The sequence below is a fragment of the Varroa destructor genome, unplaced genomic scaffold (genome assembly GCF_002443255.2).
Source record: "Varroa destructor unplaced genomic scaffold, Vdes_3.0 BEIS01000003.1, whole genome shotgun sequence".
Lineage (NCBI taxonomy): Eukaryota > Metazoa > Arthropoda > Arachnida > Mesostigmata > Varroidae > Varroa > Varroa destructor.
Genome location: NW_019211456.1, coordinates 47647884 through 47719972, shown reverse-complemented (window position 1 = coordinate 47719972; position 72089 = coordinate 47647884). Strand labels below are relative to the sequence as shown.

General features: G+C 43.6%; 2 protein-coding genes and 1 long non-coding RNA gene across 7 annotated transcripts in view; 2 read left to right on the top strand and 1 right to left on the bottom strand.

The window, feature by feature from the left end:
• The window catches only part of LOC111247664 (uncharacterized), a 10740-nt gene extending 142 nt beyond the window's left edge, over positions 1-10598 (top strand). The window contains exons 1-3 of the mRNA XM_022798880.2: positions 1-2509; positions 7661-8333; positions 9580-10598. The exon at positions 1-2509 is cut by the window's left edge and continues 142 nt beyond it. Coding sequence (XP_022654615.1) covers positions 2455-2509; positions 7661-8333; positions 9580-9910 — 1059 coding nt within the window. The 5' untranslated portion in view covers positions 1-2454 and the 3' untranslated portion in view covers positions 9911-10598. The remainder of the gene's footprint in view (positions 2510-7660; positions 8334-9579) is intronic.
• Positions 10599-26933: 16335 nt separating this feature from the next.
• LOC147757061 (uncharacterized) lies at positions 26934-40529 on the top strand. The gene is made up of 3 exons (XR_015324684.1): positions 26934-27818; positions 28347-35798; positions 36058-40529. It is a non-coding gene; the product is annotated as an uncharacterized LOC147757061 (long non-coding RNA).
• A 148-nt stretch (positions 40530-40677) lies between these two features.
• Positions 40678-47829, bottom strand: LOC111248114 (uncharacterized). Of its 5 annotated transcripts, XM_086984874.1 has the most exons (3): positions 47455-47682; positions 46516-46876; positions 40678-41174 (listed from the first exon to the last, which is right to left on the bottom strand). In XM_086984874.1, exons 2-3 carry the CDS (start codon positions 46621-46623, stop codon positions 40872-40874), a joined length of 411 nt encoding a protein of 136 aa, XP_086841000.1. In that variant the 5' UTR covers positions 46624-46876; positions 47455-47682; the 3' UTR covers positions 40678-40871. The 5 variants fall into 5 exon arrangements, 1 of the variants encoding a protein (XP_086841000.1); XR_015324679.1 differs by lacking the exons at positions 46516-46876; positions 47455-47682 and adding an exon at positions 47693-47829 and having other exon boundaries at positions 40678-41385; XR_015324677.1 differs by lacking the exon at positions 46516-46876 and having other exon boundaries at positions 40678-41547.
• Positions 47830-72089: the final 24260 nt, after the last annotated feature.

Sequence of the window (72089 nt, the reverse complement as noted above, 5' to 3'; positions counted from 1 at the left end):
GGACTATTAGGCACCATAAACTTTTTGAACGTCTCATCAGCTTCCTTGTAGTGGCAGAAGAATTTCCACGGCGAGCTTGTTTCTCCCGTAGAAAAGCCTTCGTAAAGCCTCACCTTGAAGCTTTCCCATGTCTCATCTGCACTCATCTGAAGATCAAACCAAGCCATGTAACTGTCTACGCACCCGTTTTACGACGTAGTCCGATGGCCACTTCCGTTCTTTCACGAGCGGCTCGTACTCCTCAGCTCACCGCTGGGGCTTCCTCTCGTCGTGCACTACCGGGGACGATTTTTGATTAGCCATCCGTTGGAGTAACTCTTTCGGAATTTCAGCCATATCATCAGTCATCCCACCGCTACTACTAAAACACAACGAATTAGTTTAACTCTATCGTTGGCTAACAGAAACACGCACTTTGCAATTTTATTGTTGTAGACGTCTACTTGTCTATTGATTTATATTATAATGCTTGCATCATTATAAAACAGATATGTCATATATCATTAAACCATAAATACATAAAACAGTATATACATATATATTCTGTTTTCTGTATTATCTAGAGGCATGACTTTTAGCTGTTTCTTTCTTTTGCGTTCATGAACTATTCGATTTATAAAGCCTGTGCATACATTACCGATGATATTTGCCTTCAGACTGCGCGACATCGTTGCCCTTTACCGATCGACAGAGCGAACCCAGAACCTAGCTCAACCTTGCTGGTTTCATGATACGTTTTTTTGTCATTATAAAAATTCAAGTATGAGCTTATAGGAGAAGTACTGATTCAACTATGAGCAAAATAAGTGAGGTATTGACTATATTTGGCAGCCAGTACCGATAGCGCCGAGTACGTCATAACTGCATCCATATCCTATTACACTCTAAGAAAGAAATGAAAAAAAAACCTACAAAATATCAGAGTTTTCCGTCACACCAGCCAAACTCACTGTTTTTTTTGTGTGTGCGAGGCACGTAAGGTACCCGAGTTTGCGCTACTTCTCAAATGCTAAATATACGGACTGTTAGTTGATACGATTTATTCTAAAGTATGGACCTCGGCGATCAACCACTAATATGTGGCAGCGCTGCCATGTCGCACCATGGGACGACTACCTATTTTCATTCCTACGCCATGTACACAGGCCTATTTATTTGTTCCTTTATCAAGTTAAACTGCGTATACGGATGCTTAAAACATAGGACATATATGAACTTGCTTGTTAGTTTCGATTAACTCGGCTTGTTGGACATGTCCAGACTATCTAAAACTGGGCAATTAGTGATAAGTAAACGCTATTCGCCCCTAGATACTGCTACAAGGTATCGTGACCATTGCTAAAGTCCTGATTAGTGCTTTGCGCTTAGCTGACTTCTTCCGCGCCTCTTTTGGAATCCCTAACAATGATTGGCCATTACCTATAAGCGGGTCACCACGCCGCTTCGGCTTTATGTCCCCAAAGCTTTATCAAGGTTTGATGAGTTTTTCCAATGTGCAGCTCAGTTTTTATCATTAAGCCGATGTTATCAAATGTATAACAACGGCGTTAACTATTGCCTTCAGCAGTATCTATTCCGTTCATTACCCTTTTTTACTTCATCGATTCTTAGAGACTTGGGTCGTAACCCAGCTGATCGGTGCCGTGTCCACAGTAAGTTGCCAGAAACCGTCTTCCTTTAGCATTTTCGTTACTGCCCACTGGATATGCTGTCGTCGTAGTTCCATTTATAATACTTTTGTCGTTGCCGCCAAAGCCTGCTCAGGCTCACTTGGTCGTATCAAATGATCATCACACGTCACACATACAAATACGTGCATCTATGGTAACGTATGGCCACTGTGGCCTAACTGTAGGCCAACAGTCAATACGGCCGGTGGTGACTACCGGCACATAGAAGTGCTACAGCAACGCAGCACACCGGCACTGCGGATCGTTGCAGCCATGACCGCACCTCCTACTGCTGGATAACGCCGTCACCATCCTCATTGGCCGATCGACATGTTCGGCCCTTTCCCACCAGGGATTAGCGGGCGAGGACGGCGTAGCAGGCGGGGCTTCAGTAGCAGCGGAAGGTTTTATTTCGATCAGTGGCCGAGTGACTTCTGGTTCAGTAGTTGACGACGCGAGCTACTGTGTGCACCCTCATTGGCGCAGTAACACGTAAACAGATCACACTCACCGGCAGCATTTGACGCAATAGCTTGTCCATCGGCTGCGAGTCCTGAGCGCTGTCAGACTCAGCTAGAAGCTGCTGTCTGCCAATTCTCCACCCGAGACAAACAGAGAAACGGAAGACGACAAGTACAAGCGTAGACTGTTATAGAGAAGGACACGCGTCACGATAGGTCCAAGAGTCGCTTAGTGTAGTAGCGACACACGAAAAGACACTACGGTGAAAGTGAGTGAAATTTGTGCACGAAAGACACGTATTGTTTGAAATAACGTGAGGACTATGTTGTTACAACACGTTCCCAGTAGTCAGTCGGCTACCGGAGGTCAACAGGATGGTAAGCTGTTCTTTCGATTAATTCGACTAAAACGAGTCCATTAGACAGGAGATCATATATATTGTGGTTAACAGAGAGGCCCAATGTACGTCATGTTTATAGCTATGCGCCTTATACCTACAGATAGCGCCTTGAGAATGTCTGTTTAGGAAATCCATTCACTGACCCTTAAACGCCAGTTAATTTAGCTTTACGTACATAATAATCTCGACTAAGTAACTGGTGATCAGATCAGCCTTCTGTCTCGTTACTAGATGTCTTAGACCGAAAAACTTGTTCTTGGCTCTCTTTTCTCTTACAACCTCATTTGATTACTGAACTTCATTACAAACACCACCATGAATTGTATCCGCGCTGACGACAATAGATAACCAATGTCGTGGCGGCCGTAAACGCACACCAAGCGTATCGTTGCCAGCCCGAAGATCCCTTTTCATTAATCTACCTTACCGCGGTTATAAAAATTCGAGATTATTTGGCGTTATAGTATTTTTATTATCGTCACTTTGGTCTGTACTTCGATGATTCTATTATATCTCAGAGTTGCGATCTCGCTCAACGTAGAAGAATTTATACGTTCTTCGCAGAATCGTCGGTTTTTGCGAACTCATTTACTGGCGGTAACGACGCGCTGCCGCCGCCGCCGCCGCCGTCGCCGTCGCCGTCGCCGTCGCCACCGCTTTGAATCGAAGAGACAAAATAGATCGAAAAAAGGGCGACCTCCTCTTCTGACAAAACCTGAGCGCAGCGATTGATACAGTGAGGGAGAGAGAGACTGTGTTATCGATAGATCGCTATGGGTTTTCGGTATGAGTTCTTATTTATTTCCCATTTAGCTTCGTGACAGCTTAAGCAACGGCGCACAAATACTCTGCTCTTTGTCAATGTGCGATTCGTTGGAAATCAAGGAAAAAAGACCAAAGAAGCGTCGTCAGTGTCCCGAAGTATTGCAGCGCCGGCTCTTCAGCACCGATGCTGCCTTAGTCGATGACTCCAAGTATTACGTCAACTGCTTCTGTTGTCACCAACAACGCGTTTGATTCGTGCCGACAGGTCGAATGAATCGTGATGTTGGAACGGCACAGTATGGCAATTCTGCCGCTATACGCAGTATAAATATACCTGATCCTCCTAAATTCGAAGTTGTGCCGGTTCGCCTACAAGCAATTAAGTACGTATGCTTTATTTCGATTCCCTGTTTCCAACTGGTCTGTGCTAAATCCATCCTTATCTGCATTCCATTCAGCCTAAACAGGACAAGTGGCAATCTATCTATGGTAAAGTCGGAGTGCTTCCTTGGACGGCAACGCAGACAGCGACAAAGGAAGCACAAATAAGCGAAATATTGATGACCAGATCAAAAATGTGCATATAGCAGCAGTCATTCAGTATCTCAGATTTATGCAGCGCTCTTTGGCATCTGCTGTCATTGTCACTTACTATAGTAACTGGTTTAGTTGTTTTTCATAGCCGCCCTATTTGACTTTTCCTTTCAATATCATACATCGTTCGTCTCCGCCTTGCCTCCCACCTTTCGAGACCTGAACAGCAACAGCAGCCTTTATGGCGGTGCTATACCGCCAGAGGGAGGCGGCACGGGACGATGTCAGCGAGTTGTACAACATCCGGTTCGTGTGCGGTAGGCGTCGATTTCTGCCTCACCCCCGAGCCCTTCTCTCCGTCTATCTAGGCAGTTATTCGCGTTGTTTGACCGTCCACCCACTTGATTTGCGGTTATGACATCGCTTTGTCTTTGTTCTGCTCCTGGCGACACCACGTTGGTGGCCGTGGCCCTTATCGTTTAAGAAAACGTACGGCCAGACGTCAGTACACGAGTTCTTCGACTGCCTACTTTCGTTTTATGTGTTCATGCCGGCTATTGACAGTTATAATGGCTTGCATAAATGGATCGCTAAACAGACCGTTGTTAGAAACGTTGCAGTCCTCCTTGTCTTGCAAAAAACTATTTTAGCAGTAATTATTTATTGAGCACTTTTCCAAACATGGCAGGTTCTGCCGGTCCAATTGGCATAGCTGCCCCGTTTGCTAGCTAGACAAAAAAACTCCAGCTGGGCATGTTATTCAATGCAGGTAGCCCTCTCTACCTATATAAATGATGTCCTCCTGCCAGACAATGTTTGGTTAAATTAATTAAGCACTGGCGCGTAGTTTGTTTAAATCGGAACCACTGCGTGTATGCGGGGAGCAGATTCGTATATATTGTACCCGTCGTTGTGATAATCTTAAAGCCAGTATGGAGATCCATTACGTCGAGTGAGCAGCTGCTGCTACCTGTAAAAATAAGCGCTCGGCAGAATACGTCAATCTACGCCTTGCCGGACACCCCGCCGCGTGGCGCGCTTTACCTGCGTGAAGTGGCTGTGTATCAACAGTCATTCTCTCGCTCCCTGTCTCTCCTTGTATCGGTGTTTTCTTCGTTGGTGACTGAGTAAAAGCGCTCATCAAGCTGATTCCGTCCAATGCTTTCGTGGCCGATCGTTCTACCGTTGTTCAGCTCAGCTATATAGTAATACGTCAGTAGCACTAATGCCACTGCTACCACAACTTGTCTAAGTGCAACTGGACGGCCGTCGTCGTCGTCGTCGTCGTTCAATTTTGTCTTGATCCAGTCTGGGCCACATAGCCGCTGTTTGTCCTTCATCCGTCCGCTTGTTCGCAAAACGGCTGTTTCGTGGTCCGTCTTTGCGCCTAGCTCGGTGGACGACGGTGGCGATTATGTAAATCTAATGACGGTGATCGCCTACCGACGGCAGAAATGGCAGCTTTAACGTACACAGAAGTTTGCTCATACACCGGCAGACTGGTTGTGGTAATGGTAGACATACGGAGACGACAATCAGCAGCGGCCGAAACAACAGCTACCAAACGAAAAACGGGGTATGTCTGCTCCGCCTGATATCCTCCGCTGCCGCTTGACTCCCTCCGTTGCTTCTGCTCGATCGTTATTGTAGGCAACGCGGCTGTGGCTGCCACTGAAAGACATTCAAGAGCCGGCCGAAGGCGGCTTCAGCGGCGAGCAATTTCATTAGAAGCAAGCTATCATGGGTAACTTTCCCAACAGCAACAGAAACAGTATTAACTGGTATCGCACCGTTTATGTCCGCCGATATCTACGTTCGGTCCGTACTAGAGGACACAATAGCCACTGGCGTTACTATTGTTGTTGTTTTGGTTTGGTTATTGTGGTTAAATTTACAGTTGGCGAACTTAAGTTATTCAGTATAGTACCATTCCGGGTATGATATGATATTACTGCTGCAGTGCCCTTTAACGCAGATGTCGATAGTACTGCTCTATATATATATATAATTCAATTATACCGTTTTCTCTGCCATTGTTCTATTAGCAACGACAACGCAGCGGTTGATTCCGCTAGCGTAACCAATACCAGCGACTTCAGTTATCGCGGCCGCTTTCTGCTCTTCGCTCAGGTGACACCAGCTCAGAGGATTCACAGTTATCAGATGGCAAACGACATTTCTATCGAAAACCAATAATACCAATGAAAGAACGCAAACATGGATGCGAGCAGTAGGGAGAAACAGCGAAGGAGCTCGTGCCGGCTACAGGGAACGAACGAGCAGCAACAAACTGCATATAATAAATTACTTTATTATGTGATTTGCGATTCAGAGTCGCTCAAGAGCTGCTCAAGATCCGCCCGGTAGTCGGCACTGGCTCTCGATCGGATCCTAACAGCGGCCTGTTTGTTCTGTTACTACTGTGTTCGCTCTCTGGGACGTGAGAACGTTATTTGTCGCTTGGCTGGCTGACTGACTGTTCCCAAAGCAGCAGTGATATGTTGAAGTAGAAGCACTTACTGGTGCTCAGACGTACCTGGTCCAGCCCTGTGACTGTTCGAGGGCCATCGGGCCGTCAGGCCATCAGTGCTCGATTCAGTCTTCTCTTGTGCTCGCCAACAGACGAACGTCTTGGAGGGCAATTCGTCTTGTGCCTGTTCGGTCCGACGCAGCAGCGTCATCACCACTGCTGCTGTCTTGATCTGTTAAAACAGTGCAGGCCCAAAGGCACAGGCACATGGTTTTCCATTTAGTTTGCCACTCCGTCAACCGAACCGCTAGCCTTCCTTCCATCGTGTACCAAATGTCACTTCATTTCACTTCGTCTTCTTCATTTTTCGCCTCTGCTTTTCGGCTGGATTACCCGCACACAGAATGTGGGCATGTTAGCTTATGAACCTGTGAACAGTACGGGTCGGCATCGAACGGCGGATTGCACCGGTCTTGCCGTAAAGGCGCAGTTGTCCTTTTTGGACAACGTCGTCCCATCGTTGCCGAGTAAACGGGGAAATTACTAGAGAGTTAACCTGCAGAGTTACCGAGATCAGAAATGCCATCAGTATGTGGCTAAAGCGAGGCACTCCCATTGAGAGTTCTTCGATGTCTCCTGTTTTTCTCTCGGCCCTGTACGCTTTTCCGATTTGCCGTGTATGAATCTAAGTGTATGTGTGTGTGTGTATCGCTCTCGTGACTACACCGACTGCGTCCAGTTACCCGAGTAATTTCAGTTGCGTCCATCTCTCGGAGCTAATTTTGCTCTTGCAGCAACGAAGGAAGAGGAACAGAGCGGTCGGGTGATGCCTACTTATGCGTGAGCGCCATGTCATGAGCGCCAGAGTTGTGCTCTACTCTTGGCACTTTATCCTTTTGTGGATGACCAGGGCTCACTGCGTTTTTTTGCCGCCGTTTGTGGCACTGCTGCTGCTATTGGGCCGGATGGTGCTATGTCGTTTCACGTTGTCGTGAGCCCCCGATGGGCGGCGTGGGGCCTTCGTGGCATTAATCACTGGCGCTAAACACCCGTTTCGTGGACAACTTTGGCTATAGCGACAACAACAGAAACAGCAGCTACAACAATAATGATGCTAGAACAATAACGACAAAAACAATAACACATGGCATCCCGTATATAGAAATAGTTTCATGTCAGAAAGTTTGAATACTGGTAAATTACAGCTGTACAGGTTACGGCGAGGATGAAAGAAGTCGTTCGCACCCGCCGCCGGGTACTTGCTGATTTTTTGTACAAAATTGTGCTTTTAGTTGGGAAGGTTAGGCGGCAAGTGAAATATTTGACAAATTAATAACCTATTTTGCACGCCTTTTACAGGTCAGGAAAGGTGTCTGCTAACGCCTCCGCAGTCACCGGAACTTCATCCAGCGTTTCTGCATCTGCATCGCCAATCACCAAAATATCATTTGACAAGTTATTCTCCTGCGTCTTCACCGCCGCTTGTCCATTCCTCTGCTTTTATGCCCATCAATGCGTCTAACCCACCTAAAGCTGCAGGATTTGTTAGCAAATCCCAGTCAGCGACATCGAATGCTTCAAAGCGGTTTAATTTTGCAAAACTCGCGGAATCTGCTGTTGAGGATAAGGTCGTACGTAACACACCGACCACCCCTAATGAATCAATAGTTACATCGGCGTTCCACGCAATGCTCCAAAAGAATCAAGTGGTCAATCTGTTCCGACAAATTTACTCACAGCAGCAACAACTACAACATAGAGGCCTTCAGGAACGTCGTCACCCTCGACACGTACTCGAGCCACATCGTCAGGCCCCACTCCAAGCAAAGGTGTCCTCTGTTTTGGGTTCAAAGAAGGAGACGGGCTCCGTATCACGACCAAAGAAGGAGTTCGTATGCCGCTTCTGTCAGCGCCGCTTCACGAAGAGCTACAACCTCATGATCCATGAGAGGACCCATACGGACGAGCGGCCATACAACTGCGATATTTGTCATAAAGCCTTCCGTCGACAGGATCATCTCCGAGACCACAGGTAGGCAGATAAACAGGCATAAATGATAAGTCTTACTCGTACACGCACTAAATGCCAAACATTTCTTCTGTTTCTGTTTCTACCCGATTTTATCATAAATTTCCTTTCGTTGTGAAAAGTGTCATTGAGAAGTCTGACCCTAATATTGTTTCTTTCGTGGCTTGCTATCTGGGCGGAAGTCTATCGAAATGTTTAGTAGTATATAGAGAGTGCCAGTGGCAGAAGCCACGGCAGCGGTCAAAGTAGCAGGACGAACGCTTAATTTAGGATTTAACTTAGGATTAATCGTTCATTTGATGAATTCTTTACATCGCCAAAGCGCTTCTGGTATGCTATTGCTTTCGCGCTCCTGCTAAACTGTCTGCCAGCTAAAACGAACGTAGCAATTAGTGAATAGCATCAGATCTTTCGACGATGTTTTTCGCTGCGGCGACTGTTCTTTATGTCGCTTCTAGCTGCGTTTGCTGATACGGCAGATGCGGCGTGTTAACGGTATAACGGTTTCTACCGGTATCGGCGCCACAATCGCTTTGAGACCTTGGGCAGTAACGTCCATATTCGGTTAATGTCTTGGCCGGACGAAGAAAGCTACTGCGCCCTTCGCCGACACTGTTACTGGTGATGCTTCAAGGCAATGCATCATCCGCCACCTTACGACGAATTGATTATTCCTACATTTCTTCCCATTAAAATCCCAATGGGAATTCAACCTCCTGCCTATCACAGTGTTCCCCCTCGCCTCTCTCTCCCTCCCTCCCTCTATCTCTCTCTCATTTGTACTTCCCATGTTTCCGGTTGTCCCGGTGCTTCCCGTCTCCTGGTGATGGCATTATTGATTCACGGAGGTCGCACGGGTCGATAGGATGAGCAAGCGCATTAGAGAAATAGCAGGGCCGTCGATGTAGCGTGCCTCGATTCAGGAACATCATTGTCGAAATAGCATTAGTTAGAAGTATCCGACCCAATACCTCCAGTGTGCCTCCACCCATCCGTAGCCGCCCACTCGTCATAGGTTAGGCGCACCAATCTGCGCTCCTGTCAATGACGAAGACAGGCTCCGTCACGGCCAGACGGCTCCGTTGAACCTTTTTATGCTGGCATTAGGTTTGACGCACACTCGATAAAGAACTGGCGTCAAATCATCAAAGGTCAAATCGTCATTTTCTCCCTTCCGTTGTCGTGCGATTCCGGTCGATGAGCGTCGTTGATCCTAACGTTCTTTCCCGTTTTATGTTTATCGCTTCAGGTATATTCATTCGAAGGAAAAGCCATTCAAGTGTCATGAATGCGGCAAAGGTTTCTGCCAGAGTCGCACTTTAGCTGTCCACAAAATGCTTCACATGGACGACTCACCTCACAAATGTCTTCAGTGCGGCCGTACGTTCAACCAGCGTTCAAACCTCAAAACGCACTTGTTAACGCACACTGATATAAAGCCATACATTTGCGAGCATTGCAGTAAGGAGTTCCGACGCAACTGTGACCTCCGGCGACATCTGCTCACGCACGGGATTAAATCCGACGAAGTCTCGGATGATTGTGACGACTCAATGGATGAGACGCTGGATTCGGTCTAAACGTGAAGCGTTTCGCAAGCCGACGCAAATGCCAATATTAAAATGGAACCCTCTGAGGCATCACATCGTCCTGGGTATTACTCACACTCGAATGAGCGCAATTTAAAGCAAGTCCGTTTGAACAGAGGACGAGTTCCATCGAACAGAGATAAAGTGTAAAAACTGTTATTAAATTTTTGTATTATACATGTATTCGACCGAGCTCGTTGACCGACGACTGAGCTTATTGTTGGATGCGTTCATGAAACTTTACTATAGAGCGTTTATGATAAGTCAACGCTTCGAAACGTCCCATCGAATGTGTTAGTCCGGTACCTTTTCACGATCTCTGGATCGCTTCTGTTGCAACTCATGGGCATCATAAGGTGGATAGTCTATATTCCTTTAGTATGGGCGCCCACGAGTTCGATCTCGACCATGCCCCCACTTAATTTTCTAGCCAAAGTCTGCCTAATTGAATCACTCAAGGAGGAAACAGCGAACAAAGATGACACGGAATGAGACTGTCAAAAAAGTTAATTGTTTATAATTCATAATAAAATTTTACAAACTTTTCTCTCATACACAGAAAGATCAATGTTAGTATTGAATACTGTTCTGTGACAATTTCACATGTGCGATACGACTTGTATATAGAGAATAGATATATAGTCTAATAAATCACTGAAATTTCACAACTAAGCAAAAATACCTGCAAATCATTATTAATTAGGTAGCTAATCGTTAGACCTATTTTCATAGGAGTGTTACAACCGAGAATCACAGGTCCATTTCTCAGAAACCATTATAGATTACGTATCCGCCTACCTATGCTCGTCTGAAGTCTTAAACTAAAATCAGCCTGGGCTGACGAGAAAGGAATCGTCCTCTACTCAGTTAGTGGACATTTCTATAACTGAGAAATAGCCAAAAGTTGCCATTGCATTCATTTCAATTTTTCCTGTACAGGGCCTAGCAGGACATGTTAATCTGAGAAATGTTGCGGTCGGTAGCGGTCTCAAAGTAACGAACTGCCTATCTCACGGTCTATTTACTAAAGCCTCACCCTGAATCCTGCAGGGCCCTCGAACTGCTGTTGGAATAAGATCTAAAATATATGCCGACGACCTATTCCGAAATAAACAAAAATTAACATGTGTACTTATCGGCCAAGGAGCGATTAACTCAATTGCATCCTGGGCGCAAAATGATCTTATGTACACTACCAGTAATTAGAAGGAATACGGACGACATTGTGTACCTTCTGGATGGCAATGAGGTTTCGTAAGTATTGCGATATAAACATTAGCTATGATTTTCGACGCCGATCTCAGGTCCAAATTATACGTTAAAGCAGCTTTACGATTATTCAGTCTCGGTAGCTTTTATCTGACAAAATTTTAGGTAATCCTAAATGGTTGTGGTGTGATCTCTATGTCATCATCAAAATATCGATACTTACAAAATGTTCAGGACCGTCTTCTAAAACAAGCAGCGTGTAAATGTAGTTAGTGTCTCCTGTTATGGAGCCTGAAAGCACTGCATCCCTCTACAGACAAAATGGTCTACGTGTGCCTTGCAAGCTATGTAAGGACGTCGGTTCATATTTGTTTTATCAGCACTCCAGAAGCTCTTGGCTTGGTTAACAATTGGTTTTCCCTAGGAGGTACACGACTAGTGCGCGAAGAACCCGCCCTATACCATTATATTGTAAATACTTTGCTGAACCCTTGAATAAGGTAGGCTTTGTATTGCACAGTATTATAGAGCTTACAATGAAGATAGCAGTCGGTTCTGAAATTTAACGAGTGATAACGAGGAGGGTTTCGTCAAATTGCGAGTATTTACTCGATACTCTATTATTTACATTCAATAATGAGTTAGCCGTTGTTTATTCGAAGCGGATCGACGGGAATTTTTTGATGCCGGTTTGCTAATTCGAGCCTACTCTACGAACTATTACAGGAATACATTTTCCGCTTTATAGACAGAGTCTTAAAAACATCGTACTCGACTGTTGTGGCACCATGATGGCCTCAATCAACGATCTGTGTGGATATCGCACGACGTAAAATCCCTGTCAAGCGGGTATCGTTAGGTTTTACGACGGATAACTAGAGCATGCATATAAACCTATATATATATATTTTTGATAGTTGCGAAAAGCGAGACAAAATTCGGGTACATCGTCGTTCTAGCATTTCTTGTATACATTTCTCCCCGAACACCCGGCCATGGCGTTAATCTCGAATCTCAACTCAAACTGCCTGCTACAACGAGATCACAATATCTGCTGCTTTTCCTCAGTATACACAAGAATCATATAATATGCGCGTCGTTCAACTGTCAATTGGGTGACTGCTCTTTCCAGTCGGCGTGACCACTCGAGCCACAGTACCTTCTTCTCCGATCAGGGGCAACGTCCATCGCTCTGAACCGCGGTGGTTTAAACATCATCAGAGATATGATAGGCAATCTCTACCAGCAGCAGTATAACGTCACGTGGGGGTCTGCTTATGATCAATTTGCTCCTAGTGCACTTTAGCTTTTGCTGCTACTGTCGCAAATGAGGTCGTATGCGTGTGTCTTTCTGTAGGTATGTGTGTATGCAAGATTAAGGTAGACCGGGGCAGAATGCTTCAGGTATGAGTGGTTGTGAATCACTATCAGTATATCCCACGTACATTCCCCTCCTTGATTTGTGGACCCAATCTTAACCTGCATAGAAATTATGCAGCCCTTTCATTCATGATCCCAGCTGGCAGCAACATGCATTTTAGATACAGTATATTGAAGTGTAGTTATTTTTTGTATCACGTACTTTACCCATGATTTGGACTACGTAAATATGAGGTAGAAACGGTGGTGTGTGATTCCGAACGTTAATATCCTGTATAACAATCGTATGCCATCGAATTCCAGCCTAAAGTAAAAAATAAGACGGGAATGATCGCCATTCGCGACAACGTAGCAGTACAAATTCAAAGCTCAAATGTTCCATGTTTTCTCTAGGAACTGGCAACGCTATGGCTACCGAATACACCTCTCTGTCATACCCCCCACTCGACTATCTCTCTGTAGACTTCGTTCGCCGCATTATTGACAATGTGCATTGTGTGACGAGTCCTATGGCTCCTTCCTCTGTGGGCATTATTGTGTGTTTGAAAGCACTCAAAGCTCCACCTCCCTTGCCAACGAAATAGCAGTCAAACATTACACACCCCATGTGAGTGTACAACAGCAACTAACACAATATCAACAACAACGACAGCACAAGCAATAAGGGCTCTGGGAGGGAAGGATCGATTGTGGAAAGCCGCCTGCAAATATCGCACTCGAGCACGGCGCTCTACTGTATAGTAAAGGCAGTCCTTACTCATCATGGCCACACTCACGCAATCGGCCACGGGTCGCATGAAGGCGTAGCATATCATTATTATCAGAAGGAACATCCGGTGTTTCCCTAACAGCACTCAGATCGAGGTTCTCTCCCAAGCAAGCGCGCGATTGGAGGAAAAATGCAGCAGGTAAGGTTTTGAGCTAAACAGGACAGCGAGCCTGCCTGACTTAGGGTCGCACAATTGGTAAACCCAATGCATTTCCAAAAGCGGTGCTGACGGCGGTGCCCCGTCAGCCTGCGACGGGCACTTCTATGTGGGTTGAGGGCTTGGTTGATTCTGTAGGCAAAAAAAAAAGTAAAGTCCTTGCAGAGGTGTTGTGTTTATTTACAGAGATGGCAGAACCGATGACATCCTACAGTGGAAATGATAGCAGCTTTTCGACCTCCGAGTCAACTGTTCAATGTCTTTTTAGCAGTCGGTGACCAATTAGGTCAGGGTATCTCAGTCGCAATAGCTATTACATCAGGTATCAAGAAATATGTTGGGTAGGACTGATCTAGGCTAACACTACAAATATACAAGGTACATATATAGTACGGGGGGTTATGTTATGCAGAATAAGAGCTTATTTAGAATTTGCTACTAGGTTATTTCGTAGCATGTTCTTTGATAGATCCATGGTGTGACTTCAAAGATGGATGCTTTGGTGTCTTCCCATAGCCCTCTACACACCGATAGAGACCGTCACTAATTCGATAATCCAAAATATATCTTTTATATAATGGAACGACGAGATATAATTTAAGTGTTTATTTTTTTAACGATTTTTGATACGTTATGTCAACACGATAGAAATTTTTATACAAAAATGTAGAGGCATTTAGTGTGTAAGCTCGATCGTAATATTCATTTGAAATGTAGCAAGCCAGATCACGCGGGCCAGTCATGCGAATGGCTTTATAAAAGGGGCATAGCATGCTGTAGCCTCCTTGACTTATCCTCAGTTGTAAGAAGCCTACATTATCGTTCACCGTTTGAAACAAACAGATGTTTACATCCTTTCTAAACCTTGAAAAATCTATATGAGCGACTATATGTGAATGAACGAACGAACGAACGAACGAACTATGCGATACCGACAGATGCTTCTGTGACGCCACAGGCAAAACATGATGAAACCTATGTTAATTCACTGATCACTATGACTCGAGGAACTCTTCGAGCGTTCGAAGGCTTTCAGGTGCAATTCTGCTGTAAGATAGCAAACCGGATACATTCCGAGATGGCCGGGCAACGTTTGGGGCCATACCCCATAAAATATCAACTGCTTGACAAAGGTCCAACAACGATCAACTACTGAGACATCGTGAGTACGCATGAGAGAAACTCGGAAACATCCGCAGGCGATATTCACATCTCTACGTAAGGACCAGCTCCTCCGTCAATGCGCATAATTCAAATAGCCTATAACAAAAAAAAAAAAAAAAAAATGGTCATATAATTTTTTAATCTACAAAATTGCTTCTAAATTGTTATATCTTGCGCATCCGGAAGCACAATGTACAAGTATTATTATGATTTACTGATGATCTAAAACCATAAAAAGATACAAATGTCATTTAGACATGTGTATCCTCACTATTATATTATTTTTCTCTGCCCAGACTTTTTTCTCTTCTGAAATTATCTATTTTACACAAAGTTATTGCATGTCGCTGTATTAGGCTGGGTGCAATACCAAACGATCTACTGGCTGTATTCAACGATTTGGGAATGACAGATCGATGTTCGAGAGGATTGAAAAAAACAACAGGCGAGAAACAAGACGAAGGCGCAACACTATAAAAGCAAAAACGACTATCTAAAATGTCCTTAAATGAGATAAACAATTTCAGGCAGCAGCAGCAGCAGCAGCAGTAGCAGTAGCAGCACAAGCACACGCTAAATTGTGGTACCACCCAAAGCGTCATCATTTCCGTCGTCAGTGGCTGTTACGACAGACCGCAGGACTTCGGTCCGACAGAAGCTACATACAAAAGGACGTTATCGGTCCCTGTGTTCTTTATAGTTGCCGTTATTTCTGTATATATTGTTGCTCGTTACGTCAGTCAGCCAGTCCTACAGAGCGCATTCGCTCTACCTGTACGAAACATTGATTGTCTTGTACTCCGGCATACTCTTGCCTCCCACACCCGCAGGTAAAACACCATCGGCTGACCCAAGCGCATGGCCAAACACCAACAATAAACGATTACGAAAGGAACGGGTCCGTCACAGCAAAAACTATCGTCACCAATACCATGAGTGGACGTCACTGAAGACACAATATCTGAGGTCACTAGTTATTCCTGGTCTTTTGCACTATTCTTAATGCACGTGAAATTTTCTTTATATGCGCGACCGATAACTGTGTACAGCAGTAGCAGCAGCAGCAGCAGCGGCAGCGGCGGCGGCGGCGACGGCAGGCAGCGGAGGAATCGATCAATAACGGCTGTTCAACGGTTGAACACATCGAAAGTTGAGGGTTCGACGAAATCAACGGTCACTAATATCGCCATCATCACCACGCCCTACAGTGGACGTAAAGGCGCCGTTAGCATATACGAGCGCGATCGTCCATTGGCAACAAAAGCAAAAGCGCTACTGTTGGTTATCATCGCAGTGCACGGACGGCGGTTACGGCTACATCGCTACATATCTCGTATGCGTGGGTGAAATAAATTTCGGTTCGAATCAAAAAAAAAGCCAGCCTAACAGGACCTGGGTCGCAATTACTGACGAGCACATACTGACTGGACATCCGGCGACCAATTGATACCATGATGTCACGTAAATGCGTATCCTACGTATAAAAAATACGAACTCTGTGTGTCTGCGGAGAAGACAGTGGTACCGCCCGGCCGGCAAAACGGCCTTTGTCTCTTTATGATAGTTATCGTCATTTGGTGCGAGCATTGCTAAATGTGAAGGCGCGATACTCTGATGCGTTCATATGCTATGGGCAATGTAAGCGTTTGTCGATAGAGCGTAGGCCTATACGGATACTGTGTTGCTGTCGTGTACGTTTACGAAATCTTCGCACGCCTCTTGGTGACGGGATCCCTTAGAAATGATCTAACCAGATCATCGACTCAACGCAAAACTGCTTAGAGCTTGCGACTAGAAAAACGTGTTCTAACTATGAAAGCTTCAATTATAATACAGGTAATAGGTATACAATGTGTACTACGAATAGCTGTACGTATTGCGAGAAGTTCCGCTTGTATACCTTCAAACTGTCTTTCTAGATATTTTAACATTTATCATATCTAGCGTAAGTTAGCGCATTTCAACAAGGACAAAACCGCGAAAGTTATCATGTTTTTTTAACTTATAGCTTTATTTCTCTTCAGCTCAAGATTTCACTTGTGAATTTCTTACGCAAATGAAACAACCGGTCTCGTTATAGGGAGCATTTAATAGAAAGCGATCCTGGCAAAAGAGCGTATTGTCCCAAAAGAAACGAGCGCTCTATCGCGTACAATATATCAAACATACTTAGAAGATGGCATGCACAATTGGTTTAACCTATCCTTAAGGGAACTAGCTACGATCAAGCAGTGCCAGCCACGACTTCTATGGCAGCCAATGCTGTACCCCACTGTCATGATATTGATGTCTAAGATCATGATGAGTTACGACACCCATTCACCTAGCTGCGGCCTCTGGAAGGCAACTTGGCGAGCAATAGGCTCCTCATAGCCCCAAGACAGCCCAGCATCTGCGGCAGTGTTGTGGATATACTCTCGGCCATCAGCTCAGCAGACGTTCAGTGCTGCGGGCATCTTTATGTCTCGGCGCAGCCATGCGCGACGCAACAGTGATACAATGAGAGAAAGGGAAAGAACAGCGAGACCACTGCGAAATACTCGATCCGCTGTGTTGCCGGTTGTGAGTGCGTTACGGTTATATGACTAACTGTATAACTAACGCTGTATCACCAAGTGAATGAGGAGCCTGTTTGTGAAACCCTATGTCGCCCGGCTTAAACGGACCTGAAATCATCGGACCTTTGTGTCCGTTTATGCGAGTGGTAGTGCTGGCAATCAAAAGCATCGATGGCCCAAGCAACGAATCTTTCTCCACTCCCTTTGCATCACATAGCAGCAATCGAGTGTTGCCTATCCTTGTGACGCGGTCGCATCGTCGACGGCTGGTGTGACAGGCCTTCATAGCCGCCTTTAGGTCCTTCATCGAAAGGCGCATGCGGTCAGCCAGCGGCCAAGTGCCGCCTTCGCCTCCACAGACAGAATGAGACCTTCCTGGCCTTTGCTTTGAAGTTCACCAGACGGTACTCTTGTTAAACCGAGTGATTAGCTCGTGATTTACAAGCAGTCGCATAACAACTAACAGGGATCTATGGATAGATGAGCAGTGAAAGGTAACAAGTCAAGCAAACAGTTTAGGATCGCTAGTGAAACTCCGTCGTGTCGTTCCTGCCCGCTAGTTGGGAAATCGCTGCAGGATACGTGGGTTCGCTGGAGGGCCACGTTTGTCGTTCGCGGCGCTCGATAGAAGGAAGCTCCATCGTCTACCGGTGTCCAGCGGTCCAAGCTCAACCGCGGAATCGTCATTTCAGCAACAATAGCTGAAGCAACACAGTGTCGAACCTCTAAACAAGTTGCTCTGTTTAACGGGCACAGCATGCCATTGCAAAGAAGGTACAGAGCGAGTGAGAAGACGATTCGCGCGGGAGGGGGAAGGCCGCTTGAGGGATGTGGGTGAACAGTCGATGTATTTCCTCTAAGCTCTATCCGATCAGCACCCGCGGGCGTAAAATCTAACGAGTAGAGCAAAAAAAAAGAAGAGATGTCATCAAACAGTGACAATCAGCTGTGACAACGACAAGGAAAAGCTAACCAGCCCAGTGTCCAGCAGCGTTGATCGTAAACCATGGAATCTCATTCAGGCGGCAGCTTCGGGCAGGACGTACGGAGTCACCCAAAGATGATTTGGTAAAGAGTGAACTTAGCTTGATTGAGTATAGCCAACAATAATTCACCATAACCATGGCCAGTACAAGTCACCAAAAGAAAGCCGCGACAGAGTACCTAACAGAAAGTTAAGCTTCGTCGAGCGTGTCATAAGTATTTAACACGTGATCAAATCTACTGCGGTGCCATAAATAGAACGCTTCTCGCGTAGCTTGTGTAACGTTGGCTGTTTCAATTAATGCTAAAAGTTACTTAATAGTACTATTAATTGTAGTGATTACCATTACTGTGATATACTACTAGTTGTTTGCTTCAAAAAGTCCCCGAGTTAAATAATCCGCTAATGCAGGCTGAGTCGGCCTGCTAATAATGACAGACTGGTTCGACACAATTTGTTGTCTCTGATATCGACTGACAACGTCGCCTGAAGCCTAAGAGTTTGTGTGTGTGTTTTTTCTTTTTTTATAATTCGCTCACTTCTATCTAGACTTTAATCGTATTTTACCAAATTCGTTTTGGTGCGTATTCACTGAAGTCAGATCTGCCGTACTAGCCAGACCACTGCGGCAGCTATAAGTCCATAAAAATACCAATACAATCAAGTAATTTCTTAAATTCACGATAAAATACGAGTTTTTCAGTGATAAGAAGATAATCCATGTTGCCGGTTTGGTCCATATCGGTATCGCACTCCTCTACTATGGCTTCGTGAATATCAGTCTACGGCCAATAACAAATTGCTTTTCCTGACATTCAGGCTCTTAACCGTGAAGTCGACCAGTCTTGATGGACAAATGACCTAACCCAAGTTACACTAGTGCACGGTCAGTTCGGTAAGCTCATAGTGGAGTTGGTAGTTTACCTCAGACGGTGGCACAGCTTGTTACTTTTGGCAACAAGAATACCTATTCTATTTTGCGATAGATTAAATCTTCGCTTTTTTGTTAGTAGCAGACGGTAAGTGGAGCTAGCTGCTCACCAGTTGGACGAGCGTCGAACTGAACCTCGCTTTAATCGAAATCTGTAAGGAGTCGCCAGGCAGCACTTCAGCTAGTGAAGCTTGGCTAAAGCCTCTCCAGCCATAATGGTCGGATCTATTGATGGCGGTAGTAGATCTCCAAAATGGTCTTCGAAATGAGATGGAGAAGGAAAGGCGCTACTGAAAACGCGACCGAAGAAGCCTATTCACTTCAATGCAGCCGCTCTGGTGCCATTGCTCAAGGCCTGTCCTATTGCGATCGGGTGGTCACTCAAGATGGCACAACCAGTGGCAATAGATAAGCCTGCCGCCACCAACGGGCGGTTACTGTTTATCTGAAAACGAAACCGAAATGGAAGGGGAATCAGAACCGACAAAAGGCAACAGGCATAGATAGGATAGATATATAGAGAATGAGAGAGAGAGAGAGAGAGAGAGAGAGAGAGAGAGAGAATTGAGCTCAAAAGGAGGGCCGGAGTGGCACGGTGGTTGAAGGAACAAAGACTGAATCAGCCAGCCTCTTGCCGCTGGCTGGACAATTTTGTTCCTGTTGTCGTGGTGATTTGCCTTCCTACCGATCGTAGGTTAGAGCTGGCAGTAACGGCAACCTAACCTCAAACGCCTTGAGGTCTCTCCCCGTAGCGTAGGTACATATAGAGTTAGTGATGCTGTAATGGTGTATGCGATGAGGTAATAGTTGTTCTCTAGACTTCGGTAGGAGATATCGCCATCATCTTCACCGATAACGCCTCACATAGCAGAAACAGAGACAGCAGAAAACAGAAGGAGGCAAAATTCTTATCGAATAGTGGAAATGTCATTGTTAGATTTAGTGCGAAGGATCCATTTAGACAATTCAAACTATTTAGATTAAGTCTGGCGCGTTTTAAATGGAGTGTATCATCACCAGCACAACGTCCGCATGAGCAGCGATCAATAAAAGCGGCCAGCAAAATAAACATACAGATAACGAATCAAACGGACTGGAGATCCGCCAGGCTGCCAGCTTTACGAGTATCATTGTTGTCTCAAACTGGGCGGGTTGTCTCCGTCCGAAAGGAACACTAACAAAGTTAGGAAACGTTTGATATTTAACGTCCTCGAACTTTTTACATAATTCGAATATGTAGGCCCGTACTTGTACATGTTCCTTCAGTAAACTTTCTTGGACTCGAACAAAGGATTATCTCTATTGTATTGCATCCACTGCGCCGCGTATCGCAATCCACTCACAGCGTCGCGCAGTTTGGTGCCACTCATCAGACCTTTTCAGCGTTTCATCTATGTCCTATCGCGCACAACAGATATTTTCATCTCATATTCATTATTATGTTTGAGGGATAGGGAAAATAGCACATTTCTGGGAATTTTATAGCGTCTTGCGCAGTGCTCACGTCTCCTAACTGATGTTTTCTTTAAACTGATGCGGCCTTGTGGCTTTTGTGTTCGAAGTCGTAAAGTTTATTTAGACTGAACAAAATTAACACCGCCTATTTCCAATGACTATAGTTTTACTAATTTGAAAACTATATCGATCGATTAACTTTCATCAGTTAGTACTTACTCAATTTAACTTCGACAGCATTTAATAAGTAATATATATGTTCTAGACAGTTACAACTGAATTTGGATGATTTTTTGAAATTAAGCAATTTTTGAATTTCGCGCCGCTAGCAGTCGACATTTGGTTAGAACATATTCTAGAGTTTGGAACGTTTATGAGTGCGAACCGACTGAGAGAAAACAGTTCAGAAGAAAAAAAAAAACATTCTTACGTCGAAAATCAACAGTTAAGTGCTTGTTTCTCGAATGCAGCATTGCTGCAGAGGTTCATCACAGACTGAAAGTGAAGAGACCGAGTAGAATATGGACCCCTGTGAGTTGACTCCAGATTAGCCAGAAATGCCTTCGGTCACGTGCAAATGATGGAAGTTTAATCTGCAAAAAAAAAGCCACCTGAGCATACGGCTGCTATAGATGAACTATGATTCAATCCCTATTATCAGCTGAAAAGGGACCAGACAAAAAAATGACGTCGCTCTGGAAACGAATCGCGATCCGTGGCGGTGTCGGGTAAGTTTGGATGCGAGCTAGTGGTAATACTTGCAATGGACGCCTCAGAGTCTCATAAGGATTGAATAAAGGAATATCCAGAGTCGGCCTTGTCTCGCAGATTGTCCTAATTTCAGTCTGTGCGATGACGGCGCTTTTTTCCTCCATACCTCCAGAATACTCCGGTACCGATTCGTTTCAAGAAGCGGCTATAGACAGAATAATTACATTAGAAAATAAAAATTACAGTTGTTTATTCTTAGTTCTCCTGCTGTGTATTTCAAAATGTACATGTATAGATGCGCCTGTTGGTCTGCCTCGGCCATCGAAACTCACGCTTAACGACTCGAATTTTCAAACTTCTTCCTATGCAAAAGCAGTTGTGTCTAGACAAATATCCTCTATTAAATCTGAACTTCACACCATTGTCCGGGCTGTATATACAGGTATTTGAACTAGCTCAGTATTTTTTCATCATATTTCTATAGATGTTAAATTACGCTTTACTCACTTTGGCCCTAGAAATAACATTCACACGAAGTAATTGTTATTTTGTCAATTAAAAAAACGTTAGTGAGAAAACTTCGCTCAAAGGAAACTGGGTCGTTCGTAATTGTTTACAGCACGGAGACGGTTTAAAAAAGGGCTGGGAAGAGCGTGACAGGAAATACGCGTATTTAAGTGAGGTAAAGTTGAATCGGTTGATAATGAAGGCCAAACAGGGAGTGAAGAGATACACGTCTAGCTGGATAGTTAATTCTTTGAACTTCAGATAAGCTGCGGTATAATAGCTGAAACAGCGAATAGTGTTGGCATAAGAAGCAAATAGACTGCACTAGGCAACCGAACAGGCAAACTTTTGAAGACCAATTGTGGTCACATATTATTATAGCCGTATTTTTGCAAAAAAAAAATACAGCCTAATTGAAACGCCTTGTTGAGAAGTTGTCCTTAAAAAGATATCAAAACGCAAAAGTTACGTTTTTATGGTTTCCATATATCTACAGATCAAATAAGGACAAGACCATTTTCAAATATCAGAATTGAAATAATTTTTCTTTACTTTGGTCCGCGCTTCATATAGAATGTCGCATATCGACTCATGCAAATTGCTTCGTTCGTCTATACGCATATGTACGGTGCTTATAGACGCGTTTTAGTGGCTGCCGGATCCCTCATAATTGGTTTTCCCTAGAATATCCATCATCTTGAGGCGGGCAAGCAATGACGACATTCTCTTCTTTAAATACATTGCTATAGATGTATATTGGCAGTGTATGAACACGGTGAAGCCTAGTACCAAAAATGATCGATTCAAATTGGGTCCTCTTAACACGTCTGCGGCATCATCTTTAGGTTTCTATAGATTACTTTGGATACAGCGCGCGGCGTCTGGGTATAGACAATGTCTGAATACGTATTTTTTTGCATATGCTTATTAAATAAGACAATCATTTAGCGCGATTGCGTCATCAATTTCGAGTCTAAACTGTCCACTAGTTGTTTTGAAAGCATTACCTTATTCATTTGCAGATAAGTTCTAATAGCAGCCGCGCGTCAAGCGGTATTGGTAGATGTTTTCATTCGCTGCTAACGTGTCCCCGACTGTCGGTGAATGTAAATTCGTTAGAGTCGTTCGAATACGTTAAGTACGGAAAATTCCAGCGCGAATAAATTTTGGGCTGTTAGCAGGCCAAGAGTTTCCAAAAATATAAGGCCTCAAAACATTTCATAATTACAAAATGCGCAGAAGCCCTCCAAAGACTAACCGTTGAAACTAATCTCGACGACTCCCATTTGCGGGTAACATTCATTTTCGTTATTGACTTCCAGACAGCCATTAATTTCTCTAGGAAGCATCCAAGTGAATCAAAAACATTTTTTGGCAACTTTTTGTAAATTGTTGACTTCTTTAAATCTAAACTATATTGAGAATTTTCCCGAGAATCTTCTGCCTCGCAGAATTCTTGTTCAGATTTGTCAAAAGGCACATAAAGACAGCAGTATCGTAGGCCCTCGATTTCGGGCAGGGCCATAGTTTATAGTTGCAGTAAAGATTCGTCCCGTAAGAAAATAACTGATATTCATCCGACTTCTGAAAACGACACACTGTTTATCGGCATAACAAGTTTGCTGCTTTGTTCTAAATAGAACTAGCTTTCTTCTGGTGTCAAGGATAGCGTACGGTTACTACGACAAACAGCCGACGGAATCCTGTGCGAATTCGAATGCTCCAACCTCTCTCTCTTTCTCGCTATATGTATATATATACATAAGGTGGTGCATTCAGATTGAAGAAATCTCTGGCTGCGTTCTTATCGTAACAAGCATGCCTTCATCCACCACTTCTAGTATTAAACAAAGGCCAATTCTCCCGACACAAACAACAAACTCGCCACGAAGAACAATAGTGTGTCGTTTCCGTATTTTAACGTATTTTAACGGAAATCAGCCATTTTGCAATCTCTTTGTGCGCTGAGTGAGGCGTAAAACGGTTAGCGTTATCGCCAATTTTCGCGGGGCTTCTGGATGGTACGAGGAAGATTTATGCGATATTTCTATCAAGCAAGTCGGAAGATCCTCGATAGGGCTTAGATTTGAGGGGCTAAAAATTTAATCCGAAAGTGCTCAACAAGTCATTTATGATACGCCCCGCTTTTTTATACAGAAATTGATGTCCGTTTTGTGGAAGAGAGTTTTTTTTAAACTTTTTTACGCTTTCTGTTGATGTTGAACCGTTGCATTTTTGGGAACGTTAACCTGCTGTTAGCTTAAAATTAGAATAGTTTCATTTAATTTTTTCTGTATAACATATTTGGGCGACACGTTAACAAGTTTATAGCTCTAAGCGCGACTTGCTTGAAGCACGACTACTATAGAAGGAATATGTCGAATATGAGTAATTTAGATTCGGATCGAAGCCCTAATCGCGGCTTGGCTATGGTTGTTATATTAAATAATCATGATCTCCAGCAATTTCGTCAGAATATTTATTTTTCGCTAGATCAACTTGGAAATGAAGCTTAAGAATAGTTCTCAGTTTAGACGCACCACCCTGTATATATATATAAATATAAGGCAAGCTCTTGCCAAACACAGCGCACTGATGTTAAGCTATTCTATAGAGATATGCTTAATTTCTCCCCAATTATATGGATAATTATACTGTTCGGCAACTACCGAACTAGTGTCCAAAAATCTCGTGCAGCTGCATAATCCCACATACGAAAAAGTGCTTCAGCTGATAAATACAACAGAAGGTACTACACCGAAATGCTTGAGCCCAGAACCTAAAGATCTCTGCTATTGGGAAGGAAGAGATGACAACAATTTCTAAATTCTTCCAGCTTCGGATAACTTCACCATTCCTTATCCACGCGTTTAAAGACGGACTGTGAAAATTGTGATGTTTTAGATGGGTGTGATCCAAGTGATCTCCGTTAGAAACGTGACTTTGTCTTGCTAGAAGCTACCAGACTCGGCATGTTGTCTCGATATTTTAACCAAACAGAAGAATCAGGTACGTTATCATTGTTTCGTTGCCAGTTTTCAATTGTTAGTCGATTCAAATGTAAATAATCAATGTTTTAAACTATTTCTACGGTCGAGTACAATCCAGTGTGGTCGTGAAGCTTCCGCTTCATTGCTCCCCGTGATCGGCCACCTGTGAAAGGAGCAGAAAAAAGTTCTTCTGCGTTTACCATCTAGCCAAATCACATCCGCCCACGCTGGCTCTAACCGGAACAGTAAAGACTGTTCTTAATATCTGTCCCGTATGGAATATGCTAAGTATCCGGTCGCTGAAATCATTTATTCCGTCAGGACGTAAAGTAGCGTCGGTTAGTGTTGTGACCTCAGGCAGTGTCAATAACACTACAACTAGTAATTGTGGGCGAAGCTACATCAGAGTAGTTCTACTAGCGGTAGCTGAGATGGAGAACGGCGAAGATCTGTTATGAATATATTCAGCATTGATCTACGAACAAATCAAACCCCTGAGGTGTCTAAAAAGAGAAGTAATCGTCGTCCTTCGATTCGTCGTGCATTTACCTACGACATTCAGGAGCCGCGTAGGGTGGTACCTGTCGACGCAAGACATTTGCATCCGTCCTACTATTTCAGCCGCCGGTTTCTCTTCAACAAAAGAATTGATGATGTATTGTAGAGCGCAGTACGCGGCGCTAATTCCAGCTGCCGAATTCAGCTAACGATAAAAGGTAAAGACGACAGATTGGCTGAGCACACCGTGTTCTCGTTCACAAGTATCTGTCAGACCACGAGAGTGGTAGGTGGCCTACCTCGGCGACATAACATGTTTGGCACAGCAAGGAGGTAAACGACACTGCCCGTTCTAGATCGAAACGTGTTACTTACGGTCAGTATGACCCTCTTACTGCTAATTTAGTTCTCTCAGTAGCACCCCAGGCCTTTATATTGTCCTGGCAATCGGCTCTACAAAGCAACGAATCAATTATTCCCTATGTCATTTTACAAATCCGGCAAAGTGCACTTCATGAAGCCATCAACTCAAAAGTGTGGTGGTTTGCGGTGGCTACATGTTCGCAGAGACCGAAACTGCGTACGAAAATAACGTACAACTTCTCTACAGGACCAATGTCGCCCTGAATAGCCCCTCGGCTCTGGGTTCCTCCCGTACAGCCGAGCGAACAAGAAGCCCTTGGGGGAATAGTCGAGCCTTTGATGACCCGGTCGGCCTTTGCGGCTAGTCATCACAATCAGCGGCGGCAGTAGCTAACCGCATGGCTGAATGCAACAACCGGTAATTGTCGACACGAATTTGCATAGCGCGCTAGTCACAGTGCCGACAAGCAGCGGCAACGGCGACGGCAGCGACGACCGTGGCCGCAACACGAGCGGGTGTAGCAGTAACAATGCAGGGTAAAATGTAGAGGTTCACGGAAAACTTCAAAAACGAAATGCCGGGAACGACTAGTTTTACACAAATGAACGAAGGACGGAAAAAGCAGCCAGTGAAATTGTCGAGTGGTTGGTGGGGAACTACTTGATTGGGACGACCGCAATTTACATGGTAACAGTGTAGTGTTTAATGTAAAATTGTAGGTTTACGTTGACGCATTTATACGGATGATCCATCGTCTGTCTTGCTGCCTTCGAATCATTCGCTCAGACGATAACACATTTCAGCAGCGCGCCACAAATCAGACGCGCACTTGATGAGAAGGGTGGCACCTAGGGTGTTGCGATCTTTGTTTCAAGCGTCATTTCCTTTTTGTATAATTAGATTCATGACAAATACTGCTGCAGGCAACACCTGATGGCCGATGGAAGTATTACTTGGGGCGACTACGATTACGCTCTGCGAGCATCACTGTTTCTTTTTGTTGTCAGCATTCGGAAGCCAGTTATCCGGGATCTTTTTTCAGTTAACAGTATGATAGTGGAATTTTGAAGCAATTTGACTCGTGGGGCAATAGATTCCGAATTTATGTACGTAAACTCGTGTATGTCAAGAGCGGGCTACAGTTGCAAGTGTGGTCCCTTCAGGAGGGCAAAGTTCGACTGTCGAAACATTCCAAAAGGGATTTTTTCGTTTAAGTTATAATATCGATTGTATATATATATATATATATATATATATATATATATATAGGCCTGTCTGAAACGCTGTAAATATAGCTTAACTGGTGGGGAATGTACTAACACACAGATCATTACAGATTTCTATACAACATAGACGTCGAACTGTGTTGCCGTTCGTGTCTTTAAGCTAGTTATCGTTGTTGAAGGTAATCAATATATTTATTATTATTATTATTATTATTTTATACAGTATAATCAGCCAATTAATATAGAAGAGCTGAACGGCGATTAGGGTTCTGTTGACCGACTTCGTGCGACTCAGTACGCCGTTGACGTTCGATTTCGTTCATCAGTGTTGTCCTGTGAACGAACGTTAATAGGAGCGCTGATTGTGACTTCTGCTGTTGCCGCCACGTCAACAGCTCTTTTCGTTGCGAAAGCGTTTAGTGAGCGCATACGCTAGTGTTCTTCGGTACATGTTAGCGCAAGCAAACGGCGCACGGCCACCGTAAATGTGGTTTAAGGTAATGTTGCTGAAGACTGGTTTGATTCCGTAGCGATGAAAAGGTGGCTAGAGATATGATTACACGGACCAGCGCCGATGGCGACGTACTATACGATAATGCGAGCAAAGGTCTTGCGCAGAAAGGGCAAGAAAGCAACTATTCAAGATGGGCGAATCTAAATGTGTGTGTGTGTGTGTGTGTGTGTGAGCGTACGTGCCTGCACGTTTGCGCCTGCGCACGCGCTTGTCTGGAGGACGATCGTGTAAATTGGACTGCTGTATTTGCTGCCAATCGTGCGTCCCCTCTAGCATGAAATGGCGAATTAAACTGAAGCCCTGAGCATTCGAGAGTCCTCTATTTTACTCTGTCCATCTCTGTCCTGGTGAGACTTTACTGTCTGCAGTAGTCTGATTGGTTTAGTTGTTTACGGCAGACCAATGGTGGACGGCATGGGACGCGGGTAGGAAGCCGTTAGGCGCGACAAGTTAGCTCGTGATATTTTTCATCGGCTGACTGGTAAGTATGATGATGCTACTAACGATAGAAATTATAGACGGCTATGCCGAAGCGAACGGAGAGCTTTTCTGCGTCGAGAAAGACTCAGTTGTTCTATGAGTATATACCATCTAAATAACACTAGACAAGATAATGTTGTCAAAATTATTATAGTTAACATATATGTCTACTGAATGAATCTTAGATTAATATTTAAAAGCTATAGAAGTTAGCACAACAAACAGCTCTTACCTAAGTAACATCGTTTTCGTTTAACAGTAATAGCTCGTAAACTGCTCAGAAAACAGCTAGCGTATATGATTTAGACTAACGTACCTAGTGAATAGGTGGGCTGAGGAGCATTTTTACGTTTCTGAAGCCGAAAGTCACGAATGAACTTCAACAAAAGTGAAAAATCCGTCCTTAAATGTCACGCAAATCAGAGGCCTAAAGCAAACGTTAATATCTGAACAGTATCATTATTATTTTTCATTGATTTTCATCAATTAGTTACAAAGTCAAATAGGGATAATTGTTATTTTCTTGCAGGTGGCGCCAGTTGTTGGGTTTGGCGGTAAAAAGATAGAGGGCGGATGTTTCTATTGTAGCTACTGGTTTCTGGCTTCTGTGTGAACACACAGCCCATCATGTCAAGCATCTGTTACTTGAACACTATCTTTAGGAATCATTGTGCTCGAGTCTTTTTCAGGCCGATCTGGGCTTGCCGACGAAAACTTATTGCCAGGCCATTGCTTCACTCAGGCTCAGTCAATGTCTTTGCAGTAGCATTATATGCTGGGCAGTGTTAGCCAGCCACTTCTCGGTTACACAATGGATGGGTACTCCCCTATATTATAATAATAGCCGTGTTTTGCCGTAGTGATCATCATGAGCCCGTTCCTCGGCTCAGTAAATTCCGCATCAACGCTTCTGGTGTTTTCTCTTCGATAGCACCGGTCATAGCACACGCGTCATTCTATGCTGACTTTATAGTAAAGATCATGGCGTTGAAGAAGGTATGATTGCTAAGTTGACGATAAAGGAACGCGGGAATCAACAAGAGCGCTTCTGCCGGGGCCGTAGAAACAACGTCCCGTCTACCGGGGCGGATCGTTTTAGCGTGCTGAAAATGCCCTGCACTGTTCAAACATTTACCATCCCATACCTCCGATGTATACGTAGTATAGGTGTGAGCTTGTAGGTGTAATACGGCTGTCGGCATGCATGCATTCGGATATTCAACATTTCCTGAATAAGACGTTTCCTGGTGCATAAAACACAATACATTCATTATTTTGCTGTAATTGCAAATCATTGAACGGAAAATACTATTTAATATCTAAAATCCTTATAGTTAGTGTATCAAATTAAGATCGTAAATAATTTTCATCATATACGATCAAATGGATCGTGTAAAATCCTGTTCATTTCTAATAAATACAACCTTTTGTGTTAAGTGATTGACGATAGGCGTTGACGATTTCTGTTTGGCCAGTTTGTTAGCTTGCGCATAAGGTAAAATGCTCTCATTATGAGCCATCATACTTTGCTCTTCGGTCCTATTCTATAATAAACAAAAGAGGTAAAGCGTTCAGTAGTCCTTCGTGGGCTCGTCGAAAAGGTAGTTCCTTGTTAAGTCACAGGTTCGCCTCAGCGGGAGCCGGACGGTCTACGCCCGTTCTTTTCCCGCCTTCGTGCGTTCTGCAGCCGCTATACGCTGCTGTTGCCCTGTGAAAAACGACAGCAGAAGTGCTACCGACCCAACGAGGCCTGCATGAGCTGAGCATAGGTCAATAATTGGCACACGATTTTCATCTCGTCCCTGGTTCCCGTACGCTAATGGAAGGCGTACAACCGAGCATTTTGGGATCAACCCGTCGTACCGTCGCGTCTGACGCCGAAAGCCTATCGACCAATATAACCGTCATGTAATACGCCAAATTTCTCAGTAGAACATCAAAGTACTGATTTAAATATGGAACCTGTGCGATTCCCTCATATGCCTCGTCAAATTCACAACAATGTTCGCCTCTTCATTCGATTCCTACCTGCATTTACCTTTATATGCAACTCTAACTGGTAGAATCCAATCAACAATGAACGACAACCTATTTGATGCCTGAGAGTAACCGATGGTATTTTTTGATTAACACGATATCGTAGATCATGGCGCTCTATCAGAAATGGGTTGGATTCTCTTTACAAAACAAAGCTTTTCTAGTTCTATTTTCGGGCTGATTGGCAGTATAAATAACCCTCAATGGAGGGAATGTCTGATAGCTTATACGAACATATAATGACCTTCCAGTAGTTCAGATGAGCCTTTGAACCTCATACGGTTGGTTACATGACTTTCCCGACTTCTGGTACTCTACTATATGATTGAACGGAGGAAACAGAACTTCTGCCGATCGAAGAGTCCAGCTTAGAGTGTCATGTTGTCAACGGATCTTCGAAGCCGCTCCCTCTTTAAGTTTCGTTCGATGACAGAAAAAGTCGCCATTAACTGTGTGACATAATCGTGTCCGTTTATGCGATGACTGCAACAATAGCAGTAACAAGTCCGCCAAGGACAAATGGAACGGGACACATCTCTTCATTGTCCATCTTTGTTGTGCCGTTTCTTTGTTGTGAATTATTCGCCACCGTAGAGTCGGCGAACGTTTAGTTTGTCAGATCTTCAACTTTGCTGCACATCTAGCTGACATGAAAAGGTTTCTACGTATACATATACATAAAAATACGCATACTCGTGGTCACACATACGGAGCTTGTCTGCAATGTTTACCGCTATCGCCGTCATGATCAACTCGGTCTGTGATAACACGGGCGGGCCAATCAATATATCTGCACGTTTCATCTGCAATAAAAGTGCGGCTCGCAATGAGCTAGTGGACGTTACCAATGGTGCCGCCGTAGTTGCGCGGTGACTGCGCTGCTGCAACTTGCGCCGTCGAACGGATTGGCCGCGTATTGATTGTGGCTTCGTCGGCACCTCGTCCCCTTGCGGCCGGGTATATTCACATTATGATTTCAGAGTGTAGTAGAATTTGCTTTTAGTACGAGTAGTTGTAGTAATAGCGTAGATAAAAGCAGCGGCTGATAGTTGTCGTGGCAGCAGCCATCTTACTGCTTTCCTCCCTTGACGCGCTTCCTGGTGTGGCCACCAGGGGTCGGCGGTGGCCAACGGTAGACAAGCGGGCGACCAGTCAAGCGAACGATCGAGCTGACTAAGCCGACGCTGCCGCCGACACGCGCGCGCGAATGAAACGAACGCGACAGCAGCTGCTACCGTGACGGCCGCGCGCGTCCGTAGTACGAGAGAAGCGTCCACCAGTTTCATTGACGCCGACGACCACTGGACCCATTCACTGGCTTACACTGGCGTCGTTCAATGAAGGAGCAATCAGGCCAGTCAACATCAGCAGCAGTCGTCAATGATCGAGCCTAGTAAAAAGCAGCTCCGAGATGAAGCTCTCGAATTCGACTAACCGTATCGTATTGTTCGACAAAGAAAGGGAAACATTTTTTCTACCATTTTAACATTGTTCTAACTGTCTGTACGCTTGCTTTCACTCGCACCGTATCTGTTCCTGCCATCCCTCGGGGTGAATCATCAGGCTCAATATTTTGTGCCTGTTTTATTAGGGCGGAGTTGGTTTATGCAAGGGAACAGGCTTAGCCGTATAAGGACGTGGAGGAATAAAGCAGTTAGAGGGAGAAGGGCATTTGAAGAGGTAATGGGATGTAAGAGAAGGGCCTTGCGTACAAGAATGAGCTCGAGCGCACGTTGAACTCTTGTCCTTGACAAGTTAGAGATGTATGTCATGTCTCGTTAACTGGATGTGATAGTAAGTTCCGTCATCGTTACTGTCATTTAATCATGAGACATAATAGACTTAAAAAAGCTGAAATGGGTAGCTAATTTAGCTAATAATGGGTAGGTAATTTTGTAGCGGCTGTTACACACTAGCACCGAACGATAGTATTCTGCGGAGAGTAGTTATGCCGTTCTATACTCGCTAGATGACTTTTAAACATTTGAGTGTATATCACTAAGTGAAACTGCAGTACTTTTTCCACTGTTTGCGTTATTAGGTATGTCTGTTTCTATATCCTGTAGGTCTTCGTTACGGTTGTGGTTTTTACATCAAGCAAGATTCTGCCGATCCTCGATCATCTACCCTTTACTTAGGAAAACAAACTCAGGTAGCCTTATATCTATTTCTAACTAAACAGTTTACAAGCGAAAATCAAAATAATACTATAATGGTAACCTCGTGCTGAGAATACATTTAAACATCCAGGCGTGGATATCCCTGCAGAAAATAAAAAGAATGATCCATCCATAGAGGTTTCTTCTTGTCTTCAGCTCTCGATCATCATACGCAAGAAAAGTATTACCGCGTTGCATATTAATCAGTTATTCTGTCCCGTATGATAACAGACGGTCATGTTCGATTCAATCCATAGATGTTTAACGAAATTTCTCGAAACTGCAAAAAAGCGACACGGCGTATTTAATAACATTAGCAAGCCGTCGCCATTGTTGCTTGTGTTGTTATATTAGCTGCTGCTAGCAATGCGTTTGATCCGCGCGTTTAACTAAGCTGCCCATGATCTTTACATTGGTTCCGCTTAAATGAGACAACGCTTAGTCATAATGGAACCATGTGTTTACAGATGTGTAACAATGGTGCAGTCATATCAAACTTGTTCTTACAAGGACCATACAGCCGGAATCGATGCAAGCAGGCCATGTAACACATTCACGTGTAGCATTTTCCCCTGGTCCTTATTAAAACTTACCTCCTGTATGATGCGCGCGATGGTACGTATCCATCAAGTAAATGCTATCGCATAGTAACTCCAATTGATCACACAATGCGGAATTCGCTAACGGCAGCTATATATACTTTATTTACAATTTAGACGATTGCGTCAAAGATACGATTCACCACTAAAGACATGTCCATCCTAGGTATAGTGTAAAAAAAAATAGATTTAATCTTACCAAGCGTCTTGTTTATTGCTAAAAATCGTTTTGGTAAGAGCGTGGAATTAACGGCGTATTGACGCATCCACTCTGCAACGGAAGCTAGCTTCTGTATTTGATACCTTTACATACTTATCCGACATAATTTTCTTACGAACACACGCATTATTATTTATATTGTTCTGTTCGTTTATCTTTTTGGCAGCCTGCATCTCTAGTTCAGGTAGATCCGCCCGTACTGGTAGCCTGTGGCCAAAATGTCATCTATGTATGCACATATTATCCATAAGCTGCTACTGACGCCATCAATGAGGGTCCTCGTTGCATTGGTCGCGCATAGTATCGTGGAAAAAATAGGGGTCCACTCGCCAAGTGCCTTGTCTTCAGAGAAACTTTAAAAGCAGATAGTACAAGCCATGGCAAACAGTAGATTTGAGGCTGACGGCGCGAGCCAGGTGATGAAATAAAGGCGCAGGCTTTCGTTCGCTTAATACTATTTCAGCCAGTCGAAGGGTAGAAAAATGAAGGAAGAGCGGAACGAGCGAGTTCTTGGGTTGAAGGACCAGAAGCAGAGGTCGTAATAAAAAGAGCCTGAGTTGTCCAGATCATTTGACGTTGTCGCTAAACGATCTTCTTTATATTCTTTATTTGAGTTCATGTTTTTTTGCCTTTTGAAAAACTGAATGGCGGCATGCTTTCGCCTTTCTTTCAGCAAAAAAGGTCGCGTGTGAGCATATTTGTTTTGACGGAAATAACGACACGAAGAAAAACAACGATGTACGAGCGAAATAGCGAAAAAGGATAGGGGCTCGTCGAAAATAGCCGACTTTCAGGAGAAGACGGACCTGGGAAAATAGCGTCATCCGTGTCATGTTAAAATAGGAAATAACCGTCATCACCCGTATCGAAAGCGATTTTATCCATAAGGTTAGCAGGCATTGTTTTACGATACCGGAAGCTCTAGTACTGTTCTTGTTAAACTTGTTGGAACAACTGAAAGAGATCGAAAATTGTCAGCGTTAGTTTCAAATGTATATAATTGTTGCTTCTAACTAACCTTGGTCTTCGGCAAGAGTCCTGGCGGCCTGGTGGCGGCAAGCGCCAAGTAAAACCCACCCATATGCGTCGAATTCATAGTACGCCAAATGCGGCCCACCTATTCGAACTCCACCAGATGTTATTGCTAGTCATGATGCAAAATCCATGTATTTCAAATAAAAATCGCTATTTCCAGATGAGCCGTATTCGATACAGCCCTAACACAGCCTCCTCGTTTATATAGGTTTTTTTTGGGTTAGGCGAGAAGGTATACACGTATTTTTCGACGTGAACGTTGCTTCTATTCTCGATGCTCAGTGTCGTCCTCTATAACATTTCGCTTCAACGTGACGCGCTCAACGCGAACGTTTTCCCAAACTTTCAGCCCCCCGATTCTATTCATGGTTGTTCGAAGTCTTTACAAGATATGTAGAACGCTGGCTATGCAGTTTCAGCAATTTTTTACAACTGCTCTCTAATATCTGACTAATTCCTAACCAAAATTGCCTTCTCGAAAAAATCGTTGTGTAGAGCGGTGCGTCAGGACATTGGTTTTCCAATAAAACGCTACAGATGAACGGCAGCGACGTCGTACTCAGGGGGCCGGCCGCAGCTCGTTCTCATTCGACGAAATCAATATCTCAACACAGTTTCGGCATCAAGCTCACGACTGGGAATCTTTCTTTCGGCTCGATCTCGTCGAAGGCGGGGCAGGATCAACATAGACGACGACGACGCGACCACTATTTCTACTACGTATGTACACGTATCTATAAGAGTGTAAAACGACTGCTGTCGTTTCATACCTTGTTGTTGTGGTCTTGTTCATCCATCTACGTACATTCTATTCTACAGCGTCATCAGCACTAGTTAAATAGGAGGATGAGAGGCTTACCGTCTCAACAACAGGAGGAGCCATCGCACGTCTTCTGCTCCCGTTGCTACAACGGTGGCGACTGCTGCTGCTGCTGCTGATGTTGATGTAACTATTGCCATTGAACAGTGGCAAAGCAAACGAAGACAACCCGAATCAACGATCCAACTCAAGCGGTGGCAGCAGTAGCAGCAATGGCGAAATGTTGGGATCGTGACTTTAGCGTCAAGCATTGGTCCAGACGCTGGCCCCCAGCGCGTGACATTCTAGCTCAATTCATGTTGTCGTCGTCTACAGCATACGATACCATACACATAGCAGAGAGACAGATGGACGGCCGCACTTAAAGACAGATCCTTAAAGCATACGGATATACTACCAACTTAACAGGCCAAATACGAGATCATCACGATCATAATCATCATCATATGCGTCAACAACAACAACATCATCATCGGCCACAACAGACGAACCAGTCAGCTCTCCAGCAGAGGTTTTCCTCTCTCGCCGTCGATTTTTTCACTGTTTCACAGACGCGTTTCGAAGCTGCTGGAGTCGGACTTTAATTCATCTTTCTCGTACTAAGTAACTGACAGGTATTAGCTGACCGATAGGTCGTAGCTAAAATCGTAATGGTGGCGATGCCGGTGCTGGTAGAAGCAAAACGTACTACGGCTATCGAATACCGACAAACGACACGAGCCCATACACACATACGTACGCACGCACGCACGCACGCATGCATGCATGCCTCTTGTCGTGCGCTCTATAGTGCGTTTTTCTGAGTGTGTCTATCTGCTGATGATGCGTAGATAATACGTTAGTAGTTGAGAAAGTCCGATGTACAAAAGTGTCAGCGTCAATTTAGTTCGTTGTCTGTTTTCTCTCTAACGTATTTGAATGTTCATCGGCTGCTATTTTTTTGTAGTATTTTCATTTACTCGGCTTGTGCTTATGCAAGTATGCCTGTCTGTCGGTACGCTCATATTTACTTTCGTGTATGACTCCGTTAATCGAGATGGAGTGGCAATAGTGCTGGAGATTCAGGGGCAACACGTTTCCCGTCCGAATCTAACTGGGCACATGCAAATTGGTGCGGTACCGTGATTAACTCTATTACATATTAATATACTATATAAATATATTTATGAACTTACCGAGACAACACAGACTTATAAAGATACTTCTCTCTAGAATAGATCTCGGTTCGAGGAATTCGAATTGGCAATAGTTTATACTGTACACGAATACAGTTTAGAGCGTCGCATCAAAAATGTTTGTCAAAAATGCTAGCCACGACAAGTATAGGGAAATGAAATCCTTGATCACGTGGTTATGTGTATATGTGTCAGGTCGTAGCAGGTAATTTCAGTAGCAGATCGTGTCCTGGTGTGTCGTACGATAATAGTCAAGCCGGTTCGACCAACGAAACGAAAGCGAGGAAAAATCACCAATACGAAGCCATTTGTATTACGAGTACTCTGGTAGTTGTAGATCCAGATTGCTACGGGGTGGAGCAGTACATAGAGTCGAAAAGGAAGGGGCAAGAAGGAGCTGCATCGGATTGAAGCGCTTCACGCGTTCATTCATTTATTGAATCCAGGCAATGACCATTACAACCAGCATCATTGAATAACATCGAAGATGACTGGTGGTGATGATGATGCGGAACAAGCGAAAGTTAGACAAACTCGTCGTATAGTGTACATGCGTACTTGGGCCCTGAGGGGCTCCACCAGCAGGCCAAAACAACATGATAGGATCAATAAGGCATGCATGATGAGAAACAACATGCTCTCGCTATGGTAATCGTATTTTTTTGACATCAACGCGATGCTGGTAGATTCAATGATGTAAGCGTTTGGTTCATTTCTACGTATCGCATCAGATCAGTGTGACATTTGTCACCTTGTGAGACAAATAGTGTTAGCAAAAATGCTGGCCTACAAGAATTCATCTGTCGGCGGATCCGTTGGTTAAACGACATTAAAGCATGGTAAAAATAGCTTAGAAAAGGTCTCAACCAATGTGGAAGAAAGGACAGCTTACAGAAACAATATGAGTTCCAATGCAAACCTCTAGTAGATCATTGTACCTTAGACTTGAATGAGAGAAATAAAGATTAACCTATTTTTTTAGTTAAAAATAATAAATCGAAATATCTAGTGAACAGATATTGTATTTTTATGAGAATCTACCTTAGGTACTTGGCGGACCAACTATTTTTAGCAGTTGTCATATATTTATGAACTTTGTCATTTCGTATGCATGTATATATATATATATATATAAGCCATATAACATCTCCAAATGCGACGCCTCCATACGATCACACACTGAGATTTACGTCGTTCGTTTATGACGTCAGTAGCTAATACGCTGACGTTTATGATATGATCGGTGTTACGCTTAATGTTACTGCGGTTGCTGTTATAATTATTGCGGTCGCGACTATACAACTTGTCTGAACAGCGTAATATGTACGCAAGCATCTATTAGTAAATTTAACACAGAACGCTGAGGCAGTGGTATTGCATCGTCAGTACCAAATATTACTTTATTATGAACGAGCCGTTACCGGTACTGACAGGTGTGATGAGCTCTGAGTGATGGTGTCACAATGTCATCATCGTGATCACTATTATCAGCATTGGTATCAGGCTTCTAGTAGGTCCGGTACCAGCCACTAAGGCCACTAGATACTGCCGTTGCCTAAACCATCATCGATACGATTGTCAGTGTGGCCCATTATCAGAGCCCACTGACAGTTGTTCTACGACGTCGTTTAGCCGCGATTATTTTTCGGCGGGCACTCGTCGTATAATCAACAGCTATCGATTACAGTATCTGCCACCCTTGCAGCCGCCTTCATGCCCTAGACGTATGAAATCGGCAATTTACGCTGGTCTGGCGGGCTAGCGGGGCTAAGTCGACGGCGCGCAAATTTAATTCATCGATGGCGTTGGACGATGACTTCACGAACGAAGGCATTGTTCCTGGAATAAGCCACAGCTGGCGTCGTGGCTGCTTGCGTTACATTTTCTCCTATGCGCCGCCCTTTGGCTGAACGCGCGGTTGCCACCGCACCAAAATACAGGAACAGCGCACCTTTGCGCGTCGTCAACCGCGCGAAGTGTTGGGACGGCTGTGGCAGGCGTATCCGTTGACTATATGCAATATGCTTATATGTCCACTGTGGACGTCATTTGTGCCGCAATCAGCCGCTCGAAAGCACCATTAGCAACCGGTGCGTCACTCAAACATCACATGCATCTATGGGCTTCCACGTGAATACATGCTGATATCCAATGTCCTCCTTACTATGCTACTGTGTTACAGCTTTTTTCGTTAATGCAGCATGGCAGACTCGGTTGTAGCGGAACAAGTACGTTTATATAGAAACATATACCGTAGACTGCTGTGCTTTTGTAAGCACACCTGTCTCGCTCAACTGATAGGCGTATAATACCACGTGTTGATCACACATGGTTTAATCGCACGAATCATAATAGGAGTGCCTTTCGTATATTCCTTTTTGTATATTTCATATATGTTTATCACCCACTTAGCTAGGGAAAACTGCAGCCGCTTTCGACGCTACCAGCGGCGGCAATAGGACCACCATTATTCATGTGATTGTTATCGCCCTATGCTATAAACCTACGCATTTATTGCCTTGCAACGGGGTATCGTATTTACCTTTTTTCATTGTGCCCCACTGGCTTCCGCCGGCCATCCATCACTTCCGATTTAATCGACGTTGGTGAAGAGGCAGGATTGACGGCCTATATATTTAAACGTCTATGATCAATGACAACTGTCAAGTGACACGGGTTTAGAAACCCGCTTTGCATCGTGAAAAGTCGTATCTTTGCTGCCTAGCTATCAGAATTCTGCCATACACTTGGGCCTGTGCTACATTTCTGTCAATGGTAGATGCGTTTACGTTCGTTGCGTTTAAGCAGTGGTACTGGTAGTTGTATACTATATATGCTTTCGGCAAAAAGTGCAGGAAGAAACATGACAGGTTTTCGAAGTAGACGCCTCCTTTTCGGTTTTCCGGTGAACTATCGATATTACTTCAAAACCGCTCACGCGGTCGACGCTAGACGCAAGCACATACATACATACATGGACTTTGTAGAATTGCCGTTCATTGACACTGCTACTCCAGAAGCAGGTCCACGCTGTTTCGAGCTAGCTATACAGATATACCAAGATACGAACAACGGTAGTGCGCAAAATACTATTTTTTAGCGGACGTACGTTATTCTGTTTATTTGATTTTACGTCCCTTGTTCATACGCTGCTGCAATCTGCATTCGATCGAATCAAACGTACATTTTCCGTATTTTCTTTTTTATTTTGTTGTTGGTAAAATATCGTAACTTGTACTATTGGTGTCCTGTCGTGCTTCTGTTTTCCTTTCAAACTTCGTTTGAACTCGCAGTGTTCACGCACTACGCATCGACCCGTGCGACACGAAACAAACAACAACGACAGCACCAATAGCAACGACTTCGAATGGCCACAGTCGCTGCTTAGCAAAAGATCTTATTATTGGAAGATAGTGAAGTTCTGTGAGCGCTAAACGAAAAAAAAAAAAAAAAAGCCTGAAATGCGCCTATAGTAATCTGCTCGTGCTACCTGTTACTTATCGGCCTTATCAAATAGCTTCTATACATTACATCCATCACCATTTTTGTACTTGCAAAATATTGCCGAGGTAGCAATGTGGGGTGTTGCGCGAAAAGAGGCATTGAAGCCGCGTAAAACATCCAGTAGAGCAAAAACTGCCCAGAGCCCAAATTTCAGCTGATTTATAAACCTTCCCAGCCCGGAATGGACAAATCGTTTCAATCAGTTTGTCAAATCGATACCTTACTACGGTTTGGACATGTGCAACCGGCTACGCAGATATGCGCTGTAAACAGCCGCGCTCGGACTGAACTAGATACCGTTCGATCTTTTCTATTAGCCCTCTGCAGCGTCTTTCTCGTTTTCAGCCTTTTTTTTTTTATATATATATATTTACAAAATCTGTTCATCAGGCTATGTGTGTGTTTATGCTGTTCAGAAATTCGACTCTCCGCATGCATTTTGTGTGTATATGTGCGTGTGAGTGTGTGTGTGTGTGTGTATATCTCTTCTTGGTTTGTGGCGTAACTCCGTTCAAGAACTTATCTGTACTCTGTTGGCTGGCTATCCAGAAAGGACCGACAGTAAAAACAAAGTACAAGGCTTCCGAAAAGCGATGCTTTAGCAATGACCCCCGTCTTAGAACAGCCATTCCGACTGTGTACGTTTGCCAGAGATGGAGCCGAGACGTGATGGTGGACTCAACTAACAGCGTCAGCGGCGCTTGAGCATCGAAAACTGCACGCGAAGAAAGTCGCGAGTTAAAGTCAGTGATTATCCATGTCGCGCCAGCCGGACAACAACTCGACGCTAAGCTTCGCAATAGCACGGCGGCCTAGGGAACGAAGTTCGATGTTTAGAACAGTCTTCTGTATACAGCCTGGCTGTTCAATCAGTCCTACTACCTATAGAGGTAGTACGCGAGGACTGATCGCGCAGAAGTAAGGCAATGCAAACTTATGTTGTGTTCGTTTTCGAGTCAAAACACCAGCAACGATTTGTCTTGTTTGCTAGACATCGATCGATGGCGTCCTGCTGGGTTGTAGTCCACACAGTACTAGATCTGTCGCTATTTCATGTGCGCAGGAGAATTGGAACCTTACCGTGTCCAACAGAATCAGAAAACAACAACATATCTAGTAGAAGTGTCCATGTATAACTGGCAATAATGTGGTAGATACAGGCGTGACGTCTTTAATAAACCTGATTCAAGCATAAATCTCACTCATTCTTTGATAACTTTGGATAGACATTAAGTGGAAGATCCTGAAGCTGAATGAGGCGGCGGAAAATCCAAGTAGTGACTTATGTGAGGAAGTATATGTACTTAAAAGTGAATTTTCAATAAATCGGTATAGCTTTTATATTATGTACGTTTCTAATTTCCAGATAATTGACGCTATATAATATAGAGATTCTGTTACTCGACACGAGCACAGTCGCGCTCGGCTATTTCTATAAGAGTTAACGAATTGCCGAACCGTTGCTTCCTCCGTGCGCGTACAAATTTAGTCAACAAACGCTTCTTTTAGAGAGAGAAACGAGTGAGAGAGAAAGCGGGTCGCGCTTCCGCCGGGGTCAGGATGCTCGGTGAGGTTAGCGCCAGCGACGGTGTCGTTCCGATGAACTTCGCCGGATCGGAAGAGATCGAAGTTGTTGTTGTGATGATGACAGCGGTGGCAACGGTGGCCGTGTTGACGGTAGACAACGATGTCAATCGAAGTTGCAGAGTCTCGCTCGTCCGACGCGGCCGACACGGTTCACTAACCACGTCTCTAGCGATGCCGTGATTCAAGTTCATCCTAACTGTCGCGCTGCCAACTGCGATCCCCTGAAAGAATCGAATTGAAGGCCCAGCAAAATCTACATATCTGATGAGAAATGATGGGCGCCGCCGTCGGCGGCTCCTGCCTATTCGCATGCCTGTCTACAAAAGCTTCAACTTGCCGTTAAGGATCAGATCAACCTGAATTGGAGAGCTTTTCCGTCTGATGAGGATGAGTTGCTTCTGTCCTGATCAAACGAAGCACGTGAGAGATACTCTGTGAAGGAGTAAGAGAGAGTGATTGACTGAACCAATGTGTTGAAATATACGGCACGCTATTCATCAGTAGTATTCGTTCGTCTGCAGCAGTTTGTAGTCCAGAGAATAGACGCAAATCTAACACTACTCGTAAGCACCCACGAACAGCAGAGCCATTTATCTGATAACATTGGGGATGAGAGAACAAAATATGGCCAGTAAGTTGAACGTTAATGCGTAACTTATCAATACGAGTAACTTAGCTGAATATAAGACGAGTATTATCGCCTAGAAATTTGTAACAGAATTACCTTATTATAGATCTATGTGTGTTAAAATATGTTTTGAACACGACCCTCGTCAAAGTATAGCAGTTAAGCAGAACCACGCTACTGCCCCAGATATTTCGACGGTCGGAAAAGAGGTAGCGCCCTCTGGGATACTCAAGAATAAATACCTATTTTTTTGTTATTCAATTAAAAAAAAGCGTCTTTTTTTTATCAAATGCATAATAAAATAGCAGAAAAATTGACGGATGCATATTTAAGTCGCAAGATAAATTTTCAGTATGATACATTCATATCTATTATGTCTACCTAACTTTAACCAGGCATTGGCAACACCTAGAACGTATTGTTGCAGAGATCCGCGTAACCTTTTTCGGCCACTTATCAGGTAGCTAATTTGTGTTCTGCCTTACTACAGATGCGAATTCTGATTCTCGCTTGGTCTGAAGCCTTTTAGAATACTTTTTTTAAATTAATTACATTTAAAAAAAATAATTAAAAATAAATATTTTCAATCGTATTTAAACAAGTTTTTTTTTCAGTTAAGCGACGGTGACAAAAAATTCGACGTATCCATACATGGGACAGATTAACCTAGCTACTATAACACCAACAACGTATTATCACTATAATCAACAGCCATTTGACTATATCACACGTTCCGTAATCATATGTAGACGATAGAAAAATAAAGGTAAATTAAAACAATGAATACGTCATGTCACGATATGGACAACTGTATTTTGCCACTCCATATAGGTTGGCCTATTTTCTATATCTCGCATTCACGGTTCGCTTTGCTTTATTCTATAATGAAAGACAAAGAACTTTCTTTAGCAGACGCTGACATCAATGACGGCAAGCTACCTTCTCTAGGGTCGACATTATCTTCTTGTGGCAGTGAGCAGTAGGCTCATATTGGCAATCACCAAAACTACCATCGCAAACGTCAGCTCTTCCTATATTCGATTGACTGCCATCACCATGCACATACCTCACCTCTTCGTATGATTCTATCCTTCTTTTAGCTGACCGCTGAGTTTTTCGGCGACAGCACGGCCACGGTCCTGCTCAGTATGGTAGCCATTTGCACCAGGTAACAAAATAGATTTTTCTAAAACCACGACGGCTACCATCTTTAGGATCTGCAGAAACGGCTGCAGAAGCAGGAGCAATACAAGGCACGACGACGACGACGACGACAAACATACGGTGTCTTCTCCTTCTTTTTTGTTCAAATGACGTTCCCTTCTCGTCCGTGTAGCGCGCCGTTAGAAGAGATATACGCGAGCGCCCGTGCCACCGTCGTGCGTGAACCGCATGGTATGCTATGCCAATCAGCTACGTCGGCAGTAGTAGTTGTGTCAGTACAAAGTAGCACTACATATAGGCAGTGCTGCCAAATTTCGAAGCAACGACGACGCCTGCCGCTGTTGCCTACGCTGCTGCAGCCACCGCTTAGACAGAGGCGCAGCTCTTCATCGTAGTCGCATCTTGCGGCGGTACTTCGATTCGACTTCATTCGTTCGTTACGACGTCGTAGTAAAATCGGTAGTAGTGGGCCCCTCATTGATCCCACGGCGGCTGCAGGATTTTGCCTGTCGGTCGGACGCGCAGTCCTAGAGCATCGCTTCTATTGGCGTCTCGCGCCGGCAGAAGCAGGAGAACAAGAAGGAGCAAACACCAGAAAGACCAACGATCTTGCCACCCGATGGCCGCGGCAGCACTAACATCATCATCAGTATCATCAGATCAACAGCAGCAGCAATGAACAGCAGCTCAGACAACTTCTGCTGATGCTGTTGATGGTGGACATGCTACCGCTGTATATCTGTCGTCCGACATTTCTGAGCTCGTTCCCCATCCTCCCTGTTTCTGTTTCTTACTTGGTCCTACTGCTCTGCTTGGGCAGGCATCTCAATATGGCACAGCCGATTGCAGGACTACAAAAACTCAGACAGCAGTACCGTCGTCCGAAATACTACAGCTGCCATAATATTGAACATATTTTCTGCTTTGCGGAGAAGGCCTTGGGCCTATTTGCTTCTACATAAGTCTAGTATATGTCTGCGTTTACCCCATGGCCACGCATAGGCAGGAATGGGACGGACAGGCAAAACTGTCGTATAGAGCCGAGCGGTGTCTCAGTCACATCCACTACAAGAGCGGCATCTTCAGCTACGGCATTTCACGGGCGATAGATGTGGCAGTTGAGCGTTGCGCATCCTCGGTAATGGCGATAGCAACAACGCTAGTAATCCTAACACCGGTCTATATAGGAGCAGCGAGAAGGCAAAATATCTGCTAAATGCTGATGACAATGTGAAAATATCGAACAGTTATAGTGGAAGAAATGAACTAAGCTTCACCAGAGCGAAGATGCGCCAACGGCGGCGGACCATTGTAGGCACGTTGGTAGCTAGACAGACAGAAAGCGACAGCAGCAGATAGTACCTACTGCTGACGAGGAGTGTCTGCTACTGAATCATTACAAAGTATCAGTAAATCATTACGTAATTGGGTTCACGTTCTGGACACTGGCGAAACCAGTGTCGCGGTAGATTCGCGCGAAACACCCGTAAATGAATCTGAAATGTATAATTTTTTAGAGAAAGAACCACCTGGTTGTGTAGCATCATAGCACCCGTACTGTGCCAGCGCTACTCTACGGGAAAAGGAAAAAGTCACATGCGCTGATTGTAACACGTTGGCGTTCGATGTGATTTAGCGCATAGGTATGGCTTTAAATCAGAGGTGATATCGACCGGGCAACTCTGTGAAGTCGTAGGTTCTGCGTACAGAGATCAGACGTTTGTTTCTACAGCTAAAAGCTTGCTACATTCTCAAGCACATTATGCGAACCCAGTGCGCTCTCTGGGCGTGAAATACTGCAGCAAATATGGGTCCAGTGTGGAAATGTGGGCTAAAAACACCAAATGTAGGCTGTTCAGATACAATTGAAAGAAACCTAGTTGCAGCCTGTCTACTCTTGTACTGAGCGAAAGATAAGGATAACAAATCTTCCACTATAATGCCCGGAGGCACTGAAGCTGGACGTTGCTGGAAGGAAGGAGGTGAGTTTCCAGAACTTACTCCAGTTATACGTCGCTGTAATAAGCTAGGAGAGCTGCGACTTAATTTCGTAGATTTATACAACTCTCAATAAATAGTAAACGGAAAAACATTGGAGAAAAAGTGTTTTTTTTTTTCTTTTTTAATCACTTTCAGTGTTCGCTCATCTAGCGTACGCATCACGGCGGCGACAGGACCAGCAGAGGATGAAACGCAACTTTGAGAATAGCATCAGCTTCGAATAGCCAGTTATAGCAATAAGTGTATGCGTTTGTGACCGAGGTTGGGAGTTCAAGTCGTATAGGTGGTAACATTCAACAGTAGGTCAGACAATTAGAAACAATTGAGCTGCACGCTGAGCTTCAGCGTCGACGGCATCATTCGAACGCCTCTGCGGATTCACGTAACATTCGGCCGGCCTCGTTGTTCCCCAAGCGTTTTCGATTAACTATTCAGATCGCTGTTCGCTAGTTGCTTCCATCTTCATCGGCAGCAGGAATCGTCACAGTCGCTCGTTCTGCAACTTTCCCAGGCAGATGGCGGGTCTGCTGCCATCAGCTTTGGAAAGGGATCACAAAACGGGTTCGTTTCTTAGAGACCGACGGGCACGAGAGAAAAACCTTCGAGTGTCGGATATCTCGAAGGTCGTCCATCTTCATCGTTTAATAGATCGTCATTAGAAAAGGACTACGGGGCCGACGACGTCTACGGAATGCCTGCGTCCTATTTTTACTTGTTAGCTGTTTCTAGCATCGTTGGCTCACGTCCGTTTCGTTGTGTTTGTTCATCTATTTCGGTTTATTATACTTATTCGGAGAAATGGCGCTGATATGGTCGTTAGCTTGTAAACACGATTCACGTGTTTCATTTCCAATTCAACTTCATTAGTTGTACAACCAGTAAAGTGAACGTTAGTGCTGTTATCAAAGCCGAAACCCATCGTATAATGTTGTTCTTCGGTGTTTTCCTGCAGATAGGCGGTGCCAGCTCAACGATAAACTTCTACGTGAAATTGAATGATGGCTTCCATATTGTCCTGGTGCTACAGCTTTTGTTTTGCTTCGACCTAAGCTATTTATCGGCCGAATAATGTCTCAGACGTACATGGAAATATCTCCTTATAAGAAGAATATATTTGCCACAGCGATACGAGCTGTTTGTCCGAAGCAGAAACACGATGCATACGTTCGTTGGGCGACGCTTTCCGTCTGTCCCCGTCAACGTCTGCAATCACTTGCTACAATATGTAAAATACTCATATACTGTATATTATATGTTGTACGGCATTACACGAAAGCAATAAAGCCGTAACAGATTTCATTTGGGTGGGCCACATAATTCGTACCCAATAGACATTGGGTGGAGTTTTTCCCTCTCGCTAGTGATGATCGTTATAATAAGTAGCGGCAGCAGTGATAATAGTTAGATTTCCTGTGATACGTCATGGATCAGCCGGACCCTGATTGAACGATCGAATATCTAGCACAACCTTTACAACGATGTAATGACGATTATTTCTATTATAGAACGTTGCCGATACAATGTGTGTACATGTCTGGTTTGCCGGTTGAATATGTGCACAATTGTGGACCCCGCCCAGATGGGCTTGCGAATTGGCAGCATAAATGAGCGCTAACACTAGGGGGCTGAAGGAGTTCAGCTTGTCGCTTAGGAAATTAGCAAAATAATAAGAGACGGTGGCAGCATGGCCCACGTTTACCGTGCAGTCTACGGAATAAACGTTCGTTTGCTGCCGCTCGACCTATCAATCATAATAGCTACTAGCTCACCGACTGCTCCCGGCAATGGATGACACGAATCGAAACTAATTGGATTGCGGTGCACGTACTAGCCACCTCGAGCTCCCCTTCTCTGGGAGGAAAGATACCGACTGCCATATTACTTTTTTCGTCGTTGTTCCTGCGGCTGCCGTCACTGACGTGCACCAAGGATGCTAAAATGACGAACGCAAAGAGCGTAGTGCTTTTGAGCTACCGCTAGCTGCAGTAGAGGGTTGGGCAAATTAGAAATTCCAGCACGCCCCACACCGGCGCGGACCAACGATTGTTACCAACACGCAATGGCACGACTTCGATTTCGATTACCACTCGGTCGTCGGATAGTTGACCACACATACTATGACGAACAAATCTACAATACAAACAAATGGACGATTAGGATGCAGGGAGTCGAACCGGGAAAATCCAAACTCAGAGAGTCAAAAAGGCCATCAAATATCGGAATTCTATATCATCATATTACGGTTACAAATAAGTATAACGCAGGCATTAATAGCCCCTTAGCAGTTGTTTTGTCTCGAAGGCCTCCACTGCCATTTCGAATTAATTACGCTTCTGTTTTGGATCATATTGACGCTATATTTGCTGATATTGTTGGCTATATATAAATCTGAGACTCAGCAGAAGTACGTGTTCAGCTCGTACGGCTGGTTGGCGAAGCTAGAATAGTTGTTTCATTCTCCGCATGCGATCGTTTATTGGTTGGAAAAGGGGGCAAACGTTTAACCTTACACGACTATATATTACATACAATAGCAGGTATCTTGTTCGATTTGTCAGATATGATAGTTCCTAGTGAAAACTCTCTTACTGAGAGAATCCCTTTATCTGAAATCGGAGCTTCATCTCCCTAAATATCTAAAGTCTCTAAGATCTACAAAGTAATGTACGAATAGCATATTACACAGTTGTATTTAAGAATGACTTTACCTTTGCATCGGTTGGTTCCTCTGAACGTTTACATTGATGTTCGATCAAAGTGTCAGATGTTTTTCTGCCGCTACACGAACGAAGAGCACTGAATGTTTTAATAAGCACAACTATCCATGCAATCGGCGCTGTCAATAATTTTTATCTGTACTTTGAACGTTCACAGAATTACATCAACTACAAATTTGGATTTATCTACTGTACTGTAATTGACCTTATATAGGCACTTGAAACTTACCTACTTCAATTGCTGCTCTTAAATGCAAGTTCGTCATAGGCGTAATCGCGTGATGCACTGCTCCTGGATGGTTATCCAAGCAAAGATCACAATCATGGTTTTTCTAATTGAAAGCTGTATGTACACACAGACGCCCGTATAGAGCTTTTGTCTATTAGTCGTAAAGCGTTGCGCTTGCATATAGCTGTAGGAGATATCTAGTCCCAGCCTAATCCAAAGAATCCATTCTTTTCTAGTTTCATTATCTCTACTGTGATCGTTTTCAAGATAAAATGTATGTACAAACAGTACGCTGGACAACTTAGGTCGCCGCCACAATACAACCTAAATAACGATACATAACGTCTTTTTTCATAGATTATGCTTGTGTTTATGTTAGAAATCGTTTATTACCGTTCCATTGAAAGATAAGTGAGATGAATCGATATCGGTGTTTATCGATCGGCTAGTATCTACCCGGCATAGCGAATTTCTCCTGAATTAGCGACTGCCAAATCCTCTAGTAGTCGGTGGTTTGTTTCAGCTCATGGCCATATTGGAACTTTTTTCATACTTCATCCAGTTTGATTGATGTTATATTGTCTTGTGTGCAACATGATGTTAATAATATGTAATCTGAACTGTATAATAGGCGAGCAGTTTTTCCCCAGAAGAATCAGGTGATCTATAGAATTTGCAAAACTAGAAGGATGTACCCTGATTTATATTAGATTTTTGTGCTTCTTTATCTACGTCGATTGAATGATCTTATTGTGCCCACATTTAACAGCATTATAAATTGTATTGGAGATAATAACTTGGCAGATAAATGGCTTAGATAAATGCAAAACTTAGGCTAGAGTTCGTATGCGCTTTTGAAGAGTCTTGGTAGTGAGTTTTTCGTAAACAAAAAAAATCCACTTCGAAACAACGTTACTTACGTTACGCGAGCGCTAGGGGTAAAGGAAAAAGGACTAAGTTAGACCAACCGGCAACATTCTTCTTTCAACGGTGTTCCGTCGAACGCTTTAGGGGGCGGCGCTTTAGCGATAACTTCAGCTCTCGTAATTGGCCAAAAACTTAAACGAAACATAAGTACAAAGTCACACGGTACATGGTTGCAATGGAATCTTTGTTCGGGTGTCGCTGCATGTACACGTCACCCTAAGACAAACCTGTTACGGCAGTTAGCGTATCCCGCTGGTAAGAAGAAAGGCCAAAACCGATTTGTAATTGTCTCGACGCATGCGTTCCTCTGTATCATTTTCAGCAAGTCTTGATCACTATAGCTAGATTACTGTTGTTTTCCGTGTAAATATATCATTATCGTGGCTGAACGGGGAAGTAACGGAGCAAGAATGGACCAGCATTCGGAATCGTTGTACTTTTCATAGTAGTGGCAGCCATACCTCACCGGACGAAGCCCACTGCGTCTATTACTGACGCTAGCGCGACAGGCTTGCTGTCAATTTGCGTCGGTATTTTCTGCTGTGGTCTTCTGACCCTTGAAGTGCGTAGCGCTGCCGTTGCTACAGGTACAATACTAAAGGAACTGTAACGGCTTATGGTGGTGCCACTCACCTGAAAAGGGTGGAGTGCAATTCACGTATCGCGACCCTTGAGCGAAGGACGGTCGCCGCCGCCGCCGCCGCACCGTGACGCTTCTGTGCCACCTTGCCTTGTACCATCACGCACCTACACTGTGCCTACCGACAATGCAGTATAGCAATGACGCTGTGGCTACGAACGCTTCAATTACTGTTGGCGCTAATGCTCCATGTACGGATGTCTGCCTAGTGATAGCGTGCGGCAGTGATCGTAGTTAGGTGCTGCCGTAGTGCGATCAAGTATGAAAGCTGGACGTGTGCAGAAATCAAAAGACTCTTTCTCGATAGACTTTTTCGATTCGTTGCCGCTATAGCGGCTGTGTTGCCATTAAGATCGCTGCCGCTCTAGCTAACAGAAGTACGACCGACGGCTACTACAATAGCAATCATTGCTACCTTCACATATATATATAGCACTATCTCATTGGTCACATCAACCCCGGCTGCCGTTCAGTAGACTTCGTCATCGTTGGCTGCCGATAAAGGAAAACGACGAAGAGATGACACGTTTCCCGGTGCTCCCTGCCGACGCGATCTAAGCGTACAGCCGACGCTATAGAGACGCACGTAAGTAACACCAGCAGCGGCAGTCATGGTAGGACTTCAGAGTAGGTGGCTGGTATCAGTGGATTAGAGCAAGGTGGGGCGGCAATTGCACAGTAACAGCAAAGAATCGTAATGGATGATGATGGCATACCCGAGCGGACACGTGCAGCTACTATAGCTCATTACTTTAGCTTTTGCATCTACAGAAGGACAGGAAAGGTGGTAAAAGCTGAAGTCAACAGACGGTGCCCAGGGACCAGATCACTATGCTTTCATTCTTTGTAAGCAGTGGCCACTGCTCTTCAACAAAGCTTTGTATTCTCGTTTGCTTGTGGCTGTCGTTTGTCCAGTGTACGGGGCTACTATGGCTGCCAAGACGTTAATCCATAGACAGGCGCTGATCACAGGAAATGGAGCTATCATATGGGCTCCACATACGAGACGTATGTGTGCCCCGCATCTAGTTGCTATTCAATAGCGTTGTCGTTATCGATTTATCCGTGGACAAGTTTATCAGCATCTGTAACGTTTTATTGTTGTACTGCCATAGTAAATGTTCAATGTCATTGTAAATCTTACGGAAATGTATATACAATTCCGTTAATTATACAAATAATTTAACACTATTTGCGTATCGTGGATTAGCTGTCCGTTTGTTTTTTGCAGCATAAGTAGTGCTGCTCGTTATTGAAGATGGGCATAGATAATTACTTTTTGTTTCACTATATATTCAGACTCTGTATTATCCTGTCTCGGTTTCGTGCTTCTAAATTCGATGGCCATAACAATCGCAGACCTCATATCTGTCGATTCTATGCTAAATTATCGCCCTGTTAAAGATCAAGAATTAAAAAACGGAGCCGATATTTTTATGTTTTAATATGTGGTAATTATTTTGCTTTGTAAAGTTTCACACAAATCAACGATTTGCGGATGCAGGACCGAAGTCACTGTGGATTAAGTACTTCTTCTACATATAGAAAAGGATTTATGGCTGAAAGATCTGATAGATATATACTCCGACCTGGGAGGCCGAAACTAAAATTTGGGCTTAGGCAACGACACCTGCAAATATATATCATCCAGAGGCACAATTAAAAAAATCAACAGCGAAAAAAAGGTGGAATCTCAGGATCGCCGCATTATTCGCTCAGAGATAACGTCATGATGAAGTTATTGCGATGCGAATTAAGGATTAGTATTTTAGATAACTAGTTTTAGGTATCAGACTAGATTCAAAGAGACATAAACAGGCTCTGCAGTCGTTAAATGGTAGCCCCTTCGCTGGTCCCAGGCGACAATGATCTAGTATGGTTACATCCAAGTCTCGAAATTAAATGCGGCACACTCATTCAGAGTATAAAGCATCCTTTGACTCTAGCCCTATTGCTAGACGTACGCCCATTATGGAAAAAAAAAAGCATAATCTTGATAAGAAGCAGTTTGTTGCCGAACAGTATTAACATTTATTTTACAAAACTATTTTTCAAGTGTAAATTTCTAATTATCCGTAAATTATAAGAGTCTATCTATATATATATATATATATATATATATATATATATTTAGTTTCATGATGATATGAAAAGACAAATACGCATAAAAGTCGCCAAAAAATGTACAATTTGCTTTTCTATCCAGCTTTAAATTTGATATATTCAATTATGATATGCAAACGGGCAACACGAAGCCAATGGCGGCGTTCACAGTTTTATAGTTACGCCGCTTCTGTATATAATAAACGTTGATTTTCGCCTATTAGTGGGCGCTGGAACAGGCCGGCCATATCAACAGCTCCATACGTCGTCAATTCAAGAGTGTGTATCGTCCTTCGTCTATAATATGTATGCCTTATGTTGAAGTATCTAGATAAACTTGTTGGTTATTCCAGCCGCATTTGGCTCCCGTAGTCCTCGAGCGAAAAGAATCACATCGAACGGCAGTGGAGCGCTCCGGCATCAAGATTCTATGCAGGCCAAATCAAGGAACGCCATTCAAGTGCCTCATTATATTTTGTAATTTTTAAACAAAATACGTGACTGGCACGCTGATCGCGTCGAGAGACGGGAAGTTGAAACCAACGTTTTCAAATCATTGGATGTTTGGCCAGTGTCCGAAAGAAGGGGACCCAGCCATAAAAGGATATCATCATTAGTCACGTAACAGCTCACTGATTCAATAAGTATAACGTACACGATCAAATTCATCCGAAAAATCAATTACTTCTCAGTAAAATCACACTTCGCAACGCCCGTTTAGCCATTCGGATCGTGTGGCTTTCTAGGTATATCACAGACACGGACAGATAAGGAACGTACATGTGGTCTTCGTCATCCTATATACAGAGCTATGTAGAGATACGCTATCGTGCTATAATCTTTCATTGGCAGGTCCCATTGTATTGTTTGTGACACAACTAAAAGACACGGTTATTGTTATTTGTTTACCTTTTCCATTGCTTTTGGGTTCCGGCATAGATATAGCTTTCTAGTTTATAGAAATCTGCAAAACAAACAGTTTCAAACTGACAAAACTTTCAAATACACCAGAACTTAAAAACAGTGCTGTGTAAACGGATTTCATTTTTCATTTGTATTCATAAATGTACCTTTTCTAATAAACAGTTAACGAAAAAAAATTTAACGTATCTTCGAAGCCTGTGACTCGATAGAAGTTCTTAGCGATACATCTAGTTCTCATCGTTCCCTTCACGATTTGAAGGAGTAAGTGAGATTCTGTTTAAATCTGTCGTCTTACGCAAATACTACCTGGCAATGTCGAAAGCGATATCGTTCTAGCCAATCTGATGCAGCCCACGGGCAAATGTTACTCAGAGACCTATAATGGAAAAAGACTGACGGCCACGTGGTGATCATGTCTTAACAACGTAACAGATAATATGGGCATATCTCATTAAATGTATAGACAAAAACACGTAATATTACGCCTAATTGAGTACGTGTATATTATATCTGATCTATCTACGTGGTCGCTGTATTTCTATCTATATATATACATATATATAACAAAGCCACCCAGATCCAGCAAAGTGGTAACAATTGTTGGCCACCACCCCGTTATAAGATAACACATCCGGGGTGCAAAAAAACATTTTCTTTACATATCTTCAGCAATGACGTTCCAATGGTATTACGACTCAGAAAGCTGACCGTCCCTCATATACGGCCGCAGGTTGTACTATGGCTAAATTCAATTAGTATTTAGTATAAAGTTTTTGATAACCGCCTTTATGCCGGTTGGTAGGATGCGTGGCATGCCGCCGGCACATTTAGGAATAGAAGTATCGCTACGACGTTTTAACTTGTAAGTTAGAACACGTTCATTATTATTTGATTTATAATTCAATTATAACTTATGCTCAAACCTATCTAGTCGCCATTGGCTGAAGTAAGCATTTGCTTTGGGTAATCAACCCGCATAGGCAACAGGGAGAAAACAAAGAAATAAAGCAAAAGGACGGCGTTTGCTTGCTGAAAGGTAATGGCCGCTGTTAGCCTATTGTGGATCGTACTCGCGTTTTCGTGTTACTGACAGTACTAACGAAAAATAAGACGTTACATTTGTGGCCCATACATTTGCGTTAAAAGTTAGGGTAGTAAATGTATATAAAAGACCACAGAGAAACACGCCTCGTTCGATCAATCGCCGAGGTCTATTTAATAAACTACCGAAATATTTAAGGAAGGAAGGAAGGAAGAAAGAGGTAACTTTTATAATACATAGCGTGCGTTTACTTCTCAAGCTATGTCGAGGTAGAAAAGCGTGAATGGATCAACCGCAGCATCAGCATAAGCGATCAATGTTTGCGTTGCGTTGCGTTGCGTTGCGTTGCTTTAGACTGAGCAGATTAGGCAGGCAATGTCGGAATCAAACAGGAACTTTATTTTCCGTTCCGACAGGTCCGGTAGTGACCACCAGTGCGTCACGCTCAAAGCGATTAGGGGCACAACAAAGCGCTCGTTAGGCCATCAGCGGTGAACATTCAATTGGCAGACGGTTCCAATTCTGCGAAGGCGCGCGACCGTGAACAGATAAACAGGACTGTTTTCCGGAGAAAAAATACAACGAATAAGATGAGAGGTAGGTGGGACGGAAGAAAAGACGAGTACAAAGCAGAAGCACGACGTTAAAATGGCGAAAAAAAAAGTTAGACAGCGTCGTCGTTACCGGCGGCGCGCAACGAGTACTGCAATTACTGTTCCTTCGCTGGTACAAAGCAAACGTGACGGAGTGGGGACCATCAATGAGACTATCATTGGCGTCGTTAGCGAAAAAACGCACACATATTCTAGATAGAACGCTATTATATAAGGGATAGCACATTTGAATTTTATTCGTGCACGAGAGCCCGAGGTGGAGATCATCATTTGAAAATTGGGGGCTTCAAGCACAAAGTGGCTTTCAGATAGAGTTTTGCTCAGGTACACAGCCCGGCCAACGCTTAAAGGCGGCGAGCGTGAATCTATTCTATAAAGTCCAAAACTCAATAATTATATGCACCCGTTAACGATACGTATCTTGCTCGTCATACGTCAACAACACGTATAGTCTCTGATATTAGATAAGTTCTCTGGATATTAAGACGTATTCGACTATCTTCGGCATCTTACCACAGGGCGTTACCCGTTCCAGTGGAGCGGCTGGGAAGTCGAATAAATTTCTAGATTTCATAGTTTTGTCAAGACCTTATTCCAAGCCCTTTTGGCGTTCGATAAATTTTGAGACCATTGTACCTTGGTGGCCGCAACTTCTCTAACTTGCTAAGGTTCGACATCGTTGTTATTTTTGGTCAGGGTGAGTTTTAAAACTTTACCGTAGATTATGCCATTTGGTGGTAAGAGGGCCTTTATCGTTTGGTCGATCGACCAGATGGATCCGTTATCACATTGATAATGAGCTTCACAGCCAATTTCTGTGGTATATATCTTATAAAAATAGATGCAAACTAGACGTATTGAGGTACCAGCAATTCGTGGTCAGGGATTTTGCCGCGGTCGCAATGATCTCTAAATGGGGGAAACAGCGATAACCTTCGGATAAGCTAGTCAGCAACTTGTGACGAGCGTTGTCATACCAACTTGCTCTGTGCGAGCACAGATAAAAACAGTAGTAAATAGAATAACGAAAACCTGTGAGATGAATCAAAGGCCCCCGGACTCAATCTCTGGTTGAAACCATTGTTGTTAGAAAAAATCAATAGGTCTATCGAGTTTTTTTCAGCTTTCGAATCAATTGCCATTCTAACAAGTTGATAAACAGCAGGAATATCTCCTTTTACAGTTTCTCATTACAGCATATTTCGAAAAATGGGTACGAACGTCTCTGCTATGCAAACATTTGCTTCAAGATATAGCTGTGCATGTGTGATTAAATTGGTAGAAACTCGGACTATATTCTAGCCTATAGAGAAAAAAGTCTGACAAGCGGAGTACGTGGGCAATTGTTTGTTCTTCCTTCCTTTTTTTTTTTACAAATTTACCAGGTACTGGCGTTGTAGCCTCATCGCGATTAGCATGATATCCGTACCAGAAAATTTTGACTGGGTCAAAGTTGAATATCATTATCGCATACCTTATACCTCTTGCCATCTTTAAGCTAGATTATAATAGGTGTGACATTATACTAGCGCTGATTTTATGGACAAATGGTCCGCGCAAACATGTACGCACGCTTGTCAACAATTCTAATCAACGGAATAAGGCAAGATAACCCCGTGTTATGTAGGTATAATCTGATTATAGGCTTACCAAGACGGGAGAGTTCGTGAATTGTGCGATTGCTTACTGTAGTTGCAGCATTCGGACTTGTTAAATGTATTTTCCTATCAGCGATACAGTAAAGGACTGTGATGAGTCGACATCTAAATAGTGAAATACTTATAGGCTATTGAGTGTTGGTCTACCGACAAAGGCCCAGCAGGCCCAAGCTAGTAACGATATACTGCTCGGATGAATCACTCAATATAGGGACAACAATAGATACTGTGAAAGGGCCCGGAGAGAATATTCGAGAGCGTTTTAAGTGTGAGCCGCCATATGACACAAATGAAACATAATAAGTAATTACATAATTACGACACACAGATAAATCGATGTTTGGAACTTTGTATCCCGCACTTCCGCTAAGCGTTGCTTAATAAGACAGATAAATTTCGGTTAAGTTAGACCTATCGAGTCTTCATCTGGAGTCGTAAAGGAGCAAAGCTGATTTAAGACAACTATGTACTTTAGGAAAATGTGTTGAAACCTTTGGATAGTAGCTCTGCCTATTTCTACCCTTGGACCAGTCACAAAAATCAGGAATTGAATTGTATGGCAGACACGAGCAAGTGCATCGCTTCTACTGCCAAGATAAACTTGCGATAATTGGATAAAGTGTTTGAAACCTGTTTAAACGACACTGTAATCAAGCAAATTGTCTTCTGACTGACGGTGACGAAGACCCGATGGCCACCATATGGTGATTGAGATACATTGATGAGAACCATTGATGAGTCCAGTAGTTATCGAATATTCCAGTCGGCGACTAATAGTAATCATACTTACTCAACAACTATCATCGATCACAGAATAGCGCGCGCGTCTATTTGCGTAAAGTTAATTGCCAAGTTCCGCCGTATGTGACGTAGGCAAGCGAAAAAATAACTAAAAAAAAGTAGCATCACAAAAAAAAACAGATTGCTTGTATTTTCAAGCCCTTATTAAAGACAAATAATGTTGTGCGCCACACGAGTTCTATATCCACAGAGTACGACTCTTCCGCGATACTATGTGTGTGATATCAGCTATTCAGTTCTTCCCTTTGTTATTCTAGATGGCCGCTATTGTTGCAGCATCAATCTACCTGGTGATGCATAGGGTAACAGTTTTCAGGGATTTTCCTCGCGATAAGGTACCTATCTATCCAGCAAGGGTGACAGCCATGGCCTGAGACATCATGTCATTAGAGGCCTAGCGGTTGGAAGTGAAAGATAATTCGTATGAAAGAAAGGCGGTCTTATGTGCACAAAATGTAAATTTTGGATACACACACGGAGAGATTGTTGCATGGCTACGATACCGAGCGCGCGTGTCTGGTCACTTCTCTAAAAGTAGTAAATTTCAATACCACGGCTCAGTCAAGGGTTAAAAATTGAAATCTGAACAACTCAGAGACACAAAATCCAATGGTACCAATCGTCAGTACAATGCATTTATTTGCCCTAAGGAGCTTACCTATTACAATAAACGTAACCGTGAACTCGATGCTCAAATGAAAAATGCTTCAATATATGTTTTTTTTTTTTCTTTTCATTTTTTTTGTTCATATAGAACTTGGATTTATCAAAGTATATTGTCAATACAATTTACCCTATTCTACAAACTCAACACATACTATTATCGCAATGACTCGATGACGAGTTTACTTAGGAGAAACATCTTGGATTTAGCATAAACAGATATATGCTAAATTTTCTCAGACATTCGGTAAGTTAATCGCTATTCTAAACGCTACGGAGGCCTGCTTTGCATAGGTACGTCCTTCCTGATAGCAGCCGTTAAGCCTAAGTCTTTAGGTAGTCGCCGTGTGTTACCCATAGTTCACATCGGGAGGTACTCCACCACGCTTTGTCATAATATGTATCTTATGTGTTTCAGTCGGCCAAAGCCAAAGAACCTTGACCACCTGCTACCGAATCGTACTGGCATACTGTTTTCTCTATAAGTAGCTCATCATCATACGCAGTAGCGCATAACGGCTAGACATCAGGCGGCATACAAAAAAAAAAACCGAGGACACAGTGGGCGATCATCATTCGTTTTGGGCGAAGCGATCTCCACTCTCGTTAGCTACCGAGGGGTAGCACGAAGTCAGCGGTCGGCTTCCATTTGCTAGCAAGATTCTCTCAAGCTGTTTTAACAGGTTCGGATGAACCAGGATCAGCTTAAGGCTTCTTCCTTTGATAGTATTTCTGCGCATTCTCTTGACATCCGGCATCTACCATACGACGCCTACCTCACTGACGTTACTTCTGTTCAGTAGTAGAAGTAGTCGACGCTTACCTATTGCGCGACCGAGAGCTACGGCAGTGTATTGAAACAAACCTTTGGGACAGCGAGAAAACAAGCAGATTCGGTGTCCATAAAGCACACAGTTGTCTGAGATAGAACGTCACCATTACGATGGAAGCACAGCGTCGGCCAGATGGGTGAGTGGCGATAATGTGAAGTTGAGGTCGTATCTTCTTATTGCCAAAAGCTTGTATACTATAATATATATATATATATATATATATATATAAGTGCAAGAGAAGCGAAGTAAGATACATATCTCTCGCACTTTGTTCTGGTAAGTGCCTTGAATTTAGGAGTCTGACTGTAGTTAGGCGTAATCGCAGGACTTAAGCCTGCAGCGATTACTAACTTCACCGTGATGAATTCGATCATATTAGTTAGGTAGCAAAAGCGTTGTTTTAGAAGGACGTTCACAAATGCTACCCAGTGTAACGCTAAGGTTAATTCGTTTATATTCAAAACCTATGGAACAGATCGTTATCAGTCTTGTTCCGCTGTTGTTCGTACGAACAGCATGATGAGAGATTCCGTGAGAATACTGAGCTCGAGCTAAGATCTAAATTAAATTCGAAAAGTTTCTAAAGTCAACTTCGACACAATGTCGACACACGATTAGCAACTTACGTACTTTACCCTAAGTGGAATCGCGTATTTATGACAATGCAGAGCTACGATACGGCTTTGCCTAAATGGTTAGTCGTGTCTGTGGTTCGTTAGACATGGCTCGCATACCGACTTTGTTCTCTCTTTAGATGTTATTTTGGCGTGAACGTCATCAGTGTACATTGATGGTCTACCAATTATAACAGTAGTACATTTTGTGTGGTACGTCACATTAGTTCTCCACGAGAAAGCATTTATAAAGGAATTTACAGGAAGTTAACCATTGTCCTTGTCGAACGACGTACGTCGTAACTGCTGCTGTTGCTTGATACTTCGTTCAAGAGGAGGAAGAGGAAAGTAGTTTGAGAGAGAAACAGAGAGAGGTGGGGGTAAGATCGTGAAGCTATAGTGGCCACTCCCGGCCGACATCAGCGAGGCCTGTTTTTGCTGCTGCTGCTGCTGCTGCTTTTGTTGTACCCCTCGACAAAAGGTACAACTTTCTCTATGAGACGCTTTAGGCGTCGATGCCCTTTCGAGTACTGTACATAGGCAGTACCTGGTACCTCTGGTACTATTAGCCTGGTAGCACACTCGCTAGCACAGCGACGATGACCAAAACCTATCTTTTAGAGGCAAAAAGTGGAACGCTACAAACGGGGGCAGATATACATAGTAGCATTAGCAGTACCGGCGACGAACAGCAGATACAGCCAGGTACCTCACGTATTTCAGTAAGCCGCTACCGTCTTCGCTACCGTCATTAGAGTCGATGACGGTAGTGGTGACGACGGTGAAGATGGTCGTGAGGATTATGAGACGCCGTATGCATTCCTAAGTGAGCCTGACTTACAACAATAGCTAAAATGTAGTCGGTAAGGCAAAAAACCTATCCTACTAGATTCCTGTACTTAGGCCCTGCCCTGGCCTCCCTGTCTCGCTAGCTAGCCGCGAATGGAATCACGTGCGTTGAGTTGATTTATACATAAAAAACAAACGCTACTGATCGAGTAGCAGCGCCCCATTGATCGAACGCTTCAATTGAGGTAATAATAATGACTGAATTGTAGACACGACAGTAAACGTAGTAATAACGCGTGTGGGTTGGGCGCTCGATGTATACGCACACAAAAACATTATAAAGCGAGATGCCGTTTGCTCGGAAAGAGCGACTGTGTATGAACGTGAGGGTGAGGGGGGTAAATGGTGTCGGCAACGGGACCTCATCGTACGTCGACGCAGTGTTACCCGTATACACACGAATGGTCTTCCGGAGAGGCCATTGACCGTTTTGTAACCCTGACTAACCATCCGAATATGTTCCGATACGCTGGGAGATGTTGACTTTTATCATCTCAATGACAATTATTATAAAGCAACTTCGGTATGTTGCGCTGCATGAATTCAACAACTTATTACTTCTATATTGTATGTTTATTCGTGTTTACATAAACTGGATATTATCACTACATTTTATAAAGTTACGTGTTTGGGTGTGCGAGATCACATTTGATTCCCTTCGTTTATCACTCAAAGTTAATCACTGAAAAACGAGGAAAGGCTTATTCTAGTAATTTATTTCAACCGTGAATATCACCGAAACAGTACTTACCATCCATCGAAATTGATAGGTAAAGTTGCTAAGTATACTTGCAGCTTTACGTTAGACGACCGTCAAGGACCTGCAAAATATTACGTAGAGCGTGACAACCGATTAAGTAGAATGACTAAGCGGTGGCCGCTGTATAAACCATTGTACAAACGCACACATACAACCGTAAAGTGAAAATTCAATGTGCTATAATCCTGTTATTGATATTTAGTTACACTTACACGGACAGGCGATATTAGGAAACTAAAAAAAATATTAACGTTCGGTCAGCTCGTGGTGTTTCTCGCTAGTTGCGAGGTGATATCGACAAACATCCGCGGATTAGCTGGCGCCATCACCGCATCATACTCTAAATCCGCCCCGCTCGGGCAAAACAGAGGCCAAAAGCTTCTAGCAGAAGTTCGCTGATGCAGGGTTACCAGCGGGAAGCAACTGCCCTAGACAACTGCCGCCGCAATGTTAAACAACAGTCTGCAATTTACAGGCCCGACAAAACACTGCTGGACTCTGGTATCAACCGATATGATTAGAGTGCTATTAGATAGGAAAGAACTTATACGGACACGTACAGGGAGACGCGTAAGAGTTTTGCTGACGAGGGCTTGAATCACCTAACGTCTTCTCTAGCTAACAAGACGACGTCGAGTTCATGCAATACTATTGTACGTCTATGAAACGCGTACATTTGTTCAGTGGTAGAAGCAGGATACAGATATCCTCGAAAGCTTTTCTTTTCCCCAACTGTTATGTACATAGTACACTGATTCAAAGTCTACCGGAAACCCGACGAATACTCTTTTAGCTAGGAGCCGGCAGGGAGTCAAAGCTGCGACTTCGTGTACCCTCATCAATACTAAGTAAATAATAGCAAATCGGCCAGTCGATAAGGACAACGACACATGTCGAGTTGCATAGCAATTTGAAGATAAACGCATATTTGATGGCATGACATCATAGCTGAAGTCCAACCTCTTGGTTACATCAGCAGACCTCGCTTTGCATCGGATGGCGAAACACAGGACACTGGATTTATAGAATAGCACCATCTGCTACCAGAAACATTTAATAGCCAATGATTACCTCAATAATAGTGAAGTAAAAATCGAATTACATAATTGTATGGTAATCGAATAGTGAGGGTGTCATTTGAGCGTATGAGGATGGTCGTCTTGCTTGGTGACAACCCATCAGTTGAAAGACCCGAACGTTTTGCTCAGACTTACTCTTTCTTACTACGCACCACAGGTACACAGGCTATCGAATGAAAAAGAGGACTCGAGTGCCACAGGTGTTTGATCTGTCCGGCCGTGACGGGCGGTTGTTGTTGAAGTCTGTAAACCTTTTCGCGGCCCAGCTTTCTATCAAACGCCAATACAGAATACCTGGGCTAGTATCTAGTGGAAAAAATGTATTAGCGCCTTCACGCGAACCATATATCAGCGGAAACGCGACAATTATTGACGCCGGTGCAGGCGAGGAGCAGATCTTATACGACGGCAACGGCAAAAATTGTCGACAACATCATACTATGTACATCGTTTATTGCCAAATTTGTGTCGATAATTACTCAGAAATCTTTGTTACCGACAATTTGAAAGAAGGGAATGTTTAAGAAAAATACGTAGACAAAAAAGGTGCCACTTCAAACAGGGTATCGCAGCTAGATCATGGACTTGCACTAATCGCCTTCTTAGTAGGGCAGAGATACGGGCCATCGGTGTTAGTCTATAAGTAATCTCGAAATTCTATAACTATAATGAGATAAAAAGCTGGTATAGTATGGGCCTGTTTCAACAGCAGTGCCATGAAACCTTCATACACACTGAGCGTACAAGAAAGAACACTCTAAGTAAATATATTTTAGCATGTTGTGTACGTTTTGTTCTGCTTTCGAGGAAGCTTGCCAGAACATTACCTACACGAGAGGGGTAGGTAAGTAGAGTCTTCTTATTGTACCGAAATATCGTCACTGCGTGAATGTGGGCTACGAATAAGGTTCGTTAATCCATTCTATATTTAAATCCTCGTAAGTTACTTTTATGTATCACCGAGCGCTCGGTTGATTTGCATGAAAACGCCTCATAGTTTGAAAGCTTGCGGCTCAGGCGAGATAGCACTGTGCCCTCATTTAGGCTCCCACCTTTGCATAAGTATTTTCGGCAACAACTTCTTCAAGGGGGCATTAAATTAATGCAAATCCCATTGTCCACTATCAATGGACGATGGGGTTTGCATGAATCTTAATTAATTCTAATGCACAATCGGACATAATCACTCGTAGCGCTTTTCTGTCTATGCTGTGAGTAGCGTTACTAGATCATACGAAACGCATCGTCGGTTTAGCCCGTCAGACCTTGTCTAAATCCCGGCACACGGCAGGACCTATGCATTTCTCTCCGTATTTTCCAACATCATAGTACGACAGTAACGTACACTATGTGTAAACTGGTGCATCCACGATAAGCATACTTGTAGATGCAGCAGCACTTTACCGTAAGGTGCCGCACATGGCACACTTGAGTCAGTTCAGAGCTCATCATTAGAAATTGCGGTTTTTCCCACTAAAAAACAGCTGTTGTCTCCGATCTACACTCGCGCATAGGGACAGATAGCAATAAGATACGAGTTGCGTCGCCGGAGTCTCGACGACTGCGTCGCGACTAAGTATTAGGTGGCATATGGACTGTATGGACTTCGGTGGTTTCGACCAGGGCGTGGGTTATTTCAGCCATCTACGACACGATATACTTGAACGAAAGGTATGATGGTGCTGGTATTGACGCTGCTGTTGCGTCTAACGTCTCTGCCTTTGGTGTCGTGGTGGCTCTTAGCAAACCTACGGCGCGAAGATGCCTGCATCGGTTTATCGCCTGTTTTCCGTGCCGTAGGCACCGCTTATGCCAAAGCGTGTAAAACGACGATTCGAAGACGGATTTTTCTTCCTGCTCTAGACTATGTGTTTTAGGGCAAGTAAATGCTAGACTGTATCGTTTGATGGCATTCTGAACTGGTTTCTCTTCATAACTACGCAGCCGAAAGAAATATATTAGTAGATCTCAAGCGTTGGGTGCAGCTAGAACTCCTCGTGTGGGAAGTAGCAGGTTAAGAACAGACCCACGTGGGGCACGCTCTTATGTCGAAAATCATCATGTTCTGAAGTTCCGTTTACTATACACATGCGAAGATGCCGCCTACCTAACCGTGTCACATAGTTATACTATGTAGATAAATACGCACCATTCAACAGCTATCCAGATGCTCTGATCTGTATCATCTCTTCGTCCTAGGACGGAACATTACCGAAAAGTTTTCGTTGTGGACAATCTAGGTCAGTTTTCTATCGGTACGCAACAAAGCACACAGAGTAACATGATGATCGAACTACAACAAATAGCAAGACGTTACTCAGAAGATGGAAGGCCCCCCACGTCAAGATAGTGGCTGAACGCTACACTTCTGGCAGCTATCATGGCAAAAATCTATTATTTTACTTACAAATGGCCTGCAACATGTTTGGCAAATGTCTACCACACTCCTCGAAATCCACTCATTTTTCTATCAATGCACATTAGATCGACCGTTTCGCCTGTCGATCTGGTCTTCTTTAAATCCTACTTAATGAGTACGTCGTCGATGGTAGACAGCTTTTTTTCTTTAATTTTTATAAATGAATAACCTCAAAATGAATAAGTAAGTAAAGAACGATGTTACACATTTGGAAATAGAAACCTTCAGCTTTTTCCTGAACGACGCGCTATTGTAAGATAGATAGCATTTTATGCCACCGAGCATGATCGTTCATCGGCCACCTGCGTGTGTCCAGCCATTCTTTGTCCGCACACGTTTTGCCTCTGTCAGAAACAGCGTGTGACCGCCGTCCAATGTCTGACTGCGGCGGCGGCAGCGGCGGCGGCGGCAGCGGCGGCGGCGGCAGCTGTTTCACAGTACACGTATACTCGATCAAATTGCAGGGGCAAATTTTGAAACGAAATTAGCGAGTTACATTCAGCTTAAAGCTCAATAGCGCGAAATGAAGGGCTTCGATGCCTGGATAAATGAATATCTACGTGGATTGGCACCAGCAAGACTGTACGCAGCGCTTAAACTCCTCGTCTAGCATTGGCTAAAGATTGAAACTTGTCTCGTGTATAGCGGTGGCAAAATCTAGCTAGGCTACAGAGTCGACGCGCGTTTAGTCGATCGAAATAGCTACCGGTGATGAGGACACCAACCGATCACCTCTTTTTCAGCTATGAGCTAACGTCTACGTGTGGAAATAAGTGTGTCCTATCCAACCGATAATGCCCCTACAACATGACAGTTTTTTTTACTTTGTATTCTCGTTTCCGCCGCCGGCAGCAAAATTAGTTTAGCCTGACATCTGGACTCACCCATTGTACCGGATACACAAGCAGCCCTCACATGGGTGGCAAACCTATCTCCTTGTCCGACTCGCAATAACTTCAGCGTTAGCAGTATCCTGCGTACTTGTATTGTACCGCCCGATGTTACGTGGCATTGTTTCAAGGTGAAATATCGAATACGTTTAGAAAAGTCACAGTTGTCTGTAGCAGCTAATCGTAACCCGCGCAGATAGGAGATAACTAACAATCGTCCAATGGATTATGGTCAGCAGGCAAACTCACGTTGCCCTCAATGGCGGATAAGTTATTCCGAACAAATCGTAAGCTAGGATTACAACCGAGCAGTGCGCATAAATAGGTAACGAAATTGTCAATGGAAATTTTGGATGTACCGAGTTATGATATATATGCATAAAGGTCACCCTATAGGTTGATACAAGTTTTGGGGTATCGTACCAAAGAGTCTCGTGTTCGATAAATATGCATTCGCTGATGCATCGAAACAAAAGCATCAATAAGACATCTACACAGAAAAACAGCTGATTATCGTATGGGGCGGGGGGCATTTTGCCCGTCGGATGAAAACGCAATATCTGAGTCCATGACGTACAGTCGTCCCTCTCCTTATCTTGTGTGCTATTTTTTTCTATTTTCTATTACATATGCCGCATGGAGCTGTCTATTGAGTGGCTGATCACGATAGAAGACCCTTATCACTTACCTGTAAACTAACACAGCGGTTATATTGATGGGTAAGCCGTCAGTATACACACGAATCAAAGTAGCCCTTAAAATGAACCGTCAAGAACCAGTTGACATGAGCTCGTGATGACAAACTTCCCGACGGATTGAGATCTGAGTACTTCGGCCGTACATAATATCATTGTTGTTGTAGTCGTTTGTTTGCTTAGGGGTCTGTGCGTGTGTGTGTGTGTGTGCGCATATATTGCCACATGTGATTTTATGACGAGTCAACGACATGTTCTCACCTGATATCATCTTGACGTCTTTTTCGTCGTTTTCCTATTTCTTTATTATTTGGGTTTTCCTTCGCGCGATCTTTTGAAGCGCTTATCAACAAACGGTGGAGGGAGCAAGGCAGGCGGACGAACGAAGCCATTGCGATACGACATTTGGCACGACCAGAGTTACGACTCGCCAGGGGTGGTCCCTGTCTGCTTACTTGATTTCTATTTCTTTTTTCTTGTGGTATAAGTCGTAAGTGTTGTATATGGCAGACGCCACCGGAAAGACGACGACGCTTGGGGCGAGCATTCGTGTTATCTTCTTTGCCAACGCAATAGGGAACGAATTCACTTTTATTATATATCTATATATTGAAATATTAAAGAAGATAACGTATACATTACCTGCCAGTACTTATCAAGCCCGCAATTATAATTATTGCCCTGCTTCGTTTGAGCGCAAATGTTGTCAAATTTACTTCTGGATCGTATCGATGATAACGAAACTGATTGTTCGATAAAACGACAAATTAGATATAGATATATATATATATATATATATATATATATATATATATATATATATATAATGAAATAGTTTAAAGCGAACTGTCTTCTGCTTTCTAACGTCCCTCTAGCCTTTACTTTGCCATAACATTCGCTCGTTACCTTTACTGTAGGTTAAACATTTCCCATTTAATTTCGAACTATGTACGTCCTAAATCTATTCCACCATCATCATGGTAAGCTCTAGCTTTCACGTGAGCCGACAAACACTTCATGCTGTGCAGATTCATAGTTCATTAATTGCTAAATAGTTCCGCTGTTTCATCTGGTCACTCGTGCTCTGACAACAGCTTCCACGTCATAGTGGGCCGTCCATGTGTCGTAATGATGGGGGTCTACGTTTTCTTTGAGAACCTGTGCATGTATAGGACAGCTCAGCATTTTTGAGTAGGATCAGCTACAGGCCTGTTACGTTGTTGTTGCTGCTGCTGCTGACTGGCAAGCGTTATGTCAGTTAACTTTATGCTGCTTTGGCTGTCGTTGATTTTGAGATGATGTTCCGCAGTTAACGTCGTTTTGTTCTTCGCCGTCTTAAGAGTCTACCGTGTCGTCGGCTAGCAATGGTACTTTTCGACCTTTTCTCGACAAGGACCCGACGTCTATGCCCCCTACCGGTAGCGAATTGACTACACGTTACGAGATTCTCCTCTCGATTCGCGCTCCGATGTTTAATGTGATGCTGATGATGATGACGATCATCATCATCCCGGCAATGAGGATCTTTAGCATAGACAGTTCGTAGCGAGGGAACTAGCTTCAGCAGGTATTGGTACGAGCCTGAAGTTGAGGGGCATCTCACTGTTTGCTATCTTACATGTGTTTTTGTCGTGTGTTTCTCCTGTCGGCACTGACGGAAATTTCCTCTTACGTTAAACGTGGCTGCGCCTGCGATTCGTTACATCCTAGTACGGTAGTTTTGGCGGCGATAGTGGCTGGTTCGGTGACAGGCGACACAAGAACGATATCGTTCAGATCATGTTCATTTCGCTGAGGGAAAGTTCGACAGCTAAGAATGATAGGATCTAGGCCGATAGGCCGTACGACATGGAGGAGATGCTGTTGAGCGTGTAGAGCAAGAGATTCCCGCTCGACAAGTAAAAGACTGCGTGGTAGAGCCAACGCCACCGTTCGCTTTCGCTTTATGACGTTTCTGCGTCTCCAACTGCGCGCTGCTGATATTGAACACAGAAACGACATTAAGACCGGCTGAGCTTTTGTCACTGTCAAATGGAGAATTAACGGCAGAAAAAGAAGCAACGGCATATTTAGTGCTTTGTATCATATCGTTTTCCGTATCTGATGCATTTGAGTGGCATTCATATGTCTATTACTCATGTGGAACAGAATTTTATAAAAAATATCACAAATTAAATGGAGCCGATAGATGCTTCACTGCTGCCATATGCTGTACCTGCAATAAGATGAAAGGTACAACTATAACGAATGATTAACTAAAGTTCCAGAAAAAACCTGATGGCCTATCTTGCTGCCCTCTCGTTTCGCCTGCTGGGTAAGTGGCATTTCTAACGAAAACTTCTTATTGGTAATATATTCCGGTATATATGAAATGCTGAACTTTAGTCTTCGTAGCGCTTCTGATGTTTGGCTATTTGTTTTTGCGGATAGCGCGCTTCACATCTGTCTAGCGCTGTCCAGTTAATGATGCTCGTCTAAAGGTCCTTTAAATGTATATATTTTACCTAAAAGATAGACAGCGAATCATCTTGACCCAGCAGCAAGGGGCAGGCAGCAAAGACACGCTTTTTTATTCTGTCGTGAAAAAAACAATGATGCCCAGGCAAGGCTAATTTAGCGAGCTATTTCCGAGGATGAATTTTTTTTTGCTTTTATGTCGAAATAGGTAACGAGCCGAACTGTAAACCACGAATTTTGAGTTCTAGTATCAGTGACGTCTGATTTTATTTGAATTTATAACGCACAGCTACCTAGAAAACAGTCGATGTCGACCCTTTTTTACCACTGCGAACCTAAACGTTGAGATGCTGCAAAAAAAAATCGTATTTTTACAATTAATCAACGCTAGTATGTTTTTTTTACCTATACTCAAGGCACCAGATAAAATTATTGTTATAATGCATAGTGACAAAAAGCTCAGCCACTAAAAGAGTAGAGAGACACCTTCTCGGTACCAATTCGGGCCTAGATATTTTGTCTACCTATGGCGCTTCAATTTAACAGCTCAAGTATACAAAGCTTCAAATCAACGGGCAATGTTTGGTTACGTCATTTAAATATTCGTGCTGGCTATATGTTCATCACAGGATGTCATAGGCATCTGTCGTACACGACTCAGCCAGAGGAACTTCGTCTCTAATAGGTCACTTCAGTACGTTTATACTTGACATGACAATTGGATAAATCGGCGCTTGACAACAACCCCCGTATTGCGTTCTCTTCATTTTAATAAATTCGTCCGATTGGACAACTTACGACGTACAGAAAATTTTGGATTGAGTGACTTTAAAGTGTATTAGCGTCAAGCTATGGTTTTCATTGGTCGACAGAAACAGATCGATGATAGGAGCCGATTATCTCATTGGCTCATTTATTACATCTTCTTCCATGCTAATCATGATCGTCGTGGACTGTTTCTGTGAAGTGTAGTTTTAAGCCCACGTTATGTAACTTTCAGTAAGGTATACCGGCCACTTCTTGTGCGGATCCAGTGTAGAAATTGCCAAGTATGAGCCTGGCATGCATCGTCCGATATTTCTTTGCCATATCCTGCATCCCACTGATTACAGTGTGGCTTCCTTAAGACCATCGCAGACACGTAACGTTCAGTTTGAAGGAAGCCTCAACGTAAGTTCAAGCGAAAAATAGGGATGATTTAACCTAACGTCCAAGAATCCGTACTTCTTCTTTGCCTGATAGAGACACTGTCCCGCTGTGACAGTTCATGAACTTTACAACATCCTTTAGTTGAAGGTTGTTAACATGGGAGGTGGGCAGGCTGATTTTGTTGTTTCAGCACTTCTAGAACGACGTCAATTGAATCCTAAATAGCATTACGTTGATGTTTATATTTCACGCAGTAGAGGATGTAACAGTTGATTGGTGTTTTATTAGTCAAATCTCTCTATTATTGCCTTTCCACGTTGACTTATGTTAACGAGAACCCAGCTTCTTACCTGTTTGGTCAAATGCTGATTTTGTCACACAGCAGTCAGGACCTATCCCGTATCGTTCACCTGCGTCGCTACATCAACACGGAGGGACCTGTTCGACCGCCCTGGAGGCGGACCTTTTGTGTTCAGAGGTGAGGGCGTACCAGCTCAATAACCATAAAATCATCACATTACTCGCTGGCTGATATGCTCTAAATTGTCTCCTAACTGCATAAGATTAACTGCACGACGACCCCTACTCTCATGTTGTTCTTTTTGCAGTAATACCGTGATAGAAACAAAAACGGACGCGTCGATCTGAAAATGTACCGTAATCAAGCTTGTACGCAACTCAGATGTTAGGCAAGTGACTTGTCGAAAATAAATTCATAGCTATCCAGGAAATTTGTGTAACTAAGAACCATGGAAATATTGAGATTGTTTTACATTAGAGCTACAATAGGGACTTACACTAACAGGGGTTTATGTAATAAATTGAAGCTTAGTCTGTTTCTATCGCGTCGATATCATTCCGTCACTGCAGAGTTCCTTTTAATAATATAATTAGATATATCTATGGTCGTGTATAAAATGTAACCTGTACAGCTCCGAAATAAAGCCTACTTTAATAGTAATAACGATACGGAATCGTGAGTTATGTATTTTAGGCAAATTACGTATACCGTACCCTAATAAATAGGATCAGACCTGCTCTGTTCGAGTTCTATAGCGACTAGTCTATTAATCCAGCGATGTGATTGACAAGAGCCTTAATTAAAAGGGTCACGTTTAATTGAACGCTATCTCGATCCGTTCCAAATTCAATTGATAGTTCATATTACGGGCGAACTTGATCCGCTATCTGTATCAACTTTCCCAATCCAAAACGAAGGCTTTAAATCAGTCATAGGCTTTAGGACTATTTACCTCTGATTAGGCCCGCTTTTATACTTGACTTGATCTAGTAATTGAGGTGTAAATCATTACTTATAGTATCTATTGGTCCTGAAAATGTGACTTAAGACCTAATAAACAAGGCTTTGTTGAAAACCGATACGGAAATTTTCCGGTGTAGAGTTGAAACAAAAACGAGTGTTTCTTTGGGATATGTGAATGTTTATTGTGACTTCTTTTATTATTATGTAAAATTCAACTCAAGACAAGGGAGGGCCATATAATAGGTGTAAGAATTATCACAGTCGTTTTGTAATACTTTATAACAAAGCCAGGCATTACGGAACGCGGTATGCAACCATTAACAGCGCCGATCTAACAGTTTCGTGTCCGTCGGTCATCACGAATTCACCAAGAAACGCCAAACAGTTCAAACGTCGTACGATCAATAGACGACCAATTGCTGTTTTAAAACAATCTGATGACGACAGCGTGGCACAATATACAACGACGACTTCTTAAGATACGTTTACTAGTGCTACTAAAATCAATTCGATCAGAGGCGACCCTGTTGAGAAGGAAGCTGCTAAAGAACTTCGTCATCGGCAATCGTTTTAAAATGGTCGAAACCTGTACACTGATGGGGGTGACCGGTTGGGGTGCCCAGGCGCAACTGCTGGAGCAATTCGTCTCGAGCAGCGAGACACCGGGAAGGAAGGAACGAACGAGCTGACCTGTTGAAGTAGTGAGTCGCGTCCTGTGAGTCGAGGCAGGCAATACATGGTGTGGCGTGCGTGGTCTGCACAGCCGCGTCCCTCGCCGATGATAGCGGAACGCTGATAGCGGCGCTCTTTGTGACATCTGAGTGATCAAGTGAGTGCGTCACCGAATTCACTGTCTCTGCCGCCGCCGGCTAATAAAACAATAAATAAATCCCAATTGGCAGAGTAACTGGCCACAACTGGCATCAACCACAGTTGGACTGGTTTGCCTCATACCCAAAGAATCGAAAAGAATCCCGACCTGGTCAGCCATAGAGCCAGTATAACGAGCACCCGTGCGATTTGCGCTTGATCCGACAGCACAACGAGTGCCACCCATATGGGCATCTCACAGGCGCGCACGGCTACGCGTAGTAGCGCCAGCTTACATATGGATCTTGACTTTAGTTTGCAACTGGAGAATCCTAGCCCGGCCCCCTGCCAGTAGTTTTAAATACAACGATCATGGAACGGAAGGCTATATTCTAGGTTGAGCTGGGTTCGTTGTGGCTCGTCCTGCGTTTGTACGATATACGCTATTCGACGACATAGCAGTACGTTTCAGTACGACAACTTTCGTCTCATATGCACGAAGACACCCTCGGATAGAGGTTTGTTCTGATCAGATCTTCGGATGCATGAAATTACTTGCTGATATTACGGCAGTCTATCACACTGAAAAGGTAGCACTGAAAAGCTTAACGCGCCATCTTTCTAACGCTGCTCAAACATCTTAAGGGGTCGTCTCGCTGTTAACGATCGGCTCGCAGCAAAAATACTCCAAGCCAGTATCTCCTAAGTGTGCCAATTTGATTGTACATTGTATACGCGTCGTATGTACTGCGTCTTACGACTAAAAACCGAGAAGTGCTCAATTCTACAAACGTAAAGTTTGTTTTTATGATTATCGTGAATTTACTTAGCAAAACATTCACTGGTTGTTCAATTATCTCCTCGTTTCGCGTAGTCCTTATAATGTATAATGGCGTAATCATCTATGGGTGATATCCAGCGAATTTCTTTAGGGAAACATAGGGATAGTGGTTTCGCGGGTACAATTTCATCAACATTGATTGAAGTGAGTCCCACATTTGGGTTTCTACCACGCGGACAATATTCGACTATAGCTACGGATATTCAGACAAGGCATAAACGCATCAGCCTATCAAAAACATTCTTGGTCACTGGAATAATGCACATATACCAAGCGTTATTTTGACAAATATATATATCGATGAAAAGGCTCAGTGTAAGCTGTTTAGAGGATAGTTCTTAAACCGATAATACCCAAAAATCCAT

Coding starts and splice junctions, on each gene's coding strand:
- LOC111248114 (XM_086984874.1), bottom strand. CDS start 46,623: ATGGCAGTCGGTATCTTTCCTCCCAGAGAAGGGGAGCTCGAGGTGGCT. Junction 41,175..46,515: donor TCCATTGCCGGGAGCAGTCG/GTGAGCTAGTAG, acceptor CGATTCTTTCAG/GGGATCGCAGTTGGCAGCGC.